This window comes from Castor canadensis, chromosome 2 (genome assembly GCF_047511655.1).
Source record: "Castor canadensis chromosome 2, mCasCan1.hap1v2, whole genome shotgun sequence".
NCBI classification, from domain to species: domain Eukaryota; kingdom Metazoa; phylum Chordata; class Mammalia; order Rodentia; family Castoridae; genus Castor; species Castor canadensis.
This window is the reverse complement of record NC_133387.1, coordinates 40,668,387-40,740,475: the sequence shown is the minus strand read 5'-3', so window position 1 is coordinate 40,740,475 and position 72,089 is coordinate 40,668,387. Positions and strand designations below refer to the sequence as shown.

The following is a 72,089-nucleotide window of genomic DNA, read 5'->3' as shown; positions in this document are numbered from 1 at the left end:
ATAAAGGATTGGGATACAATATGTTATATATTATTAACTAAACAGAAACTAAACTGTTATTTCTTATAATTCTTATTTATTATTTTAATTGCTCCTATTACTTTACATACAGATTTGAGTTTGCATAGGAGATTGAAAAATTCAGAATTCCTCATTGAGTGAAATTGTACATGATGAATGATAGCCAATAAGTGCGATGCATCATTTTCTTTCCCCTCTCTTCTAGATGACTTTAATGATAGTAAAAATTGATTATTAGATCACCAAGGATATGATTTGAAGTAAATACTCCATCCTTTGATGCAGATCAGTTCATCAAATAGGTATTAGACTACATAAAGATTAATTACACTAGCCAAAGTATTAGTTCTGGATGATTTCTTTTAATTGATAACCAATGGTTTACAAACTGGAAGTTATCATCTGTGAAATTGGATAAAGAGCCTTACAGTAAGAGCACTAGACAGAGTAACACTAAAGATAGCTAAGATAGATCATTGTCATCCCACAAATAGCAGTAATGGGGAGAAAAGCCTTCCATAATACATAGATGAAGGAATTAACAAATCTGTCCCTGTCTTTAAGATTGTCATTTTGTCATTGAAAGTCTTTGCAACGTTAAGTCTTTCTCATTGCTCTCATGCAAACCATTCCCCCCTTTGTGTTCACTCTATGAAGTGAGGAAGAAAGCAATGAAGAAATGAAGGAGGAGTAGAGGGAAACAGAGAGAGAAGAGGCAAAGAAAGGATGTAGCAGCATATGAAAAATGGAAAGAAGTTTTTTGTGATAGAATAAAATTGACTTTTTTCTCATATGTAGCATATAGACCCAATATATGTACAAGCAATATTATGAAAAACAGGTTACTCTAAGGGAAGGTCACATACAAGAGAGGGATGGTAAAAGAATGAAGTTAAGAAAGTGAGTATGATTGATATACTTCCTATACAAGAATGAATATAGAATTTTTAAACTTGTTGAAATCACCATAAGAAGGGGATAAAGGTAGAAAGAAGAAAATTAAAGGGGATGAACCAATTCGGGTTATAATACATATATACATGGAAATGTCATACTGAAACATGCTATATAGCTATTTTAAACAAAAAAAATGTCATCTTTTTTCTTCTACAAAATTGGAGGAAAGGAGGACAGAACAGGTCCTGCCTGGTAGGGGGTGGGAGGGGAAAGGAGGTGGGGAAAGGGCGTGGCATGGTGAATATAGTGCAAATACTGTGTACACATGTATGTAACTGGAAAATAATATTTCAGGAATGGGGAAGGGGGAGAGAAAGGAGATGATGGAGGGCGTGAATTCAACTATGATAAATTGTAAGAAATGTTGTAAACATAACAAGGTATCCCCAGTATAACAGTAATAAAAGTAAAGTATAAAAAATAGAATAAAATTGATACATTCTTTAGTCTACAATACAAAACTAATGTATTGGCATAGTTTCTACATTTTCCCTTTAATTCAACAAAAACATAATTTAGCCAAGATCTATAAATGAAATTTAATTAGTAACATGACTATGTTCATTACATCTTCATTTTGTAATTTAATTAATATGTAATAAAAGACTACTATAGATAGACTTTCTTATGTGTTTCAGCCTAACTCCAAAATATACTGTTTTAAAAACTTAAAATTCTTGCTTCCATGGATTTTAAAACATTTTGTATTGCTTTTTCTTATCTATCTGATGCCTGAATATCTGCCACTAAATGCCAAATGGTCTTATATATCTACCAATATCTCCAGCACTTTAAGCAGGAGATTAAGGTATTTCAATTTTTAAAAATATTTCTCTGAAGAAATCAGGAAGACAATTCCATTTGCAATCATTTCTAAACAAAAAACAAACATCAAAAAAAAAAAAAACAGCCTAGGAGTAAACCTAATCAAGGAGGTGAAAGGACTCTACAATGAAAACTATAAGACAAAGAATGTACTAGAAGATTTAATATTGTTAAAATGGCCATATTACCAAGAGTGATCTACCAATTCAGTGTAATCCCCATGAAAATTCCAATGACTTTCTTCAGAGAAATAGAAAAATAAAATCCTAAAATTCACATGGAAGCACAAAAGACCCTGAATAGCCAAAGCAATACTGATCAAAAAGAGCAATGCCAGAGATATCACAATACCTAACTTCAAATTCTGATACAGGGTCATAATAACAGAAACAGCACTGTACTGGCACATAGATACATAAACCAAAGGAATAGAATAGAAGTCCCAAAAAAAACCCCAGGCAGCTACAGTCATCACTCTTGATAAAGGGGTCAAAAAAACATGTTAGAAAAAAGACAACCCTTTTAAGAAGTGGCTCTGGGAAACTTCTTAAGACTGAAACTAGATCCTTATCTCTCACCCTGTAAAAATATCAATTCAAATTGGATCAAAAACCCTGAAACTTTGAAAGTACTAAAGGAAAACATAGTATAAACACTTCATGATATAGGAATAGTCAATGACTTTCTGAATCAGTGACTTACTGAATAGGACTCCAATAACTCAGGAAATAATACTAAGGATTGACAAATGAGATAGTATCAAATTAACATTTTTCTTCACAGCAAAGGAAACAATTAACAAAGTGAGGAGATAGCTACAGAATAGTAGAAAATTATTCTCAGCTACTCTTCCAACACAGAATTGATATTCAGAATATATAAAGAACTCAAGGGACTGGAAGAGTGGCTTAAGCAGTAAGAGTGCTTGCCTAGCAAATATGAAGCTCTGAGTTCAAACCCCAATACTTCCCGCAAAAAAAATTAAACACAAAAACACCATCTAGCCCAATCAATAAATGGGCAAATGAACTGAAGAGTTTTCAAATGTCAATGGTCAATAAATAAATGTTCAACATTTTTAGTAATCAGGGAAATGCAAATTGAAGCCATACTGAGATTCAATCTCATCTCAAGTCAGAATGGCTATCATTAAGAAGACAGAAAACATCAAATGCTATTGAGGATGCAGGGGAACAAAAGGAACCCTTTTCAACAGTTGGTGGGAATGTAAATTCGTGCAGCCACTATAGAAATCAGTGTGGAGCTTCCTCAAGAAACTGAAAATTGAACTACCATATGATCCAGGTGTACCACTTCTTGGTATATATACAAAGAAATCAAAGTCAGTATATAATATAGTGACACCTACAAATGCATGTTTACCATAGCACTATTCACAATTGCAAAGTTATGGAATCAGCCTCAGTGCCCACCAATTAATGAATAGTTAAAGAAAATGTGGTGTATATACACTTTAGAGTATTATTCATCCATAAAGAACAATATCATGTCATTTTCAGAAAAATGGATGGAATTGAAGATTAGCATGTTAAGTGTAGTAAGATAGACTCAGAAAGACAAATGTTTTCCTTTTCTTGGTGGTACTGGGATTTGAACTCAGGGTCTCACGTTTGTTAAGCAGGTGCTCTACTGCTTGAGCTATTCCACCAGCCAAATAAAAATATTGCACATTTTCTGTCACATGTGAAATCTAGAAAAAAATTACATGAAAGTAGAAGAAGGATTATTAGAGAAGAGGTAGAAAATGGGGGCTATAAGAGAGGGTAATGGGCATGAATATAATCAAAGTACATTACATGCAGATATTAAAATGTCACAATGAAACCCATTATTTCGTACAATTAATATATGCTAACAAAAATTGAAAAAATTCAATCTTAATCTGAGTAGAGTACAAGATAGTAAATACGATAGTCTTTAATACTGAATCCCATTTGTTTACCCCATTACTATATGACACTCCATTTAGTTAAAAAACAAACACAAGAAAATAATAAATCATTAAGTACTGAGTTACTCATATTTATATTAACATAGAACATAATTACACTTTATTGTGAAAGTATTATTACTTATTATTTATTACTATACATTATATATTTACTTAGAAGGTTACCTTTTGCAGCCTGACTGTGAAGCAAGAAGACATTATAGGATTATCACTGAGAGTATATGTCTTTGAAGAGTAAATGAATAATACAATATGTCAATTTTTTCTGTTGTGAAAAGAATAAATTGCAATTACTAGGCAAATCTTTGATTTTCTTTCATCAATAGAAACTTTATATTCAGCTTCATCAAGATTCCAAGAGCAATTCATCTGAGGTTAATCATGTGATAGGTATTATTATTTACTGTGAAATAACATTTATCTTATAAGGAAGATGTAATATTTCTACATGAAAATACATAATGTATTTCTTTCTTGATTATTTTGTCTTTCATTTCAAATATTTCAAAACTGTGGCAAAAGTAAATGAAGAATTTTAAAGGTACCCATGGTCTCATCACCTAAAAATAAAAGTTGAAAACATTTACCTTTATGATTCATTAGCAAACACTATCTTTAGTATCTTAAAACAAAAATCTAATAAATTATAAATTTCTCAAAAAACTATTCATGAGAATGAATTAATATGGTACTGTACTTTGAATAATTTCCAAGTAGACAAAATCTGAGATAGTACTCCTAATTTATTATGTAGCATATTTATTCCACAGAAACAAAATGAATTTTTCACCTATAAAATAAGATCTGAGAATTCTTCTTTTCCTTTTCTTTTTATTCATTTATTCACATGTGCATACATTGTTTGGGTCATTTCTCTCCCCTGCCCTCCTCTCCCACTCTCTTCCCCCTTTCTCCCTCAGTTCCAGGCAGGTCCTGTTCTGCCTTTATCAATTAGTTTTGTTGAAGAAAAGAGACAAGCATAATAAGGAAGACAAAATATTTTTGCTAGTTGGGTTAAGGATAGCTATCCAGAAATATTCCTAGCATTGCTTTTGTGTACATGTGTTATGACCCATGTTGATTCATCTCTAACTGATCTTTCCCCAGGTTACTGATCCCCTTCTCAGGTTAACCTCTGTTGCTTTAAGGTTTCTGTATTAGCTCCTCTGGAATGGGGACATCAAATGCTTTCATGTTTTGGGTTTTCTACCTATTTCTATATTACCCATATGTGCTCTCCCCTTGTCATGTGGTCCCAGTCCAACCACATTGCTGCATTTGCCCTAGATCTAAAGTCCACATATGAGGGAGAACATATAATTTTTGGTCTTCTGAGTTGGCTGACCTTGCTCAGAATGATGTTCTATAGTTCCATCCATTTACCTGCAAATGATAAGATTTCATGCCCAACAACTAAGAGAAAGGATGGACAAGTGGGACTTCATAAAATCAAAAAGCTTCTGCACAACAAAAGAAATGGTCTCTAAACTGAAGAGACCACCCACAGAATGGGAGAAAATATTAGCCAGCTATACATCAGACAAGGGACTGATAACTAGAATATACAGGGAACTTAAGGAACTAAACTCTCCTAAAATCAATGAACCAATTAAAAAAATGGGCAACTGAACTTAATAGAATTTTCTCAAAAGATGAAACTCTACTGGCAAAAAAGCACATGAAAAAATGCTCACCATCTCTAGCCATAAAGGAAATGCAAATTAAAACCACACTAAGATTCCACCTCACCCCTGTTAGAATAGCTATCATCAAAAACACCACCAACAACAGGTGTTGGCGAGGATGTGGGGAAAAAGGAACCCTAATCAACTGCTGGTGGGAATGCAAGCTGGTACAACCTCTCTGGAAAAAAATTTGGAGACTTCTTAAAAATATAAACATAGACCTGCCATATGATCCAGCAATCCCACTCCTGGGGATATACCCAAAGAAATACAACACAGATTACTCCAAAGGCACCTGCACACCCATGTTTATTGCAGGGCTATTCACAATAGCCAAGTTATGGAAACAGCCAAGATGCCCCACTATTGATGAATGTATCAAGAAAATGTGGTATTTATACACAATGGAATTTTACGCAGCCATGAAAAATTCTCCTTTTCATCTTGATGTTTTTCACAAACAACTCTCTGTCCTTGGTCAGAAGCTGTTCCCTTTCTTTGAGTGATAGGTTGTTCTCCTCTCAGCCTCACCAACACCACCTCTATGTCACTAGTACATCAACCTTCTCAATAAACCAGCTTCCTCTTCTTCATCACCCAATCATGTAAGGCCATCCAGCAAGGGTAACCTTAGCACCAGATCCTTATCAGCCCCCTTTGGACCCACAACAAATAAACTAGTGAACGAATGCAATCAATTATTGAAATCAATCATTGCTGCTTATTCCAAGTCCAAAATTTTCCACTACTCACTTGCCTAAGAAAAAATTGGAATGATTCAACTAGTGCCTCAAATATACTTCTGGGTCATATAACTGAAGCCATAAAAGGAGGATTACATGGTCTTTATGGACTATAGCAAACTATTATCCACCCCTTCCTGGACTGTGGATAATGAAAAGATTGTCATAGAAGGAGATCTGGCAGAGGAACAATATGACATTACTATCAAACTTTATATGCACAAAATTTCAGTCATCCTCAAAGAGATGGTGTTATGACATCAGTCAGCCCTTCTGCTACATAGATGATCCCTCCTTTGATCTCTTTAGAGGATCAGTATTATTCTGTTTATTAGCATCTATCATTTTGTGGGATCATATGTATTTTACTGATGAAGACTGGATCTTGGACATCCTGTTCTCTCCAAGTGATTTTATCCAGTTTGATGTACTAAGAGACCTCTACAGTTGATGACAGCTGTATTATTTGTCAACTACTACATTAAAAAATTACTACAACTTAGTGGCTTAGCAGTCTCTGTGTATCAAGAATTCTTGGATAACTTAATTGACTCTTCTGCTTAGGACTTTACAATGCTGCAAGTGACATGTCAGATAGGTGTGTACTTAGTTGGGTTCCTGAGCTATTACTTGACTGAGAAAGTGTCTGCTTGTAAAACATCTCGTTATCGGCAGACTTCATTTTCTTTCAGTTCAATGATAGAGGCTCCAGCACCTTACTGTTTGTTGGAAGCTGCTCTCAAGTCCTAGAGGTCATCAGCAACTGCCTGATATGTGGTTGTTATCCATAGGCAGTTCACAACATGACTTTGGTTTGCTTATTCAAAGCTAGCAAGAGAGTGTCTCTCTCTCTCTCTCTCTCTCTCTCTCTCTCTCTCTCTCTCTGACTAATTACAAAATCTTATGAGTATATGACTAAACATAATCATGGGAGTGACATATCATCTCCTTGTCATAGTCTGATTGTCAGAAGCAAGTCACAGGGTCTGCCTGCTCTCCAGGGATTTTCCAAGGGCATGACTCCCTGGAAGACCAATTGAAGCATGTCCCTCACAACAACCCAATGAGCATGGCTAGCTTTGATCTCTCCCTTGGACTCTAGCCTACCCTACCTTTCCACTTTATGTTAAATAGGTATGTCAAAATGAACATATTCAAAAGAAAATAAATCTTTGTCCTCATTTAAAATTCCAGCCAAACCTATTTTCCATTTCAACTGATAATACTAAAATTTGTATTTTTTTCAAGGCAAAAGCTTGGAGTAATCTATTTTTTAATTTCCACTGACTACATTTTATCTACTGGTAAGTCAAATTAGCTCAACCTTCAATATTCTAAATCTAACCATGTGTCATGAGTGCTGGTCAACTCCTGGTCATGAAAAAAACTCTTAAAAATCTTCGTACTCTGGCATCTTGCAATGCATTTTTGACCCAGAAAACATAGCTATCATTAAAATAATAATGAAAGACAACAAAAGAGGAAAGAGAATTGTTAAGAGAAAGAGAGGAAAAGCATGGAAGCAGAAAGAGAGGAAGAGGAGGAAAGCAGAGTGGAGAAGAGTGAGTTAAGGAGAATGAGAAGATTGCAAAGGGAAAAAGTAAAAGAGGAAAAAAGAATAAAAATTGGGAGTAAATTGAGGAGGAAGATATGTAAGAGAGGAGAGATTTGAGAAAGAATGAGGAAGAGAGAAACACAATAGAAACAATCTTGACTTATTTTTTTTACTTTCTGTATGTGACCTGTCAGCAAATTTGATTGATCCCCCTTCATAACACATCTAAAACTTGTCCATTTATCACCACTTCTGTCACTGCTGCTCTAATCCAAACTATCAGCTCTCGCATGAAGTCCTTAAAAGCCCTGGAACTGGACATGTTTGTGCTTTTGCTACATCCACAATCTATTTGTCACATAGCAACCACAGTGATTTTTTTTTCAGTATCAGATGGTAACATTTCCGTAGTTTAAATCTTCCCTTGTTCTTCCATGTATTATAGTGAGCCAATAATAACAAGGCTTGGTGAACACATGCTAGCTTTTGGAACTCAGCTCTGATTATTCTCCCCATTAATGACTCTTCAAACACACTGGCCCCTTCATTTATAAGTCCCAGGCTGGAATATGCCTCACTTTCTTCACCTCAGAGCCACTGTTAGTCCTCTGAGAGATATTTTTTTCTCCAGCTAATTTCGTGTCTGGCTCTTTCCTTTTAATCAGATCGCTACTGAAACACCTAACTCTCAGAAATATCTATGTAAAATACTAGTTTCTTCATCATTTTTTACCTGTTACTCTGATTTGCATTTTCTCATTGCACTTACCAGTATATGACATTTTAATGGAGTGCTCTTTGCTGTTTATTTTTATCAGTCTTGTCTTCATTTCCACATATAAGCTTCATGAAAATAAGGGCTACTTATTTTTGTTTTCCTAGTGTCTAGAATAGTGCTTAGCACAGAGAAGGAATTCATGTAAGTATTTATTTAATCAATGGATGGAAACAATTTTGGCTAATTCTTAAACCCCCACTAATAGGTTAGCATGACAGAACATAAGCTAAATTCCTGTAGCATCTAATATTTTTCAAATTACTCTGCAAGAATATATCTTTTAAATTCCTTTAAGTTATAGTTTCTCATTTGAACAAAATACTATATCCTTTCAATTTCCTGCACTTTCTCCCTTAAAAAGGTACACATGAGCTGGGCACCAGTGGCTCACACCTATAATCCTAGCTACCAAGAAGGCAGAGATCAGGAGGATTGCAGTCCAAAGTCAGCCTAGGAAAATAGTTCACAAAACCATATCTTCAAAAACCCACCACAAAAAAAGGCTGATGGAATAGCTCAAAGTGTAGGCCCTAAGTTCAAGCCCCAGAACTGCAAAAAGAAAAAAGGGTACACATGACACCTGTTGAAACTATCTCTCAAACTGGGAGAAAAGGGAAATGAGGAGAATGGGGGAGAGGTGAATTCAAGTATGATATACTTGATATATTGTAAGAATCTTTGTAAATACTACAATGTACTACTACTCAGCACAATAAAACAAAATAAAAACAATGAAAAAGGTGATTAGGGACTGGGATAGCAGAATGAGGCTTGCCTCTAAGAAATGTATTATGCCTTTTGTCGAGAATAATTTCTGCAAATATTTTCTGTTTAATGTTTGCTTCTTTATGCTATCTATATTTGACTTGTTTCTATAATTGAAAATCTCAAAACTAAAAATATTTTTATTTGTAGGTAAAAATGTGATTTTTGATACCTTAGAATTTCTTGCCAGGAATTAAATGGTGCATATTGTTTGCCATAAAATATTAAATAAAAACCTAATTTAAATTCCTGATTTAAACAAGTGAGTACTTTAATTAAATATGAGCATAGAAATGGATTCTATTGAAACTATTTCTTAACATTTTGTGACTGTCTAAACTTCTTTAGGACAATGAAAGAGAGACAATCTGTATTTTGGAGGAAATCAAATTCTATTCCATACAGAAATAATTATAAGGAAAATATATTAGTTATGTAATACTAATAGTAACAAGCATCACATGAAAATTATTGTTATGCTTAGGCAAATTATATGTGGCTTTTACCACTGCTCTGCAAATGTTAATGTGCATGCAAGTCGTTGAGCAGAATGGATCAAAATGCATACTCTGTTTTAGTAGGTCTAGACTGAGGTCTGGGATTCCATAGTTCTAATAATGATGCACTGGCATCACTAGAATTAATTATGTACCATGAAACACATTTTGATTTTCAAAGAAAGGTTCTAGAAAATTCTAGATACACTGAATATAGATTCTAGAAAATTCCTGATGCACTACCCACTTGAAAGTCTATGCTGATATTCTAAATATTAATCCCAATATTAGTATTTGTACTGAATGCAAGTTGGAATCACTACCCAGCTCACAGTGATTCCTCCACTGGTTTTGTCAATATTAATCTAATTTCCACCCCCTCCATCATAGTCATGGTATATCAATCCAACTAATGACACCTGATCCATGAAGACAGTAAGATTCTTTCTAAGTGATGGTTAGAGCTTACTGCATGTGAATGAGAATCCTTCAAATGAAACTGAGGTCCCTGGATATATCTTTGTGCTTGTTTGGTTAATCAACTCTTCTAATCCATGAGTCAAGTTCCAATAAATTCTCCTCTTAATTTCAATTAGTTAAAGTTGATTTATGCTGCTTGTAACCTAGTTAACACAATTTGTCAGAGAAATGATCAAAATGTAATTATATAAACATCTCCCCTATTGAATAATACTACTCTGCTAACAATAGAGAATCCACTAGATGCATGTGACTACTTAAACTTAAATAGAAATAAATTAAAATTAAATAAAATTAAAAATTCTGTTCTACTGTCTCACTAGCCACATTTTAAATGTCCGATATTCACATGTGGCTAGTTGTTACATATTACATGGTGCAGATAAGAAACAATTCCACTGTTGCCTTATCACATAAATGCCAAGAGCCTAGCATAGGATAATTTAATTGGGGTCTGCAGGATGGCAAAGTCTGAAAGATTACCCAAGCATGGTAAGAAACTCCTCCACTGACCATTGTACTGAGATCACATTTATAAACTAGACCTTAGGATTCTTACTTCTCAGAAAGAAACTGTTAATAAAGTGCCCATTATTTGGTGGCTCAAATAAGGTATACACGTAAGCAAATGCAAAGAAGATAAAATAAAATTTTAAAAATCGAGAAAGATACAACAATGCGTTGATATGTAGGCTTAGAGCTCAGAGTACAGACTTTATATGTGTTTGTGTGTGTGTGTGTGTGTGTGTGTGTGTGTGTGTGTGTGTGTATGTGTGTGGTGCTGGGGTTTGAACTCAGGGCCTATATTTTGAGTCACTCCACCAACCCTATTTTTGTGAAGGGTTTTTTTCAAGATGGTATCTCATGAACTATTTGCCAACTAATCCTCCTGATCTCTGTCTCCTGAGTAGTTAGGATTACAGATGTAAGCCACTGGCGCCCGGCAGGGTAAAGACTTATTTAGAGAGATAAATTCTGACTCAGTTGTGTCTGGTAATAATTGGAAGCCTTAAGGAATTCCAACTTTAACATCTTAGAAAAGAAGGTTGGGTTGGTGAACAAGGCAGAAGAATTGGGGATTATACTTTGAAAACCAAGGACAGTTTCAAAGTTTGCAATCTTCTGAAAGATAAAATGACAATGGAAAAATTCAGTGAATTGGGAACCTGAAAGTTATTGGACATTCATGGACAGATGGTTGAACAACCAACCCTATTGGAGGAAGCTGAGATATGAATCATAGAGAAAAGGAAACTGAATACAATCACTTTTTAAAAATTTTTCCAACTAATTCATAACATACAATTGTGAGTTTATGATATGCCAAGAAATGGCTAGAAACTTAGAATTTATAGCTGAATAAAACATAATCTATCTTCAGTCAACTCACATCCTGGCCAAATGTCTTGAACAAATGATCCTTATTATTTCACTAATTATATTTCAGGCCTCTTACATCTGACTTCTGCCAATGAACTGTTGAAACTGCTCTTTAAGATATCCCAACACTTGGATACATTCCTTCCTTAATGTATATCCTCGTTGTTATCTGGAAATAGAATATTATTGACCATAACATCCTTCTGAAAACTTTCCCTAAGTGATTGCTGTTTTTTATTTCTTTATTTCTGACAATACTTTGCATCATTCTAGCCTCTGTACTTCTCCCTAACTAGTTGCTACAAAATTTAGTCCTTGATCCTTTGCGAGTGTTTCAATAAATACTTTTCATCACGGAATTCACTCATTTTTATGTAATTCAGTTATGCCAGTCGGAAGGTAGGGGAAAATAAAAATGTCATACCAGTGATCAATTTTACTCTTCTAATCATAAATCTGCACCACATCTTTTGGTTCCTCCCTGAAGCCTCAATGTTATCTGGGTGTAAAATGGTGGCTTTTATGTTATTTTTCATATTCCTGATTATGAGTGATGTTGTACATAGTTCTGATATATTTACAGGCTACTCTAGATTCTGTGAATATCTTATTTTTTCCTTTGTAATTTTTATTTTATTGGATCAATAAGAATAATATCCTAAATATGACTCTTGCCTTTGTAATGGACATATATCACTGGCACATGCTGGACTGGACTTCAGAGCTCATCTGGTAAATATTGCTCATCTGTCCTAGAAAATCCTTAGTCATTGTTTCTTCAAATATTACTTGCCCATGATTGATTTGTACTAGATCTTTACATTTCTATTTTCAGCTTCCTTTCATATGTTTACTCATTATCTTTGTGTGCAGTTTTTGACCATATAATCTAACTTTATTGAGTTTATAATTTATACCACATATTCAATATTTTGAAATTTTTGATATTTACACATTTTTTCAGGGAGAAATTTTGATAGGTTCTTTTTATGTCTCTCTTTTAAATACATGTGGACAAATATTAAGCACTTGGATTTTTTTCACTCTTTAAAGAGTGAAAAATACTCTTTTGACTTCAAATACACTTTGTAAGAATTATTTTGAGATTTTTGTATAGTTTACATTTCATCAGAAATGAATGTATATTTGATTAAATGAGGAATTCCTTGAAAAAAATTTTGAAAAAAATATAATTCAACACAAATATTCATATTAAGTAAAATATGCTAAAATATTCATACTAAATAAAATATGCTAACACAAGGTCCTTCTCAAAGACATTAAAACAAATCAGCCTTATAGAGTCATTGCAGACTGATGAAGAAAGACTGATAGGTTACTCACCACCTACAGGTTAGGCATCAATACTTTTCATTAATAGTACATTATCATCTTTGAATTTTATTTATTTAAATCTGAAGTCAAATGCTACAATATATTTTTACATTATTTACACAAGCAAAGTAAAATATTATAATGTTTATGTTAGACTCAAAAAAATTCACCTTAATAATCTCTTAATGGATATGTACTCTTCCAGGTATAGCATCACACTTATAAAGGGGAGCAAGATTATAAGCATACACATATTTATATACATTCAGGCATATATTCATACAGAGACACATATTCATACACACATACACACATTCATACACACAGGCACATATTCATATACACATATACACATTCATACACACAGGCACATATTCATATACACATATACATATTCATACACATATGCATACATACATACATACATACATATGACCGCAGAGCTGGATTCAGACCCACTTGTCTGAATTTTCAAGCCCTGTTTTTTTCCAGTCATCCTGCTTTCTCCCTATATGAGAAGATGCAAGCATGAAAATAACCATTCTTTTTTGTTTTTCTTGTTTTCAAGCATTGCTATTATCTAAAAGGTGATAATGAAGCCTTAAAAATATGCCTTCTAGTAATAGCCAAGTAATAGTCTATTCGCATGTGTTAACATATCATGTAAGAAATCCTGAATATTCTGAAGTCAACTAACAATGACAACACCCATAGGTTGATGTGTTCAATAACAACTTAGAAAGCAACTATTTTTCTGTGCTATATTTTACATACAACATGGCATTTTTTAATCCATGTTTTATGATAAAAATATATTGACCATTTAACATATTTTTAAATAAATGAACCACTTAATATGTGTAATATGTTGAACATGAGAATTTCTGACTTTGAATTTTAATTCTTTTGCAGAAAATATTTTCAGAGTATAGATGATGAATTGGCTAGTTTGTAGGAATATGCTAATGAGACTTTGGCTCCTTTAAGCATCATTAACTTGTCTTTTGAATAATTCCAGAATGTACCCACAGGTCTTAAGGATGTGCAATTCTGTTTGTATGTGTGTGCTTATTGTGTGTGTGTGTGTGTGTGTGTGTGTGTGTGTGTGAGAGAGAGAGAGAGAGAGAGAGAGAGAGAGAGACTGCTGAATTAGGGTAAACCATCACTATGTCAGGAAGAAGAACTATGAATACGGTCCTACTAACACTGGATAAATAGTATTATTTATTTGAAAATGATATTTTACCCTATTGTTTACCATAGTTAAAACATCTAAATCTAGATCCTAATATGCTCTCCATTATGTCATGTATAGGTCTATAATTAATAGAATAAGTTCAATGGGTCTTTCTACCAGTGCCAATTCCAGGAATTAAACCAACATATTTTGATTTCCCTTTGCTCTCTGAATTGTCCTGTGCTTTCCTGACCAACAATATCATTCATAAAGCTGCAATACATCTTATTATCTTGAGATAGTAGAAGATTACACATCCAAGTGATAGAGCAGCTGCAGTAAAAGAAAATGCTCTTTTCCCATTTGGGAACTGTTAGGAAATCATATGTGATAGATGAGCAAATCCCTGGGGAGGCTCAGGTAGGTTAGTAAAATATGGACAGTGCTGCTGTACAGAATTATGATCCTGATTAGGGAAATTTCTCTTTAGAATATTACACAGCTATCATCGATGACTGTTACACTTGTTCATAAGACAATAAATATATTGTGTGACACATGGAAAGTATATCTGTTCCAAAACATGACATCATACTAAAAGGCTGATGCTTGCCATTTCTCTCCTCAAAGACAAAACACATGCCATGAACTTATTATTGCATGATTATATGACTTTGCATTCCCTAATAAACATTATATTAACTATGTCTACTTTTTATTTTCTACTGCTACACATTTTATTTTATATTGATGCTAATGTGATTAATCAATATATTTTGCAATATCACCATTTCTGCTTACAATAAAGTTTGCAAATGTCTAAGGTAAGTCGGTGTAAGAGTCTATTTGCAGGGTATTTCTGCTTCACCAAAATGCTGGTTGGCTTTTGTTAATGTCAATTTGTAGTTTGTTAATGCAAATTAATACATTAATGTTAATTAAAATGTTTTGAGAAAACATTTCTTTCAATCTACATAAACATGTTGATTTATAGTTGGTGAGCAAGAAACTGGTGTGGTAAGAGCACATGGATGAGGAAAGCAGTGGAAACCTAATAAACTGAAATCACATCATATGAATTTATAAGTCAATTTTTTTTGTAAACAGTCCCCTTTCTACTAGGAAGTATAGAAAATGAAGGAGGAAAAGTGTTAACTGGATGTTGAATGTTCAAATCAAGGGGAGGGTAAGGCTTCATTTTTCTGCCTCTAGAGTAGACATGGTACTTATCAATGTAGCACTGCAGTCAAAACATGTGATCCACCCTAATGAGCACTCGCCTAAGTGGCAATTAATTACCCTGTTGTTATTTAAATACACCTTACTTCTATCATTTCTTTAGAACAGGCTTCATGAGTCTTATGGAGAATTACACGTGTTTACAAGAATTCAATTTAGTAACTAGGGGAGAGGGAAGAATTGATATTAGTAGGAAGGAAAGTAGACAATAAATGAGCCTACACAAATAGAGATAATTAGGAATAATGAGGGACTAAATAATGTGCATAGTATAAGTGAAGTGTGGCTCAAATGACAGCAAAATGTTATATCTTTCTTTGAAACTCATTTATTTATTCAACAACTATTTATTGTTCACCTTTCATGCAATGGAATCTGGGATAAACTGACTTTTTAAACTTCTTGATAAACATGAATTTTAGGTTGTTTGTTTTTTGTACTTATATATAAAAGGAATCTTCTCAGTTCAACTGTGAAATAACAGGTAAAGGTGGGTGAACAAGAACATTACATAACTTGAAAACATAAAAAGAAACTTTCAATTCAAATGTTTTGCCTTAGATATCAAGTTACATTTTCACTGTAGAAAAATACTTTGTATGCCCAGCTGGTACATGTAGGAGGAATACAGGTTATTTACAAATCTCATTAGCTAATTTTCAGATCTACAATCACCACAGTGATAAAAATTTCTTTCCTGAGGTATTTTTACAGAACAAAATACATTTTTATTATTATGTGAAAAAATATTTTTGGGGAAGAATTGTTGAAAAATCTATGATTTCTCATCCAGGTTCTATGTAAAGTCTTAATACATCAGTGGAAATTTGGGAGGATTGTTCAAAGAAAAAAAAATCATCTTCACTCTAAAAACTATATAATTAATTATGACAACAATTACTATGACAATTACAAACTATATCATCTATTGGCACCTGAGTCTTTAATAATTTAAAAGAAATACTTCATTATTTTTGACTGCTACTTGACTATATTTAAACCAGTATCTTTTTTCAGCTACTGTGGCCAAAAATGTTGAGGTTCAATAATCTCTATACTAGATTCTGAATTATTTGTAGGTAATCTACATGTCAGCATAAGTTAGTTTATAATTAATATTACAAGGTCTACTTGAGGGGTGTTACACAAAAAAAGTAACATGATAAACATATTTCTTGGGAATCAAAAGGAATGAACCCAGAACTGACCAAAGAGAAGATACACTCTTTACATACAGCAGGATAAACGTACCACTACTTCTCAGTGAGAAAGGAATCTGTAAACCCACTGTTTGCACATAATTATGTTCCCAGTGGATTGCAACAGAAATTTTATAGTTCTCATTACGTAGTGACTTCAGTGGTTCTAAACATAAAGTCTTCATAAAGTCTGACAAAAGGATCTTTCAGACATATTTACAACAATTTTCCATATGTAATTATTCTAGCCAAACTCTGCCAGATATAGGAATAAAAATGTTTCTCCTTATCTGTGATTATTTTTCCCAAGGCTTATTTTTTGTTTGGGTGCTCTACTTCTACATATGCATGCCTGATCTCTTGTGAAACTAACCTCTTATAGGAATGTCAGGGTTAAAAGAGAGACTCTGTGATTTTCCACTAGTCATCAGTAGATTCAAACAGCAGATTGTGTGTTTTCATTGGCTTCCTGCGCTGGTGTCAAAGTCTGTCAAATGCTCTTGGTGTGTTGTTTACTTTTGTATGTATGACTCAAAGTAGTGCTGCCAAGTATTACATGAGCGCTCCAAAATATTTCAAAGGCAGGTTGGTTAACCTCATAGGAATTATTATATTAAGGGAAAAGTTCAAGTAAATCTACAAGTAAGTGGAGAAAAAATCCACGTAGATCACTAATTCATAATGGCAAGGGCAATAAGACTCAGGAACTGATGTTATAATTAATATGTTCTTAACATTAACTGGAAAAAATGATTAAGCAATAAAAACATACAAAACAGTGCTAGGAAGGTTATGACCACCTTCTAAGCAGAAAGTAGAACAGGAATGAATCACATTGGCAAGAACAAAAAACCAGGAAAGGCAGAACAAGCACTGGACTTGGCAGACTGTTTGCAACTGAATTCCCTTGCAGAAGGCATCAGTGCAATGTTAAATACCCATCCTAGAAAACACTCTGGCCCATGTACCCAAAGTCAGACACTGGCACTAAAAGGGCTAAAAGCTGCAACAAATATGATCAGCTGAAGAGGACACACTTTTGTGGAATTAACCCAGAAACTTTGCAGGGCACAAAGTTATTCTCATTTCTGTTTTTCTATTATCTCACAGCATTCTCTACCTCTTTCTTTAGTTTAAGAAATGAATGGCATGCTGCCATTCTGATACCAGTTCTTTAAAAGTTGCTATCAACTTTATCTCTCGGTTCACAGCAGTCAGTCTGTATTTTCTGTTTCAAAATTCTATATATCACATACACCTATTTTTCCTTTTAGTCTTTTAAAAATAAGTCAGAATAAATGAAAATTATGAATGAGGATTGAAGACAAAATTTTCGTGACATTTGCTCTATGTATTAGATTAAGTTTCATCAAGATTATTTGGGATCAGATCAGGTCAGAGAAGTTGCATCTATTCAAATACAGAGTCAAAGTGTCATATCTCATTTATTACTTACCTCTTTATTTTGTTCTTACATAAAAGTAATGTATTTCATTTACAGTATTCAATAACATTCATTTCAAACCCAGCATATTGCTGGGTGTAGTAATGCATGCCTATAATCCTATCACTTGTGAAGCTGTGACAGGATCACAAGTTCCAGGCTAGCCTGGGATACACAGTAAGACCCTGTTCCAAAAAATAAAGTAGTATTTTAAATAAAATAAATAAAACCAAAAAACAACAAAGACAATCCCCCCTGACAACATAACATTCCTCTGTTTCATGAAGCAGCACTATATTCATTGTATAATGAATGATAAAGATTCGAAACACAGAACGGTCTTTAAAATTCTTGTGACAGTTATTCAATGTCACAAGAGGTGATAGACATGAAAACCAGGAAAATAAGTAGGGCAGCCAAGATTAGAAAACAAGGCAAACTAACTGGGCAACACAGGCCAGATAAAATAAACTTTGTATATAATAGAAATTTAGAGGCCAACTCTGAATCTTAAATGTGAATTATAGGATATCAACATCAAATAGGACCCTGAAATAATGAATTGGATTTGCAGTCTTATTGTTTGAGAAAAAAAAGTATAAAGTATTGAACCTCAGAAATGAAAAGTAAGTCAGAATATCTAAGATGGAAGGCCAAAAAAGGAAAAAAATGAGATTGTATACACCCTTTCTTTCTATATTAATGTGATTTTAATTTTTATTGAAGTATAATTTATATATAATAAACTGTAGATCTTAACTATTCAGTTCAAGTACTTTGGGAAATTGCACACAACTCTAAAGCCAGCACCTGAAATGAGATAAAGAACATTTACACAATCCCAGAAAGTTCCCGTATTGCCCTTTCTGGTACCAATTTCTACCTCTAACTGGGGCAGCCATTTTCTGATACATATAACCATGAGTGTTCTGCCTTTTCCTAGAATCCATGCAAATGGAACCACACTATGTGCAATATTTTGTCATTTAGATTCTTTTGTACAACAAAATGTTTTTGAGAGCCATCCCTGTTTCTTGTACCAGTAGTTCTTTTTTATTGTTCACTGGTCTTCTGTTACATGAATATGAAATGTATACTACTTCATTTATTCTGTTCATGGGTATTTGGTGGGATTTTGTCCCTGCTAATAAGGAAGTTTAAGGCTGCTATGAATATTCCATACAAGTCTTTTTTGTACTTATATGGTTTTCTTATTTTTATTTGATTTACTCAAAATAATTGTACATACTTATGGGGTATGATGTAATGTTTCAAGACATTGTATAATTTATATGTAATAAACTGTAGATCTTAAGGATTCAGCTCAATTAGTTTAGGCAACCATTATTTAATGATTAAATCAGGATAACTAATATATCCATCATCTTACACATTTATCACTTGTAGTGCAAATATTCAAGATGCTTTCTTCTAGGCATTTTGAAATATATACTGTATTATTGTTAACTACGCTCACTGCACTTGCAATGGAATATCAGAACTTATTTCTCCAATCAAACTCTAACGTCGTAATCATTAGCCAACCTCTCCTCATCCTCCCCCCACTTTTCCAAACATTTGGTAACTACTGTGCTTCTCTCACCTTTATGAGATGAACTTTTATAGATTCCTCATATGAGTGAGGTCATGTGGCATTTGTCTTTTTATTCTTGGCTCATGTCACTTAATGTCCTCCAGTCTCATCCATGTTGTAGAAAGTGACAGCGTTCTCATTTATCTGTTTTTGCTCTTTATATTCAGCTTGCACAACAAATATTGTCTAGTTTCTGGTTTACAGATTTCTTTCTCTATTGAGTCCAATTTGCTGTAGTCCTATCAAGTGAGATTTTCATGTTTAATAATTTATTTCTAACATTTTCATTTGCTTGTGTGTGTGTGTGTGTGTGTGTGTGTTGCTAGGACATTAAACCCAAGGCTTTGAGTATGCCATTTACATTAAGCCTTCCAATTGCCTTTATTTTTCATTTAGGTTTTTGAGGTCAAATTATTTTATTGAGTCTTGGAAGTGGGGAAAGGCTAAAGATACTCTGAAGAGGACAATGAGATCTGAGAGGGACCTCATGGTCTTGTCACAAGACAAGAAAAAAAAGCACATTTTTTTTAACAGTTCTCATGTATTTGCTAAAATATCCTCTATTTGTGTATGTTTTCCACTTCTTGTATGGATTCTATAAGACATGTATCAAAATGAATTTAAAGGCTATTATATAATTCCAAGTTCAGGCCCTATCTATGATTGCCTTAATTGTCTGTTTTGACACTGGCTCATATTCTTGCTCCTTCACAAGTGTCAAAAAATTTTATCTGCTAAATACTATACACAAAAGCACAATAAACAATATGTTTCTTTAAAATATATGTATTTCTTTAAAAATAGCTTGTCACTTTTCCTTTCGGGCTTCTGGTTTTGAATGCTGAGTTAATCAAATCTTTACATTTGCTGAGTCTTGGTTTTGTTGAAGACAGATTCATTTCACCATTCTCTTCAAATGTGATCGGATTTTTAGCACTAGAAAAACTTTGGAGATAACTTTTTACCTTAGAGTTCCTTCCAATCTTTGATAGTTTCTTAGCTCAAAAGCCCAGTTTCCTTATGTCCATGGTGTAGTCTTCATTTTGTTCGTTACCTATCTTTCTGTGCCTCAACAGAATTCTTTCCATCTGCTGCCCTTCCTCCAGCCTTTAGAGAGCTGCTGCTACAGTTCAGTGAAGGCCTGGGCTCTGCAGTGTGATTGTGCTCAATGTGCCCTACATGCTGCCTTTAACATAAGACACTTGAGCACTTCCTGCAAGCCTTTGGGAAGAGCTGGACGGTGGCTACACTATGACTGTAGCTCCATGATACTATCCTTTGTAATTCTAGCCCCCACACAACCAATAAGCATTGACAGTTTCCCTTTGCTCCTGTTTATGGTGCTTTCCTCCTCCTCCCACTGTTTTGTAAGAGATCAAAGCAGCTATAAAATCTCTTCTCTTCACTCCAGGGAAGTTCTTGTTACTTTTAGATTTAAGTTTGTGTCCTCAATTTTCTGATAAGTTTTTAAAAAAACAAACAAACAAACTGAATTTAAAAAAATATCTCTAGTTTGTGCTGGCTGTAAGTAGAGCAAGTCTCTTGTACTTAGAAATCTTGATTAGACTCTGTGTTTTTCTTGTCTTGTAACAGTGTCAGAATACCTTAAGGATTTCTTGACCCAATTCTCTTTTCTGCAGATAAGATCACTTAGAAAAAAAGAGTGAAAATACTTCTTTTTCCAGTAAACACTTTGCTCATAGTTATCACTTCTATTCATGCAGTGAAAAACTACTTGATCTCCTTGTGGCTGTTATGGCTGCCCTTGTTTCTCTTCCATGTCTCCTCTTTCTCTGTACAGTTGAGATTCTCTGTACTTAGAGAACAATTCTGATCTTGAGTGGGAAATGTACAATTAAAGGGCATTGTTTCATTATTATACTCCATTCTCAGATTGGTTCCTACCTCAGGTGTATTGCTCAGACATTTTGCCTAGATTTTTATCCTTCATTATCGTAGCCTCTTTACTCAGGGTTTCTGATTCTCTTTTAAAGATTGCCTCTTCCTGGCACCATTTGTTCCTTTAATAGTAACAATCTTGTGTAAATCTGGAAACTGAAAGCACTTTCCCAAACTGTGCTGAACTTTTGGATTTGACCAATTGCCCAGATGAAACATAAAACTTGCCTATCATTCTCTAACCTCTCAGACATCTCTAACTGCTCAGATATTCCCAGGTGTCTGACCAACTGGGAAAAACACAAAAACATGTCAGTTCCCTTTCCCTCTCCCTCAAGTTCAACTGAATACAATTTATCACCACTTAACAATGTTTCAGTCAACAAGAAACATAAATATGAGAGTGGTCCCATAAGATTAAAACACAGAAGAGACATTCTTATTGCCTAATATTTTTACTGTATTGTTTCTATGTTTAGATATATTTGCATACACAAATGCCAGTTATTGTGTTATAATTGCTTATTGCATCCAGTACCATGACTTGCTCTACAGGTTTCTGGCCTAGGAGCAATAGGATATTACACAAAACATAGGTGTGCAGTAGGCTATGCCTTCTAGGTTTGTGTAAGTACATGCCAAAATGTTCACACAATGACAAAATCATCTAATGACACGGTTTCCAGGATGTAACCCTGTAACTTAGTAACTCAATTATTGTAACCCCAGTGTTTTTCATCTGAGATTGTTATTCTATCTGATTTAATACATGTTATGGTTTGAATAGGAAATGTCCTCCACAGGTTCATGTGTTGGAGACTTTGTCCCTAGCTGGTGGCATGATTTTGGGAGGTGATGGAAACTTGAGGAGATGGGCTCTACTTGGAGAAAATAGGGCTGGGAGGTGCCCTTGAAAGTTACAACTGGTTCCCAACAGTGTCTTTCTCTCTTTCTCTTTTTCCCCTCTCTCTCTTTCTAGCAACCATAAGGTGAGCAACTGTGCTCTGCCACGTTCTTCCCTCTATGAAGTTTCAGCCTTATCTCGGCCCAAAGCAATGGGACCGAGAGACTGCAGAATGAAACCGTGAGCCAAATAATCTTTCCTTCTTTAAATTGTTTTCCTCAGGTATTTTTTCACAGTAACAAAAGACCAACAGACCACATATTCTTAAAATAGCAATCAAAGAGGTATTAAGATGGTGATCCTAGGAGAATATATGTTACTGTCCTGGAAAGAACACTTCAAAATTATTTAGAATTACTGAATCCTAAATAATCTTCAGTTTGCAAAACATATGGGGATACATTTTAAGTATAGTGTGCTTTCTCTACTTCCTTAATTGTCCACTGGGTATTACTAATCTACTGCTTGTCTTGGTCTATTGGCCATCTATTGATCTCACCCCACTGGACTGTCTAGGAACAAAGTACATAAAACAAATGATGAAACTTCAGAGTATGCACCTCTGCTCTTCAGTTATATCACTGGTGTGGCTCAAGCTTGGAGAAGTTTCTTTCTTAACTTCTTTCACAGTTTCTCAGAAAATGTTCAGTGATAACCTAATCTTGCTGATTCTGTCTCCGTTATTTCTAGTAGAGTGTTTACCTTCTCTGTCCTCAGGTAGCACTTATTTTACCCTAGATCTTTGTCACACTTCTTACCTGGTCTCTCAACCTCCAATTTCCCTCTCATTCCACCTCTTATTAATTTTTAGCCATGATTCCGGAGTATTCCTTTTGTAATGTAGATATAACCATAATAATTAGCCTTAAGTCATACAAGATAGATGAATCTGAAAGTATGCAGACTGAATGAAAGAATCCAGGTTAAGAGTACATAGTGCTTGATTCCATATAAAATTCTAGAAGATATAAGCTAATATAAAACAGCAGAAAGTAAATCAGTGGAGAACTGGCAAAGGGGCAGGATCACCATGGACACAAGGAAATTTTTGTGAGGGTAAGTAAATTCATTATTTTGACCATGGCTATGGTTTCACAAGAATAGTATATGCTCTTGTCAAGCCCTATACTTTAAACATATACAGTTTGTGATATGCCAATTTCACCTCAATAAGCTGTAAATAAATAATAAAATTCCCCTAACCATTCTTCAGCTTTTCAAAGGAATCTTCATGACTTTTTTAGTTACAGTGAGCTAGCATTCTTCTCTACATAATTCCCTCATTCACTTATCTTACATTGATTTATGACTTTACCTCACAATCTCACTAAATTTTAAGCAATATAAAGGAAGAAATAATATAATATTTTAAAAATAATTTTTATATTGACTATGTGCTAGAATTATAATACCATGGACACTTTGCATTATTAATATTAGTTTCACCCTATTTTTACTTTTTCTAACATGGTTATTAGAATAATTAAAATTACTTATATGGCTTGCATTTGTCAGCAAGTTATATATTTTTTGGACAGCACTGGTATATAGAATGACATTTTTGTCTACTACCTGACCTAAAAATTGACATTTCAGTGGAAGATTTTCTTTACTCATAGGTTAGTATTTACATTCTAATTATTCTATTGTGAACAGAGGAAAAATAAAAATTCCCAATTTTTAATAACAGATGTCACTGCATTCTACAGTGTTGGAAGGAGAGTAATGTTTTGGAGAACAAATATCAATGGAGATTTGGTTAAATAAAGAGAAGTTATTGGGCTAGGGTTATAAGAGAGAAGTCGAGACAAAGGCCAAACTGGCCTGCATAAAAAGAATTTTCGGTTTTCATGATCAGCTTCTTGCGAAAGGGGAATCTGGGCTTGACTCACTAAAAAGCAGTGAGGAATAACTCACTGGGGAGCAAGAACTGCCTCAGGATGAGGAGGACAGCTACAATATGACTCCGGGCAGAAAACAAACATTGAACTTTATAAAGAGTACCATCTGATACTCAGTTTCAAGTAGCTTCCTTTGTTGAGCTTAAATTACTTTTTATTATTCACAAGCTTTTGGTAATAATCTATTAGAAATACACATTGGGCAATTATGTATACACAGGGAATATATCTACTCAGATATTGTAAGTTTCTTACTTCCAATTCCAATTTTAGATTTAATATTTAATGCAAAAGAACAAATTTATTTTATTAGAGGCATTAAGTAGATGTTTTAAAACATTGTTGTGAGTTTAGGGGATAGGAGGATAAACATGGTAAGATCTCTCTTTATACTCTATATAGAAGCTCCCTTGAGACTTAAATTTTAATTGGTTTAAATTAACTGATCTAAACTTATTTTATTATATTTAGGAAAGCTCTTATATCATTGGAGTGCTGACATTTAAAAAATAATAATCCAGACAAAGTTTATACCATTTGGAGCTCTTTCCACCATTCCTAACATTGGTGAGTAAAGAGGCAACTTTGATGAAACTATAAGCCAGAATTGAGGATGTCCAACCTCTGTCCTGCTTTATTCTCTCAAATATTAAACTGAAATTTAAATAATTATAATATTATTTAAAGAGAAGAAATGGAAAAACTACAAAAAAGAGGAAGATTTTTAAAGAGAAATATGGGATGACCTGGTAGTCAGTACGGTATGACTCTTCTGTACTCTAATTCATCATTATTTCCTTTAGTGCCACTGTTCAAAATGAGGAGAAATAATGAGTAGCAAAAATTACATTGTTGTAATAATGATTGAGTTCTAGATATAACTTTTTAATCTACTTGGCTCTTTGATTCAGATCCTTGACACATTAATCCTTGGCTTTTTATAGCTATGGTTTTTATTTTTTTACTTTTTTCTCCTTTTATTTTATCATTTTTACATTTACTTACATGTATATACATGGCTTGTGCCATCTCCCCCAGCTATGGCTTTTAACGTGGTCTCCATGACAACTTCAGGGGAATAACCCTTTAGAAATGCATACAAATTTTGAGAGCCCAGAACTCTTTTTCCTTCTAAAATGTGGTTTACTGTAAAAGAGATCTGGGACTTAAAAAATAATTTAACATACACTGTTTGGAATATATTTTGAATATATTCTAATTTGAAAAATCCTATTATCTCTTAAAAAAAACTGTAGTTTTATCATTTGTGGAATATTGGGGTAAGATTTAAAAGTATAAAGAATAGTAAGAACTTTGAAATTGTGAAAAAGTATCTGGAAAAAAAAGAACCACCTGTGAGCACATTTGCTTATCCTTGCCACCTTCACTGTTCTCTTCCTTGAAGTTCTCTAACAACTGTATTTCTCTCACATGATGTAACAGAAAGTTTAACATTTAACTTCATACTGTTACACACCTCTTAGTGGTCATATAGTTTAATCCCTTTGCAGAAAAAAAAATCTATCATCACCAATTAAAAACAGATATTCATGGTACAGCGACTACTGCTATCAGAATAGCTGAGTTCTGGTTCTACCATTTGCTAGTGTGGCCACAGGCAAACTATATTATCTTGAATTCTCTATTAAAAAAAAAACTTATGAGATAATAATAAAATCTAATCCGTAGCATTTTATGAAAAGTAAATGAGATGATATAAAACACTTCAACCATGTATGGTATAATAAATTCACAGTAAACATCAAACCCTTAAAGTTAGTCTCATCAGAAACTGATTGTGATGAAGGGTCTATAAAAGATGAAAATGAATTTAAAGCCACTAATTAGTTTTAAATTCATCTTTAGGAAAGGAAATTTTAAGACAAGGAGAGAGATTAGCCACATGTAGGCACGAAGCAACTTGGATGAGACTGGAAAGGTACAGATCCTGCCTCAAAGAGGAGTTCACAGACATAGCAAGATGTTCACAGAGATGAGTTATTTGCAGAATTTAAGCTGAGCCAGAGCATTTAAAAGAGTGGAAATGACAAAGTTTTGTCAATAAAACTAGGAGTTTACCACCAGTGAATTTAGGCCAAAAGGCTACAGGAATTGATGGTTTTGCTATGTCACGAGGAGCTATTCTTGAAATCCAGATAGACAAACTTCAGTCATTTAAATCCCAGTTTTCTGACATGGGCTAACCAACCTGAAAGTGAAAGGAGGTGGATTGTGAAGGACTTACATTTAGTATCTGACAAACTGTATACTAAAAATAATTAAGAAAACATAATAATCAGAATAATTAAGAGAGCATACAAATTGTCTGCTTATAATTTTTAACAGCAAATTTCCAAGAAAGTCATTTTGTAATACAGCTGACTGCTATTAGGGTTTGAGTGATTTACTATCAAAAGAGATCACAGAAAGAACTGGAAAGAGGCAAGTTTTCAAGATTTAATTTATCATGGAACAATCACTTAACTTCAGCATCAGTGCTTTTCTAACCAGAAATTATTGAGGAAGAATGGTCTTCTATTCAAAGTTACCTTGAACCGCTAAAATCACTGCCCTTAATACAATAGCACATAGACTGGTATTGATCTCAGAACTCAGGAAATCATTGCTGGTCAAATCACTGGACACATTTCACAAAATTTTCCTTTCAAGATGTGGTTTACTGATGAAAAATGAGAGTAAAGGAGCAAATGCACCAAGCTTTCACATACCTATCTATCTTTAATATCTTGTCTATGGACAAAATTTTGTCATAATAATATCTAATGTTTATTGAGTACCCTGTAGGTGTCAGCTCTTAGAAACAACCCTTAGAGATAGGTTTTATTGCTTTCTCATCTTTAGATGATTAAAAAACAGATATAATAAAGAACAAGTATTTTGCCCACCATTCAACAGACTTTGTATATCTCTTTCAGAATTGGCTCATCCTCCAGCAAACTGGCTCCCAACAATGCCACTAAACTGTCACAGGAATTTTCTTATGGAAGGATTCACTACTATGTGAATTCCAATAACTTGGATAAGGACTGTGTTGTATGGAAAACATGGTCAAAGTGAAATCATAAGATTAATCAAGAGAATACTGGCCAAGTACTGTTAGGAACTTTTAAAGTTACTTTTCACTGAAAAATATACATGGTAAATTACAGAAACATTTGTTAATTTGACAACATATACAATAAAGAAAAAAATGTGACTTTACATTTTTTTCATCTGAAGGCAATATATAAATTTCTGTCTATATGTTATAAATGTGAATATGCATTACATTGTATCATACCAGTACATATTCTGTCTGGTACATAGTGATTTTTTGAATATTATATTATTATCACTCTCCTTCTTTATAATGCTGGTTTACTTGTTTCATAAGAACTCATTGCATGGATATTTCCTAACTTAAGTAACCTAGTAGTTGTAAGGAAAGGTCTTAGGTAGAATGACAGAATAAATATGGAAACTGTCCCTTCTCCCCCACCATTCTGTTTTATTATAATCAACCTATTGACTTTTTAGTGGAGGGCACCACTGCCCCCTCATTTTGGAAAATATGAGTTGAAAAGTACCATGTTTATTCAATGTCATCATTGTTGGATAGTTTCCTTTGAGTGAACACACACTGTACACTAATTTTTTGACTTCTCATTAGATTTAGAATAAATTCCAAAGAGTGGAATGGTATTGCTGTGCCAAGAATGCAAACATTTTTAATAGTCTTGATACATATTGCCTGCCTGATGAAAACTTGCAAGTTTATATTTTCACCAACATTATATAAGAATATTTCATATGTGAATATAACCATTTTAAATATTAAAGTGTATACTGTTTTGAGTTTAATTTCTTACTCTTACCTGTCTTTGTATTAAGTTAACCAAGCACACAGGTCCTGTCAGAACACAGAAATTACTACCACTTTTTTCCTAGGTTAGGGTATATTTGTGACTAAGATGGTAACAATGGCTACCATTTATTAACAGACAGAGTCCAGCTGGCCTTCACAGGAAAGTATCTCACACGACCTTCAAAACAATTCCATTGTTATTCTCATTTTCTAAATGAGATCACCTAGGCTTGGAGACATTGGAGAGCACAACCCCAACTCAAAAGTACAGGGACTCTCCTCTTGCATTCCTGTAACTGACCATTGAGTTAACTAAACAAAACAAAACCAGGGTCCCCGCTTGCAGTTTCCTCGGAGCGGGCAAGCGTTTCTGGATTAAAATACGACTTTTTGACTACCAGAGAAGAGGCGACCTACTCCCAGGGACCAGAGGAGGGTCTGTGACCTCTTAAAGGTGAGAGAGGAAGGAGGCTGCTCTGCTGAAAGCTCATTCAGGTAGCGCACATCTTTCCCCTTTTGCAGATGAAATGGCCTAATCTGGGAAAGACAGGAGGGACCATTCTTAAGCCATGCAGAAGTAGGGCAGCCAAACTCTGAAGCCCGGAGACGTCCACGACGGTGGGATGACCCGGGGAGCTCCCGTCGAGCCGCAGGTGCTCTTCTGGGTGCGCGTGGGGGAGGGGAGGCAGGCTCCCGCCCGGCCGCTGTGCGCAGGCGCGGGCGCAGGTTGCAGCAGCGTCCCGGGCTCAGCTGATGCTCGCCCCTCCTCCTCCCAACTCCGCGGCTGCCCTGCGCTCCAGGCCGGCGCTCCAACCCCGGCACCCGGGACTGCGGACTCCGCGACCCCGTCCTCGGGCCTGTCCGCGCCGAAGCAGCCCGGGACTGCGCAGCGCCCCGCATGCCGGTGAGCGACCCCGGACGCGCAGCCCGGGTCCCCTTGCAGAGGGGGCCGAGCGGCCCGGGGACCTGGGCCGGAGCCGGGCCTGCCGAGAAAGTGGAGGAGGGGAGGCCGCCGGGGAGCTGGGCCCTCGCATGGCGGGCTCGCGGGGGAGGTGTCGGTCACCTCCTCTTACTGCACCTGCCCAGGAGCTCGGGGTCGTTCCAGGTCCCCACACTCGGCGGCTAGGTGGCCCTGGGTCTTACTGTTGTTGAATTTTTTTTTTTTTTTTTTGGTATGGCGACTTCGATCGTCATGTTAACCTTTATGGAGCAGACTGCACTGCGCTGGGTTTTATTTAGAGATCGTTTTTGAAAGGCGTTGCTACTTTCCTTCATTCCAGGCCCTTTCAGAACTATCACCAGTGCCTGTACAGAAGGATCCTGACCCATTTTAATGGGATGACTGCAGTTTCCTTGTTCCCCCCTCTCCAGACAATTTGAGAACCATGTTGATTTTTTCAGTAAATTACGAGACGGCGATATAAAACATTGAGCACAAGGAGGAGGAAAGGGGTCTAGAACTATTTCCTACCATAAGTCTCCTAAAATAGCAGTGAATAAACTTGTCAGTGTTCTTAGGAATACCTCGTAGGAAAGGCAGAGATTGCCATTATCTGTCAAAGTCTGGGGTTTGTCTAAGTTATCAGTCAAGGTTGCTGTAGGTCAGAAGAGAAAGCAGGTTTGGACAGGGGTACTTGGCTTTGTCTTGTGAGTCTTCCCCTGAGGCCTTCCAGTGGGAAGCTTCTTCCACTCCTGCTGTGTTGTCCAAGAACCCTAAAAGGGAATCCCTGAGGATTCCCTTGCTTCTGAGGCCACTAATTCCATTTATCGTTTATCTAGTGTTCTTCTGCAAAGACTACAAAGTCACAGAGTGTGGGGACAGTGATGATCAACATTCACCCCTGAACCACCTGTGGCTGGCAAGTTGGTTTGGCTCACATTTAATGCCACTGAGCCAAATTAAGATATGGCGGTAGAGAGTGTATACAAACATTTTTTTAAATAGTGAAAATTCTTTTCCTCCTTATACAATTTTAAGTTGCACACCAAGGGTGTAGGTTTTTAATCCTGCTGCTTACATTATGTTTCAGTGACTGCCCATTTTAAAAAGCAAATTTTTCTCATAGTATGAAATGACTCAAATTGTTAAGTGTCAGTTTTCCTTATTCAAATAAATGAGAATTTTAAAAAATATCTGTATGAATGTCTATAATTATTTATATTTAGAAATTGATCAATATGAAATATGCTCAAGTTTAAGATGGGTGGAATTACCTTAATTTTATATTATGATTTACTAGTTTTTTTTTCCTCAGAATATCAGCAGGTTGTATTTTATGACTTTTTAAGTTCTTTTCAGCCTTGAAATTGTATGACCTTAATTGCAATGTTACTGTACTACCTATCTGTAGAGATTGTTTTTGTATAGATACAAAAATACATTCTTACTTGGCTTTTAAAATTACATTTAATTTATGCCCTGATGTTATTTTGATAGTTATTCTAAAAATTTGACTGCTTTGTAGTGGTAAATTATATTTAATATTTTAGAATATTAACTTCATAGTGTTAACTGCCAACTAGTGAAAGAAAAGTCTACATCATTTGGAGTTCTTGTGGATTTTTTTTCTTGCAAATGTTTAAATGTTTGAAGTAAGAACTTTAAGGATAGAAGTAAAGATTTATCACAAAGGTGTGAGTTTTAAATGAGTGAAAAATAGTACTTTGAAATTACCTGGTGAAACACATAATACCTAGTTGTACTCTTTCCAAAGCAGCTTTTCTATTTAGTGTCAAGCACCTTAAAGGTAGAATGTATCTTTGCTTTTTATTTATTCTAAGAAAAATGAAGTAACTGTTTCTTTTTAGAGAATCCTCTCAGAAGGTATAGACTTTTGACAAATATTTAGCATTTCAGAACCCATTCTCATTACAAGTCTGATGGGATATCATTTCTTAATATTTTGTTAGAAGAACACCTCTGGAACCTACTGAAATCTCCCTTGTTTCAGATGTTATTTTGGTTACATATAATTCTAATTCCAGAAGTATTTTGAACACTTGCGTTTCTTCTAAATTGATTAGATTAATATAAATCAACCACAGAATTTGAGTTATACTTTTTTCCATGAAGTTTATAAGAATTTTTTTTTTCATTAGACATGGGAAAGTCTCTTTCTCATTTGCCTTTGCATCCAAATAAAGAAGATGCTTACGATGGAGTCACATCGACTGACAATATGAGGAATGGATTGGTGAACAGTGAAGTCCACAATGAAGATGGAAGAAATGGGGATGTCTCTCAGTTTCCGTATGTGGAATTTACAGGAAGAGACAGTGTCACCTGCCCCACCTGTCAAGGCACAGGAAGAATCCCTAGGGGTATGTGTTACTGCATTGTTTCTCCTTTAATAAATGATTCCATGCATTTGCCCAAGTAATATAAAGCCTATGGGTTTAAGAAGCTCTCTATTTTAAGACTCTTGAAGTTAAAACTTCACATCAGTTACTTCAGTCAAGAGGAGATACAAAAACAAACATGTTTCCTAAAGTAGTGATGAAAATGACTTCACTGCATACAGCATTTTTTTCTTTCCTGTCTGCTGTTATAGCTGATATGCACCAAAGTTTGGTTGGAAATTTTTAGTTCTTTTTGACATCTTTAGAGGCCATATCACAGTCACTTTGCCATACTGGCTATTAGAAACAATTTAAGTAATTTGGTGATCTAACATTTGTAACTCATTTTGTAAATTATAATAAGTTGTTCAGGACCTAATTAGTTATTTCTAAAAGGAATTCCATAGTATGTAAAGATGTGCTGAGTAGGAAAAAAAATTCAATTTTTGGTATGCCACAGGGGCAGTCAGAAGGAAATAATCCCTATGTGCTGTTTCTAGGCTACTTTAGTCACAGTGGTAGTAAGTAGAAACAATAATGGCACCTTGTGCTGTTCTCATTCTCTGCTTGGTAAAAGTTGATATGTGACCCTGGAGTGACCCTAAAGGAAGGATGAAGAAACAGTAGAAGGTATTTCTCTGAGAAATGCCTTGGGTTAGAGGTGGGGAAGTTTACATTGCATTGACTGTTAAATGTGATGGTTTTATCTTTGCAGGGATAATAGCTATTTGAGGATAAAAGAATTACGGTAGTTGAAGAAATTATTGCATCAGTCTTGGGGGGTGGGGAACAACTACAGATGTGGCAGGCTAGTTGTGATTTTGAGGTATGCCAGTAGGCTTTTTTTGTCAGCCTGGATGTGGATTGTGGAAAATAGAAAGCCAAAGATGGCTCCAGTGTTTGTTTTAAGTCTGTTCATTTGTTTTATTTGTTTTCCGTCTGAGGAACTGAAAGAATGAAGTAGCAGTTTACTAAAATGAAGAAAATGGTTTTTCTCTTTAGTTGTTGTTTGGGGTTTTGTTTTGGGGGGGTTAGGTTTTTTTGTTGGCAATACTGGTGTTTGAACTCGGGGTCTAATATTTGCTAGGCAGGCAGTCTACCACTTGAGCAATGCCCCCAACCCAGAAAAGATGTGAGTTGTGTCAGGAGAAAGATTAGGAGCTCATTTATAGACATGTATGCTTGAAGATGCCTGTTTAATATCAAAGTGGATATTTTCAGTAGACAGTTATAATAAGCACCTGGAATTCTAATGCAAGGCCTAGCTTGTAGTTGTCAATATATAGATGATACTTAAAGTGTAGTTGGATGAGAACACTAAGCATGTCAGTTTGGATAGAAAAAAGAAGAGTCCCTAGCAGTGAACTCTGGAAAGCTGTATCATTTTAAGGTCAGTAGCATGAGAAAGAATTTGTACAGGACCCCAAAAAAGAGCAGTTTGAGTGGGAAGAGGAAATCCCTGTGTCCTGAAAGATAAGTGAAGAAAGTACACAAGGGAAGAAGGAAAAATCAACTGTTAGTCCTACTGATAAGTCAAGGAATGTGAGGGCTGAGAACTGACTGTTGTATTTAGTAATAAAAAAGCTAGAGAGCTTTTTAAGAGCAGTTAGGGTATTTGCAAATGCATGTGTAGAAAATGTAAAAATAAACCCATGAATTTATACAAATAATACATGCTAACAAAAAAGAAGAAAAGAGCACATGTAGACTGGGATCATGAACACTTAGGACAGGTTGTACAGAGAAGAACATGTCTTTGAGGAGTTTTGCTCTAGAGAAGAGGAAAGTGGAGAGGTGGTAGTTGGGAAGAGTTGTGAGGTCAGGAGAGGGATTTTTTTGTTAAGGTGGAATGACTAATCGATGTTTGTATGCTGATGAAAGTCATTCATAGAGAAAATTGTAATGCAGAGATGAGACAAGTATTGGAGCAATGTCTTTGAGTAGGCTACAGAGAATGATAAGATCTAATGCACATGTGCAGAGGGCTGCTTGTCCAGAGGAGTGTAACAAGAATATTCTAATAAGAGAGAAGATAGAGTAGACATAGAAGCAGTAGTAGGTAGATATTTATAAACCAAACTTTTGAGACTAAAAAGTCTCTGAAATGAAAGGTTTATTGAAGTGTTTACTGATATTAACCAAAGATAAAAAGACCAGTTCCAGGACAAATTCCTTAAGCTACCTGCAGCTTGGCTAGATAGGTCTAGGAAAAATGTCTGCTGAACCTAAGAGTCCAAAGTGTTTTATAATGAAATTTTGGGAAAAGAAGCATAAAATTATTTACATTGAACCTCCACTGGCTATAAATGAGGGCAAGAGGGTAGAGCAACACAGGTGGGACAGAGTCCTAGGATAGGAGGACAATCCATAGAGAGAAGTTCTTCCCCTGTTTCTTATTTGGTTGCTTCCAAGAGCAGAATGAAATGGGGCCTTGATAGTTAATCTTCATCAGAGCATAGAGGAAAGGTATGTGGAGAAGGTTTTTTTACTTAGTTTGGTGCTGTGGTTAAAAAGAACTTCTGTCATCTCTTTACTTCCTCCATTCCTTGTTCCATAACTCAACTTAGGACATCTCAGAATTCTTCTCTCATCAGTATGGTGGTGGGTATTTGTAGATGTTCTCTTCAGTTTACTACATTGTGAACCAAGAATGAACATGAGGAAGAAGATCCTGAGGTTCTGAAGAGAGTTGGTTTTGAACTCGTGATCTTGGCGAGTTGGATTGAGAATAAGAACTAGGGAAATACAGTGTGATCGTTGGTATCATTATGGACCACATGAGATTAATGAGTGATCTCATATGAAACCAATGACCACTTAAAGCTTGAGATTTAGAAGAGTAGTTTTTGGTCTTCAAGGGGGGTAGTATAAGAACCTCTGTGGTGATAGAGGTTTCAGGAAAGGGAGGTAGCAATATGTTTCTTGTGCTAGCAACCAAATAAAAGTCTTAGTGGAAGACAATGGAGTTAAAGGAAGGCATGGTAGATTCAGACCTGAAAGCTAGGACATTTTAGATGTTTTTCAGTGGATAAAAGGGTAATAGAGCCATAATTCTTCATATTATTATTTTTAGTTATTTTTTGGTGGGACTGGAGTTGAACTCAGGACTACGCTCTTACAAAAAAGATGACCTACCACTTTGAGCCACACCTCCAGTCCATTTGCTCTGGTAATTTTTGGAGATTGAGTCTTTCCAACTATTTGCTGAGGCTGGCCGCGAACTGTGGTCCTCCTGATCTTAACCTCCGTAGTAGGTAGAATCATAGGCATGAGACACTGGTGCCCAGCCTTTACACTATTGGATATCTAGGTATGAAAAACACGGTATCTTTTTGAGAACTTAAATTCTGCTGGATAATCTTTAAAGATTTGAATAATAGTATATTAAAAGAATGAGATAGAAACCAGATGGTATTGTGATCTTTCCAAACCTAATTATGATGGAGCACTACTCTATTTTTAATCATGCTGATACATTTCTAAATCTACTTCTTTTACTTTTAGGACAAGAAAACCAGTTGGTGGCATTGATTCCATATAGTGATCAGAGATTAAGGCCAAGAAGAACGTAAGTGATTATAAGAAAATAGCAATATTTTCTGTTTCTTTTCTTTTTGACGTATTTATAAGTAATCATTCTCATAAGACTACTAAAAAGTAATGTATATGATATTATTAAGTTATGCCATCTTATGCTTTTCATCATTAAACAAAAAATGATTATTGGTTGGAGTGAGATCTTGAAAGCAGCATGGTATATGTGTGTTCTCAAATCTATTTATTAAAACATTTAAAATAGCAAAGGAAACACACACATACACCATTTTCATCAAAAATAGGTGATAAAGTATTCCTACCAACTCCAGAATAAAAATGGGTATAAAATCATAATGATAGCAGGGCCCCAAACATTCTTAGCAGATGCATGGAAGTTGTGAAAGAAAGCAAAGGAGAGTTTTTGAAGGGTCCTGACAGCCCTGATGCACAAAGGAAATACTGTGCTGCTGAAGAAGATGACCCCATTCAAAGTAACCCCAGCAAATACTTTTGAGAATAACTTGTTAAAACAAGAAGATTCCAAATGTTCTAGCTTGGAGAGAAGCAAAAAGACCATAGAGGCCTTGAGAAGATGAGAAGGAACACAACCATCCTAAATCCTAAGTCTCCAACAAAAACTCTTACAAAAAGAACAGACATATATCCTGAGGAAAATAGCTGTGTAGTTAAGATCCCATCAGTGAAGTGCCAAATAAAGGACAGATAACATTCAGAAACTGGGGAGTTATTCGCAGAAGTATGGAGGAGAGTACTCATAAGGGCCCTCTCTTTAAATGGAAGATGGAGCGCTTAAGCAGTGAAGCTCAGAAAGCAACCCTGGCCCATTGCCAAAATGGAACTTTTTTTCTGAAAGTACAAAAACTATTCTTATTTAATGTGAATTATAGGAATGAATTGTAGTCCAGTATCATAAAAAAGATATGTTTAAGAAAATTGAAGACAACTCAGGAAAAATACTGGCAGATGATAAAAGTATATAGAGCAGATGAAAACTTCAACTTAATATAAAATGTACTAAAATTATAGAAGCTATGACAGAACACCATCAGTCAAAAGTTAAGCTCAGAAATAAAATAACTAACAATGGGAAAATGTGAAAAGATAGTTTACAGATTCCTTAAAAGAATTCAAAAAATATTTTTATTCTTCAAAACTGGAAGAGTGCAAGTACAAATAGATACCCTGGAAAGTATCTAGAAGTATCTGGGAATAGAGAATAAACAGAGGAATGAAAACACGGACAACTAATGAAAAAGACTTGAGTTAAAAAAAATGACATAGAAGATAAAGAATATTGAACATGTATATAATGGAGTCCCTGAAAAAGAAAATCAAACTACAACTAAGCAAATACTAAACATTTGATTCAACAACATGTCCCTGAAGCAAAAGAAGATGTTATCCTACGTATTATGAAGATGCAGCACCATCCTGAAAATCATTCTAGTGAAATTCTTGGATCATGAAGACTAAAAAAAAAGTTCTTTCTGGGGACTTAGTTCAAGTGGTAGAGCTTTTGCCTAGCATGCAAGATGCCCTAGGTTCCATCCCCAGTCCTGAAAAAAAGACAAAAGGGAAGGAGAAGGGTGAAGGGAAGGGAAGAGAACGGGAAAAAATTAGTTCTTTGAGCATTCAGGCAAAAGGGTCAATTAATTATTAGTAAAAAATCAGATTGTCATGCTGCTTCTTGACCATAGTGCTTCAAATAAATAAACCATAGAGTAACATTTAGTAATTACAGAAATGAAATGAACACAGGATTATGTAAACTGCCAATCTGACACTTAATTTAAAAATGTATCAGAGGTACAAAGGCAAAAAAATTAGGTCTAAAATCTTTATAACCTGAAAGTGGGAATACTTTTTAATTATGGTTTAGGATCCAGGAGTGATGAAAGAAAGCAAATAAATTTGATGTAATTTAGATAAAAACTTGGGGTTGAAAATAAAACCTTAATGATGTCAAAATATAAATGGTAAACTGAGAAATAATATTTACAAATCATATCACAGACAGGGCCAATATTGATTCTTTCTCTATGATGGTTCACAATTTGAAGGAAATTAAAAAGAAAAAAGAGCCAACTACCAAAAGAAAGCTATTAACAGCTACTTTTCAAAAAAAAATGACCTTTGAACATACGAAAATATACTCAATCTTGCTCATAAAAGAAATGCAAGTTAAGACTACATTGAGATACCTCTATCAGATTGGCAAAAGTCCCAAATATTGTCAGCATATTTTGTTGGCAAGACTGAGTGAAAACAAGCATACTTGCCTTGCTAGTGAACAGGAATCTGGCACTATCTTAACAAAATTACATATGTACTCACTGGCTCAGGCATTCTACTTTGAAAACTTATTCTAAAGATAGTTTTCAAATATAGTAAGTGGCATTTGTACAACTTATTCATTGTGCCAATGTTTGTAGCAGTAGTTACAAAAAGCATAAATAACCCTAATGGAGGAATGATGGAATAAATTATGCTACTGTATACATGGCAAAATGGAATGAGGAAGAACTGTATTTTATTACAGTGTGATAGTCATTGCACATTTTTGTGTGAAACACATATACACACACAGAAACAATGGAATGATAAACAAAAAATTATAAAACTGGTTACCCTCAGAGTTTGGGAGAAAGTTTGAGAATTACCCTCAACATTTGAGAGAAAACTTAGAAAAGAGGGAACAAGTAAGTAAGTAACATCTGTGTGTGTTCTTTGGGCTTTAGTACCATGTACACTTTTTGTTTTGTACATAAAAGGTTAAATCAGAAGTAACAAAAAAGAAAGAAAAGGAAACAAATTTCCTAACTGTATATCAAATTGGTCAATAAACACAGCTGAAAAAATTATTTTAAGTGACTTGAAATCATTGCTTTGTCTGTGTCTAGTAAGATCTAAATGGCAAAGAAAACTGTAGCATATTTTAAACTGCACTCAATAGTTGCATGTTAGGAGTACTACCAGTATATAATTTTGAAATGTATATACATGAACAAAATATATAATTATGTAAAGGACATTAGGGATCAAGATTATCAGCGTAAAAGCAAAGAAATACAAGATGAAATAAACTGATTTTCTAGTTCTGAAGAAGCTAGAATAATTGAATATAAAGACAAAACTCAGGAGCTGGTGGAATGGCTCTAGTGGTATAGTGCCTGCCTAGCAAGTGTGAGATCCTGAGTTCAAAACCTAGTACCACCAACAGAAAAAAAGAAGAAGAAAAAGAAATAACTATGGAACCAGCAAAAAATAAATAAAAAAATCAATGCATGTCAGGTGTTAGAAGGATAGGAGAATGAACAGGCAGACCCAGAGGGTTTTTAGGAAAGTGAAACGACTCTGTGTGAGAGATCCACGACATTACACACTTGGCAAAACCCATTGACTATACAACATCAACAATGAACCCACACATAAACTGAACTTTGGGTGATACTTAAATATCATTGTACATTCATGATTGTGACAAATGCACTATTCTGGTGTGGAATATTTTTTTCCTTTTTTTTATTGTTTATACATTTATTCATCTGTGTATACATTGTTTGGGCTACTTCTCCAATTTTGTTGAAGAGAAAACATAAGAGATAATATGAAAGATATATCATTTTAGCTAGTTTGAGATAAGGATAGCTATACAGAGAGATTCCTAGCATTGCTTTCATGCACATGTGTATTACAACCCGCATTGGTTCATCTCTACCAGATCTCTTCACTACTTCCTAGTCCCCTTCCCATAGTGACCTCTGTCAGTTTAAGATTACTATATTCACTCTTCTACAGTAGGTACATCAATGACTTTCAAGTTTTAGGTTTTCTTCCCTTTCTGTATTCTTCCTGTATGTGTTCTCCCCTTAGTGTGTGACCCATGTCCAATAATATTAATGCATTTGTTTTAGGTCTGTAATCCACATATGAGGGAGAACATGGGAATTTTGGCCTGGCTAACTTCACTTAAGATGATGTTCTCCAGTTCCATCTATTTACTTGCAAATGACAAAATTTCATTTTTCTTTGTGGCTTAGTAAAATTCCATTGTATATAAATGCCACATTTTCTTAATTCATTTGTCAGTAGTGGGGCATCTTGGCTGTTTGAATCACTTGGCTATTATGAATAGTGCTGCAATAAACATGGGGATGCAGGTGCCTTTGGAATAATCTGAATTGCATGGCAGATCTATGTTTAGTTGTTTTTTTTTTTTTTTAAGAAACCTCCATATTGTTTTCCAAAGAGGGTGTTCTAGCTTACATTCCTGGTGGGGAATATTGATAGCAGGCAAAGCTAGGTGTGTAGCGTGCAAGGGTTATATTTTTTGGGAAGTTCCTGTACTCTGCACTCAGTTTCCCAGTGAATCTAAGACTGTTCTAAAATAAACAAATAAATAAAGACTATTAAATGTAAAAGATAAAAAAAAATAGAATAACAAGACTAAATTACCCTCCCTCCCGAAATAACTGAGGACAAATACATGAAACAACAGTATTTTTATTCAGTGAATGTTAAGCAGCAGAGGACAGTCATCCCTGAAAAAGAGAAAATGAATGAAATAAGCCCTATTATTTTACCACCTTCCTATCTGGAGATAGGATCCATACTGCAGCACAGGGAAAGGAATCTGTAGAACTTAGTGGTCTCCCCAAAGTGAGGAAATAGAGCTGGAGTCCAGGAAGCCGAGATGGTTAGAGTTAGCAGGGCAGAGTAGCAGAGGGTAGAGAGTGGCACTGGGAACTTTTAACCTGCCACTGGGTCCTGATCAACATTGTGTGAAAAAGTGCCCCCAGCTGGGGGAAAAACCACTCAGTAGAAGCAAAGGGAATAACCTGCAGAGCTCATATAATGCCCAGAAGAGTTTATGTTTCTCAATCTGAAGTAAGATTTTATTATTTCAGGAACAACTCTGGGTCTTTGTTTACAGGTTGGAGGAGTTGTGGTGTGGTATTTAAAATTTTTTATTGATTGATTAAACTCAGTGCCTTGCACTTGTAAGACAGTTGCTCTACCACTGAGCCATTCCACCAGTCCAGAAAATTATATGTATTAATTGCTTTGTTTTCATACTTTATGTCATTTAACCCTTAGTACCTATAGATTTTAAAGTGATAGAAAGAATTAATTACCTTAAATAGTGCAGGTGGGGAATGGCAGTAGAATTCTAAGGACTCCACATTTATCACACAACCTTTTTAATTTCATCAGAACTACAGAGCTCCCAGAATTTGGTTGCTGTTCCTAGGATTGTAAGAGACAGTTACTGATAATTTTTTAATTACAGAACAATATAGTTTATTTTATCAATAAATAGCCAGTTTTTCATTTTAGAGTGAAATACCACATGGAATGTTATTTTCCCATCAGGTTAAATAATATTTCAATGGCTGTAAACTTGGTATGCAAACTAATTTAGAGCACTGACTCATATATTCATAATTAGAGATGATTTACAGGCCCAAAGCATAAACTCAGTATGGTGGGCTCACCTGTCCATAAGTAATTTAAAGTAAAAAAAGTATAGAAAATCTAACAAAGTTCAGATTTTTATCACATTCATTTTTAGTACTTTTCATACTTTTTTTTTTGGAGGGGGGATATTGTAGGCACTATAAACATGTTGAAACCCAGGAGTGATTACTACCCTACTCTGGTTGAGAAAATCCAAAGGGAGTGTGAGTGAGTGGTAATTGGTTTGCACAAGACAATAGCATAGTGGTAGCAATTTAGAAAGTTTTTATTCTTTTTTTTTTTTAAATAAACTGTCTTGCTCTCTTTCTTTTTAGGCAGCTTAAAATGCTCATCTTTAGGAAGTTCTTTGCTATCTATTAAGACATACAATGATTAATTTCATCAAAGCATAGAAAGTTGTGGGGGAAAAAAGAATGTAATCAGGAATAAAATGAAAAATTTTTATATGACTAAAATATAAGGAAGGTGAAGTAAGTGATAATCAAGGCTTAGAAAGAATTGAAAGAAGGACTTTCACCAGAGGGCTATATATTAGAGAAATCAGGAAAGTTGAAATTCTAGTTTTGAGGATAACCTTGAAAGAAAAGGAAATTTTCCATTGTAGAGACTGGAAAGAAAGTAGCAAGGATTGGAAGAGATACATTTCAGGTGAATTAGAAGGATAGAAAATGTGTGTAAGTCATTTATTTATTTTTTCTTATCTTATGCATGCATATTATTTCTTTCCTTGATTAAAAAAAAGTTTTATATTAACATCTTCAAAACCAAGTTGATCAGTGTAAGCAGTGTTTTTATTTTCTTGCAGTGCTAGGGATCAAACCAGAGTCTCTGCCACTCTGTCACTAAACTACTTCTCCAGCCCTACAACAATATTTTTTAAACTGATATACAAATACTTTGGGATGTGGATGTGGAAATTCACAGAGGTCTGATCATAGTGAGATTGATAGGGCAAGTGGTTATTTCATTATTAGTTGAAGAGCTTCTCTAGTGGTTCTGATGAGCAGTCACCTTAGGAATCATACAGTCGTGAAACTCTCATTGCAAAAACTGCTTCAGGAAATTCAGAATGAACCCTTGAATTCTGTATTCATATAAAACTCCTACAAGTCTGGTTTGGAAACCACTTCAGTAAATGTTCTATTATAAGCCTGAAATCCCCTTCTCCCAAAAGGTGACATTTTAAAACTTAAACTCAAACCCAACCTTTTAGAATATGAAAATTTGGTGAAATTAGACATGCTTTCTTGCTAGTATAATATATGAGAGGAAAATTCAAATTGAAATTACCTTCTCTAAATGTTGCACTATGATTATGTAATTTTTTTTTCAGTATTGAGGCTTGAACTCTGGGCCTACACCTTAAGCCTCTCCACCAGCCCTTTTTTTCGAGGGTTTTTTCTGAGATAGTGTCTCTCAGAGTATTTGCCTGGGCTGGCTTTGAACTGTGATCTTCCTGAGCTCTGCCTCCTGAGTAGCTAGGATTACAGGTATGAGCCACCAGTGTCCAGCACATTATATAATTTTTAATGCACATATATTTAAATATTTTCTTTCCTTTTTCAGAAAACTGTATGTGATGGCATCTGTGTTTGTCTGTCTGCTCCTTTCTGGATTGGCTGTGTTTTTCCTTTTCCCTCGCTCTATTGATGTGAAATACATTGGAGTAAAATCAGCATATGTCAGTTATGATGATCAAAAGCGAACAATATACTTAAATATCACAGTAAGTACAACTTTATTTTGAAAATGTTTTACCTTAGTCTTTGTCCTGTTAAGCAGCTGGTTCATCAATGTTTGTTAAGTGTGACACTGCCAGTATGCCTTTGCTATTTGCTATACTGACCCTTCTACAATTTCTGGTTCAGCTGACAGTGGTGAATATGCATATTGGCATTTTAATGTATACAGAATTATTTAACATTTGAATATATCTTCAGGAGGGCAAAATAAACTAAACAGTTTCTGGCAAACAAAAAAAGGTATTACCAACAACTTAGTTTTCAACATTTGACTCAGAATAGCTTCTAGCAAGGTGTTGACATAGTTGATTCAGTAGATGTTATAAATATAACATTTTTTGCTTCTTTACATTTTGTGAACTACAGTTTTTGCCATCTTTAACAGATCTTTTCTTCATTGTGTTTAAAGGTAAGTACAAATGACATTTTCTCTCTCATAAATTAGTATGTATGAAAATATCCTCTATGTTTTCAGGACAGCATTTTTTAGAAGGATTGTGCAGCTTCCCAACTCAGAAAAGGTCTTCTATCTTTCTTTTGCCTGTTAGCATTTGTTTAAAAAGAACATGTTTGCTAACTACTGCATTGGAAAAAGGGACTAAATAGATATTCATTGGTGATGCTATTCACATTCATTTATGACTACAGGCCCAAGCGTGTGTGTGTGTGTGTGTGTGTGTGTGTGTGTGTGTGTGTGTGCTCTCCATCTGGAAGAGTGATGGTGGATTTAGTTGGTTGTCCTCACAAAGGTGAACTGCTAAGATTGAGATAGATATGCCTGTGGTAGGGAAAGGAGAAGGGAGTTTTAGAGGCACAGAGAGTAAAAAGATGTTAAAGTGGGATCACTACTTAATTATAAGAAAGAAAGAACTCCCAGGGAGCCATTTATTTTTGTTGCTTATTGTCAAAGCAGATAACCTGGGGCTGGACATGGTGGCACAAGTCTGTAAGGCCAAGGCAGAAAGATCTTGAATTCAAGGCCACCCTGGGCTACCTAGTGAGATCCTATACCAAAACAAACCAAAATAAACAAATAAACAAAAAGTTAATAATCTAAGGGTTTTGTAAAAATACACATTTATTTGTATGTAAATATATATACATATATATGTGAGTAAGACATGCATAACGCAGTGATAATTATAAATAATTTCATATGACTGAGGAATAATTATTGAGTATTTTCCCACTTTAACAGCCCTATGGAACAAGGGAGATATTTTCCTTTTTCTTCAGTATATGAAACAGTAGTCAGATGGTTGTGGCTAACCTTGAAAGCCTTCTTCAGTATCATGGATTGTAAACAGGTAATAGTAAAAAGCCATGTGAAATTTCTTTTCAAATACTAGATAGAGTGTATGTTTAAATGTCAATATGATGCTTTATTTAAACAGGAATTCTCACATTTTGGGAAACTACCTCATAATTAAGTTCAGAAAATACAAACATTAAGTAAGAAATAAGATTACTGTTTCTGTGAACGTTAAGCTTGGACTAAAAGAGTGATAGGCCGGTAAGGTCACAGATAAAAAGCTGATAGGCTCTCTGAAAGTATTTTAAAAACAGAATTCATTACTTATTATAGAATTATATATATATATATATATATATTATTATTATATATTATATTATAATATAATTGTTTTTCAGCATTGGGGTTTGAACTCAGGACTTTGTACTTGCCAAGGCAGGCACTCTACCATGGAGCCACACACCCAGCCTGGAATTATAGTTCTTAAAATGAGTATATTTTAGTACTATTTTTTTTTTTTAGTTCCTAAGGATCTACAAAACAAAAACAGTTTCTCCTCCTGTTGGAAGAAGTCACCACAAATGACTTCTGTCATCCCAAGGTGTGTGAAAGTTTCTCCCCAGAAGCAGGCAGACCAGCAGTTCTGCAGAGGACACCAGCTGCATGTCCTCTCATTACATTTAGATGTGACACTGTCCACATAGATGTAGCATCCTGTCTTACAGGTTGAAGATTCAGCACCCCCAGACTGCCCCTCACTTCACATCCAGGCCCAAGCTCCAGTCTGTGGAACGTCTGACAGACTGACCACCAATAGGGGATCCCATGAGCCTTCCATGGGTTCCATTAATTTTCTAGAGCAGCTCACAAAACTCAAAAAACAATATACCTACATTGGTTGGCTTATTATGAGTAATATTTTAAAGGATACATATAAACAGCCAGATGAAGAGATACATAGGGTGAGGTTTAGAAGAATCTAGAATTCAGGACTTCTGTCCACAGGAGTTGGGGTGCTCCACCCTCAAAGCACATGGATGAGTTCTTGTTCACCTTCCTGTAAACTTCCACATTGTTCCATCTAGTAGTGCCCTGGACCCTGTCCTCTTAGACCTTTATGGAGAATTCTTTATTTAAACATGACTGTGGTTGGACAAAAAGCATATGATCTAATTCAAATAAACTCTCCGGTCACCATTCCTTCATCTCAGGTCTGAGCCAGATCCCTTCTGGAATGGGGGTCTTATGATCCACTATCAGAGAGTCAGAGAATTTCTTTATGGCCAGCTCTAAGACATAAATGCAGGAAAAGATTTAGGAGTATATTTTTAGTTCTATGGCCTGCCTTGAGAAAAAGGAGCAGGTGAAAGGAGGTGGGGAGGTCAGAGAAAGAGATGTTACTTTCTGAGGCCTAAAGTGCCCCAAAATTATAACAAAAGACTTTTTTCTTTATCACTCTAAAGCATTTCTCTAGCTTCTTCAGGAATGACAATTATAGGCCATATGTCAACCTTATTGTGCTAACATTTTAGGAAATAACAAGGGCTATAGGAGCTATCAGCGACGAATCCTAGATGAAAACCAAAAAATACATTTCATAATATCACAATAATACTATCTTTATACTTATGAAAATATTTAATTATTAGATATTTGGAAACTCCTATAATATATAAAGATTTTTACTCCTGTGTACACTTAACTGTTGGCATTATTTACATGTATTTGCTAAAAATGCATATATAATATTCATATACATGTATATATTTACATATATAATCAAGCATTCTTACATATATTAATGATAAAAGATACACACATACACTTATGCACATATACACATATGTACATTTCAACAGAGATCACACTACATTTTCCCATATTAAATGGTCTTGTGATCTTTTATATGACTGTTTTACAGTTTACTCATCCATTTTCTTAATAGATAGTTTTATTTTATTATTGCAAATATTTACTTAGAAAACAGCTTTGTGCTTAAACTTTGTTTCTATTTCAGGTTATTTCTTTAGGATAAATTCCTGAAAGTAAATTTACCAATTCAAGATAATAGACAGTTTAGGACTTTTAATAATAAATCATCATTATTCTAAAGCTGATGACCATGGTCCCTTTTTGACCTATGAATGAAATGTATTCTCACTGATCTGCAACAAATCTGTCCAACTATTGATGTATCATTTTCTTATTCTCATAAGTATTTTTATGAAGCTGTTTTACATACTTCTCCCTTTTAATATTCTAACAATTATGGACATGTCAAAAATGATACGTTCCAACATTATTTTGTTCCAAGAGTCTCCTAAATCCCATTCCTTGGGCCACTCCATCAGCTCATTAGATCCACTGACCTTAGATTGTGTCTAGAAATGAATATCAACAACCTAATAAATAAAATGTTTATACATTTTGGTAACTGCTATTTATGCTCTTATAGCATTTTTAAATTCTGTGTTTATAACTATAATAACTTAGGCAAATGTATAAGTATAATCAGATAGTTAATAATCTCTAGTACATTCATTTTACCTTTTATCACTGACTGTATTCTTTTCTTTTCACTTATACCATTTTCATCTTTTCATATCTTTTCTCATATTTGTGTTAACTTCAATATAAATACCCTCACATGCCCAGTTTTTAAAATAATTGTTCTCAAAAAATAGTATTGTGTGCATATTTTTATGCATTTTGGTTTCCTTTTTAATGCTTTGCTGAAATTGTTTTTAATTATCCGGCTTCGAGATAATGTTGATGGCTTGAAAATACTCCATGGGAAGACAATATATTTTTGGCTGGATGTGTGGCTCACTTAATAGAGCACCTGCCTTGTAAGTGCAAGGCCCTGAGTTACACCCCAGTACCACCCAAAAAAACTCCAATAAAAATATAATTTATTCAGTCATTCTTTTTTATGGACAAGCATGCATTTTATTTTCGGAGATTTTTTTGAGTTTTTGTGTGTTTTTCTTTTTTTTTTTACCAGTCTGAGGAACACTGTCTTTAATGTCCGTAGTGTTTGTACTTCGGTGAAATAAATGCTCGGAAGTAGGAGTGCTAGATCAAAGAAAACATATTTCTTATGTTGCTGGATGTTGCTAGAATACTTAGTATAAAGAATGTAGTATATTTGCCAGCAATGTAAAAACCTTTTGCTCATACTCCTGCTAGGAATAGAATTCACTTTCTGCAAAATCTTAATTAGCTTGAGGGATATAACACAACATTCTATTTTACTTAAATCAGCTTTTCTCTGACTGTAAATGAGTTTAAGGAATTTTAAAATGTTTCTTGTACTTTTTGACTTGCTTGTGCTTATCCTTTGTAGTTTTTTATTTGTTCATATTTTTCAATTTGAGCTTATATTTTTTTCAATTTTAGGGACTTGTATATAATAATGATAGCCATTGCCATTTGCCATACAAATATTTCAAGACCATAGGTGTGATGGAGGTGGGCTTGGTGATGCACATCTGTAATCCAGCACTTAGGAGGCTGAGGCAGAAGGATGGAAAGCTCAAGGCCAGCCTGCTTTATATAGTGAGACCTTGTCCCCCCACAAAAAAGAAAAAAAAAAAAAACAAACAAAATGCAGAAATTAACCCAACTGTCACTTAAGTATTGGAATGATGCAGCTATATTCCTATCCAACCAGACTCTAACCTAAGCCATTTGTTCTCCATAGTGACCTGGCATAAATCTCTACAATCATGTAAACTAAAACAGTAATTTCCTATAAGCATTTTAAATACTGGTCATTTTTTAATTTAATAGAATAGGAAATACCTAATGTAATTGGTAGAAGCATGTGTATAATGAGAATAAAAATTTAAATGAAATTTAAAAATTATTTTTATTGGACTTTTGCTAACTAAAGCCACAAATACATTTTCTAACATTATTTTTTCTTAGTCCTATAATACATATTTTGGGTCTGTTTTTCAGATTTTTGAATCTTGCATTTATTATAGGCATAGTTCTCATGTATAAGACCAAACAATTAATTCATTTAATGTTGCTTTTCATTTTTGTTAATAGAATTCTTCTTTTTAATAAATGAAGCACGACCACAGTTAAAATCATCTGCTTTATTAATTTTGAGTACATATTTTTATGCTTATTTTCAGATAATGTATATATTTTCTGCCTCTTTTTCTTTTGCAGAATACACTAAATATAACGAACAATAACTATTATTCTGTTGAAGTTGAAAATATCACTGCTCAAGTTCAGTTTTCTAAAACAGTTATTGGAAAGGCACGCTTAAACAACATAACCAATATTGGTCCACTCGATATGAAGCAAGTAAGCCTCAGTCGTGAAATACCAGATGAGTAAAACTGGCCTCAGCTTGGTCTGTCTTATAATTTGAGCTGGGTGGGATGTTTCTTCAAATACTTGATTCTGAAATGCATGCCATACATGTGTAAGATTAAATTTTAGAATCAAGCTCCTAAAAGGAGAGAGTTCTAATTCTTTAAAGTTTTGACATCCATTTGCAGTATTTGATGTTTTTATCTTATTCTACATTGATTTTTTTAATTATTTAATTTTTTTGCCTTTCAGATTGATTATACAGTACCTACTATTATAGCAGAGGAAATGAGTTATATGTAGTAAGTTCTGACTTTCAATAACTTTATTATCTGTATAAAATAATTTTTCTTTTTCTATAACCTTGTCAGTTAAAATGACTACAATTTAGAATATTCCTCCTGGCTTGTGATCCTCTCCTTTTCTCTTCTTCCCACATCCTTGGCATACATAACTTTCATATACTACTATATCTGTGGGAGTATAGCTCCAAGATCACGGTGCAGAAGCACATTAATGCACAGAGCTCACCCCTCTGCTGCCCGCACTTGCTTCATTTCCCTACAGTGCTGCCCAGCTTCCGCTGAAAACATGCTGCCTTTCAACAAATCTAAAATTTTCACTTTATCATTTAAATTAAACACATTAACTTTTTTAAACATTTTTTGGGAACAATTTGCTTTTAGGAAGGCAAATTTTCATAAAAATTAAGCTCAGGGAAACAGAGACCACAGAACAATTTAAACACAATTGACAGTAATGTGGAACAGACTGAGAGCTTCTGCATTTACCTGAATTCCATAATGCACACACAGGAATTTAAAGTTTTTGGTTTTAAAGTTGATTTTTATTTTTTTATTATTTTTTGGACTGTGCTTGGTCAAAATTATGTGTAGTATATCCATGAATAAGATGGGCTTGTACACGTACCTATATCCATAAAAGTTTTTTCATTTTTCAGAATTCAGATTGCATATACCATGTCCCTTTTTGTTTTTAGATACTATTATGAGAAACTTATTCTCATATATTCTTGTCATTTCAATATAGGAAGATGAAAAATGCTAACGTACAATATTTTGTTATTGATTTGAAATTCTAAAATGTTTTAAGTGGGTCCTAATGATTATTAACTCTTCTTAAATAAAATTAATTAATCATAAATTTTCATCACCTTTTGGCACAAGCCTGAATAGGAACTTCTGGTTACTAAAATCTTAAAAAGTGAGCAAAATAAATTCTTAGAACACATCAAAGTTACTTTACAACTGCCGTGGCATGAATGAATTAATCATTAGAAGTCATGAATATTCCAGTCAGTATTTGATGCGTAGAAAATGCTTTTTATTATATAGTCTTAATAGTGTCTTGCCAGGCACAATGGCACATGTCTATAGTCCCAGCTACCTGGGAGACTGAGGCAGGAAGATCACTTCTGCCCAGGAGTTCAAGAGCAGCCTGGGCAACATATGGAGACTCCCATCTCAAAAAAAAAAAAAGTGTACAAATAATGCCTGTATTAACTTTAATTTACTTTTTTGTATTTATTCACATTTTAATTTCTTTAACAGTGATTTCTGTACACTGCCATCCATCAAAGTGCATAACATAGTGCTCATGATGCAGTAAGTATGACTTTTTTTTAAAAAAGATATTTCTTATTCATATTTTAGATCAGTAACATTGTCTTACAGTATACCCAACATCTTTACAAATGCCATCTCAACTGGGTCTGAAGCCTTGCAAGACTGCTGTGGGGTTGAGCAAATATCACATTTAACTAATTAAGAAATGGTTGCTCAGAGAAGCAGTGAAGGATCATATGCTGGGCATTATAGACACTCAGGAGAATGGCAGATTTGGACAGAGAGGACTGAGCCCAACATTCGTTTCCTCACTGCCCTGGTAAATAATCTAAGAGCAAGAATGCCAAGGGCTATAAAGCTGATAAAACATTGTCAGTTGTAGGTTTGGTATTTTGACCATTAGTTGATATTTAACTAACACTTTCCCTACGATGAAGGCGCTGTATGATTTTTTTTTTTAAATCATGTAATGACATTCTATTTTTAACTAAAGATAACTTTTAAAAAATTACATTTGTTGTTTATTTAATTATATGAATTGGGTTTGCCCAGCTATGTTTTTGTGTCTGTTAGAGAAATATTCCCTAAGAGGCTTATGTCCACCATATATATCATCATTAATACTAAATAATCATAGCTAGTAATTGTAACAAGTAATTAATAAATAGTAAGTTATTCACAATTTGTGCAGTATTAATTAATATTAAGTTGATATAATGTCACATAATCTCTCCCTGGAGAAAAGTATTATGTTATAAAGTATTAGCACAGAAAGTCTTCTATTGAACATTTTTCTCCATTTATTTTATTGTTAGAGTTACTGTGACAACAACGTACTTTGGCCACTCTGAGCAGATATCCCAGGAGAGGTACCAGTATGTGGACTGTGGAAGAAACACGACTTACCAGATGGGGCAGTCTGAATATCTAAATGTACTTCAGCCAGAACAATAAAAACCGAGATGCAGGTAGAGAAGATGGTACTTTCTGAACTCTTAAACATGAGGTACTTCCAAATAGGAGATCTTAAATTGAACAGCCTAAAGTTTACACTTCTGTTTTAAGAGTTCAGTTAAAAGAATGTAGGCTTGCAGTTGTTGCAGCTCTCCATTCTGTGTTAAGTATACATTGGTACCAAGATATCTTACTTGAAATAAATTTAGTGGTTGGTTTTCTTACATCCCACATCCCCAAAGAGAAAAACTGAGACTTCCTCTCTAGTATAATAAATAATTATTTAAAAGTCATGCAGCCAATCCATGCTCTAGTGACAAAATAATTTTGGCAATGAACATAATTTGAGAAACTTAATTTCTGACTGTTTTTTATAAAAAATTACTAAGAGCCTGTTATTCACAAAGGACTTTTTAAAAATTAACTTTTCTTCCTGTTTTATAAATGCCCATTGTAACATGGTAGTATATAAACTACATATTTTACCTTTTAGCTAAACATTTTTAGCTTTTAATTTGTTGAAATTCTACTCATTTGCATGTTTTTGTCATTTCAAGCTAGTGATTGCATATCATTTATCAACCAAAATAATCTCTAAAAATTTCTGTACCTAAATTTTTTAAGCCTCTAAATAATGTATTTGACATTTCTTTTCATAATAGTTCTATGTGAAATTTTTGTGTGATATTCAAACATAGTCCTTTAATGTATGGTACTGTAAATACACTGCAACTGCATGGCCTTTATACAGCTTTGATAAATGTCAAGGAAAGTGGTACAAACTCAACCTTAAAGCAGATTGCTCATAATAAAAATAAAACAGGAAAATGAAATTCATAAACCTAGAGAGTCTGAATAGGTTCCAGTTATGTGTTGGATCTGACATAAAATACACTTGAAATAAAAGATGTTGATGCTTCACTTTTTTATGTTGCTTTTAATACTAAAAAATGGTATAGACACTTTTCACAATGATTAGGACTCAGTCATCAATTTCATGAATGTTTTAGAGGAGAATATTATTTTTTGATAGAAATTACTCAAGAAATTCTATCATTAAATAATGGTGGCTATATCAAAATAAAACATTGTGCTTTTAAACGTGGTCACTTTGTACGTCATATTGATGTGATGCCTCTAGCAGTTACATTTTTAGTCTTTTGATTTAAGTGTTATCAAATATAAATTTTTTACTTGTTCACTTGTTGTTTTATGTTTTCAGTACCATTTTCCATTAGATCTTTTTTCCTTCTTTATTACCAAGTGCTAAGGACCTTTTGAATACATACCATTGAGCTTAGTTGCTGACCGTGATACCCAAAAGAAGTAAGTGGGTTGAGGTATTCAATTCTTTCTGTTCCCTAGTGGCAAAAGTCAGGTTTCTCTTCCCCCAACCCTAAGTGCCTAATTTAGGTCTAGAAGATAGCCTGTTTACCAGCCCAGTTCTCTCAACTTTAAAATATAAAATCATGTCTTTCCTTCTTGTCAAATTCTCCATGGACTTCTGTATGAACATTTTAAATTGGTAAATGTACTGTTTTTCTTCTTCTTCTATTTAGCCTTTCCTTAATCCACTGCCAGGTTAGCCATCCTTATTAGAAAGCTCAAATCACTAGGACTTTCTAACCCTTTATTTCAATTTTTGTTCTGTCATGTTTTCTGGCTACTCTTATTCTTCTTCAAACTGTACACTGTCCTGCTATATAGATTTTCCTTTTTTTTTTTTTTCACAGTTCTGGGGATTGAACACACGGCTGTACACGTTAGGCAAGTGGTCTACCACTTGAGCCATGCCCCATCCCTTTGTGTTTTGTTTTTGAGGTAAGGGGTCTCCCTAACTTTGTCTCCAACCTCCCAAGTATCTGGGATTACAGGCATTCACCATCATGCCCAGATGTTTCTGTCTTTCACATCAATTTCATTTCATTTTCCCTAAATTTCTCATTTTGACATGATTTACATCGTGAATGAACTAGGTTCCTCTTTTGCCTCAAAATTTCTAATTCTGTTACTTCGAAAATAACTGGTATCTACAGTAGGGCTTCCAGATCTGTTTCTCCATGCCTGAGCAGGCACCCATGTAGTTTCACATCTACCTAGGAAACTAGGGTATTTCAGTGACCCTCTATGTAGAAAGCCATAAAGTGTTAAGACACATGCTGTCTTCATGCCTCACCTACATGTACATCGTCCTTTAGATATGCTTCATAAAATACTGTTTTCCTGTTTTGTGCACATTAACCTCGGCAGGTTACATAGTATAAATTAAACAGATTTGTCTGATGATCTGTGGCTCTTATGTCCTTTCAGAGTGCAGGCATAGTATCTCCATTTGCTTCTAACTGACTTAATTCAGAATCTCCTTTCTTCACTCTTAAATTGAAAATTCTTTATTACATATAGTTTCAGTGGAGTTTGAGTCAGAAAAAAAAACAAACAAACTAGAATTATGACAAATAAAAGACCAAGAACAGAAGAAAAATAAAGATTGCCCGGGACTAGTTTCAGAAAAAGTTAAATAACTACCAGAATAAACAAAATAGGCTATGTTAATAAAACCATAGAAACATAATTTGAAGAATCAAAATTAGAGCCATAAAAAAGTTCTGGAGGGCTGGGGTCATGGTACAAGGGGTAAAGCACCTGTCTAGCAAGCAAAAGGCCCTTAGTTCAAACCCCAGAACTGCCAATAAACAAACAAGTAAAGTCTGAAAAGAATGTATGAGGCTTTTAGTTTTTCTGGGTCAGCATCCACTATGGTTTATTACGTGGAAATAGAATAGGTATTAATATATTTTTATAACTGCTCTTAGAACTTACACAGAAACATGATAAAGATATTACATTTTTTCTGATAGTTTCAGGAATAACTTTCTCTTAAGTTACACTTTAATAGCCTGGTCTTTCTAACCAGATCCCACACTGTAATAAGCCTCTATGTATCGATATTATGTATTATGTATCTAAAAACAATAGCTGTTTTTAGAGCTCTCCTGTGTGTCTGTCTTACGACTTTCCAAAGGAGGGTGACAGGATCATCATCTTCTAGAAGGGAAAAGAGAAGCATGGTGAACATGCTTTAAGATCACATATTTAGTAAATGGTTTAATTGGGGCCAGAAAGGGCTTCCTTGTCTCCCATATCTGTGCTCTATCATTTAAAATTCTCATTGGAAAGCCCTGTTAACTCAGGTTAGTGTGATAAAAAATTAAAGGAAAATTTCACATAGTTAATAGTGATGATCAAAACGGTAGATGGCATAAGATTTTACTAGCTTTGCTATCTGAAGTATTTTAAATGGGGAATGAATGAACAATTGAGGAATAATTTGGACCATAACCTACTGCCTAATTTTGTGTTAAGATTTATTACTTATTTATCATTCCAATAAAGAAAAAACCAATACATTATCAGGGTTATTTATAAATAACAGAAATTATTACATTTGAGATTTGAAATACAGTATGAAAATGTTAGCTACCAGATAAATTTCTTGAAATCACTAAATGACCATCTTTACTGTGTTAATATTTAATTGGCTCTAGTTTATTTTTGTGCAGTTTTTCTGTGCCTTTTTGTTTGCTTAGGCTAATGAGGTCGTTATTTTCTCTAAAAAGTTTACAGGAAGAAGATGTAACTTCAGATCTTATGATTTGTAGTTTGGAAATAGCACAGTGCAGTATAAACATGGGTAACTGTCAAAACACAATAAAAGTAACATACTAAGAGACTTGACACTTTAATGAATCCTTTGTGGTTCTTAGCCTTATTATCCGAGTATAATTCTGGATATTTCATTTGAGAGCTTGTCAAAAACTCTATTCCATTTTCTTTTTTTAAAAAACTACTTAGAATAAACAGTTCTTTATATTGCAATTACTCCTAATTTAAGATGATTCATTCAGTTAGGTACTTTTTAAAAGATAGAAGTTTTAAATTTTTTAAATACATAACAATCTTCTTTGATAAGCACTGTGAGTTGAATTTCAGGTTATTTGTTTATAAGTAAAAAGTTGCTTCCCATGTCATCAGGTAGAGATTTTAGCTCACAGTATCTGGAAACAGCAAGTACTTTCCTCAAGTACATCTAAGAGTAATTAGATTTTTTTTTCTCTCATTTTTGTGTAAAATTAGATTTTAAGTGAAATGTTTGTCCTATATGATTTTAAGAAAATACATGTGTTTGAGATGTAGGGTAAAAAGACTGTTAAACATTCTTTAAATTTTTTATTTTTACATCAAAACAATGTATTTGTGATGCATTTGGATCAAAAACTTAAATTCTGAATCCCAGACTTATTTATAATAAACTAAAAATTTTCACTTGCCAACTGAAATTTCTGATTAGAACTAACATTTGTATATTTTTGTGCTTCCTTAGAAAACAAATTTCCACAGTTAGAGTTTTGAAATTTGTCCTTAATTTGGATAAAATCAAAAATGATTGCTATAGGGATAAAAATGGAACTTCCATTTTAAAATTGCTAATTTGATTGTGCTTGTAATTCTTTTTACTTGTGTTTAGCACAGACTTTGAAGTCATGAACATAATGTTGTCTGAATTTGACCCCCAAAATATTCCATAAATTAACAGATATGTAGCAAGTTTTTATAGGTAAATCTAACTACTCTAGAAGGAAGTTGTTGCCTTCTGTTCAATTACATTAACTGTAATGTGTTTAAGAGAAACATTTCAGAATATTTTGTATACTAAGAAGCAAAAAGGATTAGTATTGTGCCAATGGCCAAAAGGTAGTATTACTACCATGTAGACTATTACAGGTCACATTGTCCCACTCCCCAGCATTTCAGAGCCTAGGAGCCTGGGAGGTACTCACCCACTGCTGTGCTGTCACTGAGGTGGTTCTGAGGGCTAAACGCATATCTTTCAGTTAAGTCGTATGAGGTGGAACAAACACCATGATGCAAGAGATACAAATTCCTTCATGGAATGGCTGGCTTTAGGCATGGAGTAGCAGGAACCCATGGCTGCATGTTTTGTATTTTCCTTTAGAACTAAACAAAAAAGGTTTTAGAAAATGATTTGGACCCACTTGGTCAGACATTCGAATGATGGTATTACTAGACACTAACCCTGAACTCTTAATTATGGAATATAGAGTATGAAAATACATTTGACACTTATATTTTGTTTATATTATATAGTGGCTTCTATCATGGCACTGTTGTTAAATTTACTAATTGAGTACTTCTGTAATTATAGCAATTACTGCTATTCATATAACAACCATGCTTATGACAGTAGTAAATTAATAGTAATACCCCCAAATGTTATTTTTTTAATTCAGTTATAACTGTTACTCTTGTAATTGTGTATGACAAAATACAATTTGTAAAAATTTTAGCATGAAAAATAAAATTTGTGTCAGTCACATATTTTGGTTGTTCTTTTAAAATTCCATTTACATAAACCCATCAGTGTAAATCCTGATACTCTTTTAGCTCTAAGCTCTTAATCCATATAGACCTTATCTGAACTTCATTGCTTTGATTTCTCTTTCATCCACCATGGCTTCCTATCATTGCACTTATGTAATATCTCTGGAATGTCATACCTAAAATGTCTACAAGCTACTACTTTCTTATTTTATACTGAACAAAGGCTAAGTCCTTATTCTGTTGTCCAAAACCTTGTATTCTCTGCCTAAATTCACAATCTCATCATTTCTTATTGCCTGTCACTTGTGTCCATCCAAACTGAGGTATTTGCCATGCCTTGGAAACATAATGTATTGCCTATTCTGTGACCTTTTTTTTATATATATATATAAAATCATTTGGCCATTTCTTCTATACTCCCACTCCATCTTTTTTCAATGTCAGCTGGAATTCCACTGCTCATTCCCTCTCCCAAGAAATTTACTCAAACATTTGGTGAACTTTTATGAAATATGTACTTTTAAAGGAATTACCTAGTCTCAAAGAAAATTTGTTTTTGTTTTTGAATACAACTTTTTCTTTTAAGCTGATCTTAAAACTTTTTTAAACTCTTGTTTTAATCAACATTTATTCAAATGCCTTTTGTGAATTTAGAATTTGTGCCAAGGAGCATGGCCTGAAATTAAAGGAAATGTGCCAAAAATATAAAATAATAGAGAAAGAAAGAAAAGAAAAGAATGAGAAGAAGAAAGAAGGAGGGAGGGGGGAGAAAAGAAGAGGGAAGGAAGGGAGAGAGGGAGGGAAGGAAGTAAACAGGAAGGGGAAGGTAAGAAAAGGTTATTACCTGAGGCTGCTTCTTTTCTGTTACATTTCTGTTCCTTTGATTAGTGGTTTTCTGAATTTGTTTTTTCAGTTGTGAAATTTACTTGTTTTTTGTTTTATTTTGGTGGCACTGAGGTTTGAACTCAGGGCCTCGTGCTTGCTAGGCAGATACTGTACCACTTAAACCATGCTCCACCCCCCCACACACACTCTTTCTGTTTTTAATTATTTTTTGCATAGGTCTCACATTTTCGCTCAAGGCCAGTCTCAAACCTCAATTCTTCCCCTCCTAGTGTAACTGGGATTATAGTTCACACCACCCAGCCTGGCTTGTTGATTTAGATAGGATCTTGCTAAAGTTTTACCCAGGCTAACCTCAAGCCATGATCATCTCAATCTCTACCTCTGAATAGCTGGGATTACAGGTGTAAACCACTGTGTCTGGTTCTGAAATTTAGTTTTTGAAAAGCATATTACATAGGACCCCAATATGTGACAGAACATGGCTGCAGTGATTTAGTTCCTTCTAGACAGTTCATCTCACTCCAGTGATCCCTGGGCACCCACCTGCAGAGCAGTGCATTTCAGTCTTGGGATAACTATCATCTAGTAAAACTTTTGATTTATAATTGAAGCATATTTCACAAATGGCAAATGCAAGTTCAAATTTATATTTTATAAGTTGCTTTCAAAATGATAAGAGAAAAATGTAATTCCTGATTCTCTAAGTAGTGACTTCCCCTTTCACCCTATTTTTCAAGTGTTTAGTCTTGAGAAGGAAATTTTTAAAGTGTTTGGGACTTCATACATTACATTACCATCATAAACCGATTTCATAATGAAGAAGCCAACATTTATTTCTGTTTCATAAACTCAAGAATCAGGAAGAGCATATACTATTCATAACATTTTTTGAAAATTGCCCTGAGCAGATCAAGTACAAAGAATTCTAACCCCAGATCTGCTTCAGGTATTTGATTATTAAATATAAATGAATGCCCCTCCCAAACACACAAAATCAACTTTTCTGCCTTATTGATAATTTGTCAGTAATTCTTTTTTTCTAGTGTTTAGAACAATTGTAAAAGGCAATATTGCTAGAATAACCAATGTGAAAATAAAAAGAAGGTTCAAATTGTATTGTTTTTACAGAGAATGCTTATTTAAATACAAAAATAAGAAATTGTCTATTTTTGACCTTCCTGGATTTTTGGTATTTTTAAGTTGAGATAAGGAATTTCCTAAGATTACATAATTTGAACATATATGTTATGTCAGAATTCACTTAAAAACATAACCTTTGCTGCCTTTTTTTCCTCCCTAAAAATACTAGCTGAGTCTGTATCTAGTTTATAAATAAATAAATCTGGGGGTGGGGATACACACCTAATAATTCTAGCATTCAAGGAGGCAGAGGCAGTAAGAGTATTCAAACACAGGAGTTCAAGACCAGCCTGGGCAATATAACAAGACCCTGTCTCAAAAGAATAAGTAAATAAATAACCTGTACTTTAGCACCCCTGTACCATAAATTCCCTGCACATATCTAAGGTGCTGCACATGAATACTGATTTGTCTCTTGTCTGTATGCTTACTAGAACAGGGATTCTTACTGTTTTATAATTGCTGCAGCATTCATTTACTTATAATCCAAATACGGGTTTTTTTTTCAGCAAAAGAACGTCATTAGATTTTTACAGAATCTAAAAACCATGTAATGTTTTCACAGTCTTTCATTTACAATGGTCAATATGAAAAACCTGTTTAGATAAACAGTAGGTGCTTGCTCAGTGTTACTTTACCAACACTGATTTCAAGAATGTGTCTGAGCCAGGTGCTGGTGACTCATGCCTGTAATCCTAGCTACTCAGGAGGCAGAGATCATGAGTATCACAGTTGGAAGCCAGCCAGGACAAATAATTCTCCAGATCCTATCCCGAAAAATCCATCACACACACAAACACAAAAAAAAGGGGGTGGGGGAGAGGTTCAAGGTGTAGGCCCTGAGTTCAAACCCCAGTATGCAAAAAGAAAATGAAAGAAAAAGATTCTGGGTTTCAACTTAGATCTTCTCTTACCATTTTAAGATTTATTAAAGGCAAAGGCATTTTGTAGCTAATACTACTACTACGGTCTCCCTTTATGAAGACTTTTTAAATAATGTTTTTATACATCTATCTAAGGACCTAATTATGGTACTTTGAATTGCAAGAACTCAAAATGGTGTAATGAGTACACAAAGTTTCGATCCAGTAAACTTTAAGATATGACTAAATTCAAGGCACTGTGTTTGGCTACAGAGATGCAGAAGGGAAAGTATACAGTCTGTCAGTAAAATTAAAGTGAAGATGGGACCTAAAAAAATCTCTTAGCAAACAAAATGAACTATATTTTAAAAGTTGGCTAAGGCAGGGGATGTAGGTCAGTGGTAGACTGCTTGCCTAGTGTGTGGGCAGCCCTGAACTCTAGCCACAGCACCACAATAAATACATAAATAAGTGAAACCATAACTTGGCTGCAATTGCAAACACAAAATCTGCTGTAGGTCTCAGGTGCAAATATAAGTAAAATTTAACTTGAGCCTTGCAAACTTTTTTGCCTGTGCTGGCCTGGAAACGTTGTCTTCCCGATCTCAACATCCTGTAAAGCTTGAGATGACAGGGCCCTGCCACGGTGCCCAGCTAGTGGTGAGATGGGGTCTCATGGACTTCGTTCCCAGGCTGGCCTTAAATCACACTCCTCCTCTTCTCAGCCTCCCAGTTTACTGGCTTGAGCTTGATTGCTGTGGATGAGAAATGTTGGGAAACTCAGGTGGTGAACAAAAGAGTTTTTCCTTGTTAGTACTACTCCTACTAACTGATATAAAGTGCATTTTCCAGCTTTTCTATTCTCTTCTTTAGTTTTTTGGCTGGTATTGCGTTTTAAACTCAGGCCTTTGTGCTTCCATCACTTGAGCCACAGCCCTTTTTACTTTTAATTTACTTTTCAGGTAGAGTCTTGAACTTTTGCTTGGGATCGCCTCCCATCTTTGCCTCCCATGGAGCTGGGCTTACAGAGATACAGCACCACACCTGGCTATCAGGTTTTATTAGAATAGACTACACACTTACTTATATTCTTAAGTTTTCTCCTTAAATCACCTTTGGATTTTAGCTTAAATGCTTTTATCATTTTATGACTTACTAAAGGCAAATAGTTTTCAAATGTAAGTATGAATGTCTACATGTAGATCTACATATTGTAATACATAGTAGCATAAAGCTGACTTCTTAGTATGCAGTAATAACTGGTTTACAAGGAAATCAACATGACTTTAAACAGGGTAACTTGAAACAGTCTTTGTAAAGCAACATGATTTTAAGTGCTAGCATTCATTGTTCAAATTCTCTCTTTACCTTCCAAATGTAGAAATACAGTACTCAAGGACACTTGCTCTCAGCAGTGAACATTTTTATTTAGTTTGTCTAGAACTGCAGACAAAATACCTGTCAGCAAGGTGCCACTTTGAATCATTTTACAAACTACCTGGTCACATTGTGTATGGTTCACTCTAACAGGATTCCAGTTGAGCTGCAGAGATGTTTAGCCAAGCCAGTTGGCTGGATCCAGAATCAACTGGAACCCAGGCTAGTGCAAATAACAGGTGTATTCAAGATTAAGTTACTTGTGGCTGAAAAGTTGGAACATGAAGGCAGCCTAGTAACCTTGTCTGTTTACTATTATTTTGAACAATATTTTTAACTTCATGTCATAGGTAATGTAATTATCTGATTTTGGAGCATTGTTTTTTAGCTTACTCTTAAGTTTGTGAATTTATGATTGTCGCAAGCAGGTGACTGTGCAAAGTTGACCGTCAGGCGGTAAATGAGTTAATTTAGGCAGAAACAAAGTTGCTCATACACACACTTTATTGCTGGGAGTTACAATCTAACACCTGACAGCGCCTCAGCCTTCCCCAAGCTGTGTTCACCTTGTGACATGAATCTTAGTCCACCGGCGACTGGCTCCGAACCGGTGCTGGCTAGTTCTCAGTCTCAGTAGGCCTCCAGGATGCCCAGGAGATCGGACGGACCGTGTGGACCGTCAGGTCCACCTGGTCCGGGACTGCTCGTGATCAGCATGATGCGTGTTGCTGGTCGGAAGGAAGTGGCGATGGTCTCTTGGAGAGTGGAGTTTAAGTATCCTTAGCAGGCCTTAGCTGATCTGCATATCGGCACCAGCTGAGGTTTGGCTGATTAGTATATCGGCACCATATGGTATTTGTTTACATCATAAGGCTTACAAGTGGGAACAATACTGTTTTCCTGTAGGTTTTACAATGTAGTATATTGTTATATACTTTTCAATATGTTTAATGCACAGCAAACATAATACTCATAATAATGATTAAATTAAAAAAGATGAGACTAACACAAACCCATTCCCTATAATTCAAATCCATTTATCCAATCTACAATGTGCTATACTTCTATCCTCTTTTATTTATTTTAGTTTGAGACAAGGTCTTGCTAAGTAGCCCAGACTGTTCTCAAACTCCTGATCCTTCTGTCTCAGGACACTGAGTAACTGTTGTGTGCCACCATGCCTGGCTAAGATATCAATGTCAGTGAAAGTATCTGAGTGATAATTTATATTTAAACTCACAAAGAATACAAATATTTTTCTCAGACTGAAAAATATTTAAAAGATGCATATTAAACAAAGGTGACAAAAATGTGGAAATGTTTTTAATTGTGCTGTCTTTTGTAGGAAACTGTATCCTCACTGGAGAGCAATTTCAGTTTCTAATAGACATTTGCCTAGACCCAGCAACTCTGTCTTTAGGAATTTTTCTTTCTGTAATATCTGTATGAATAAATAAATGAACTAAGGGTTTCTGCATTACTGGTGACCATACCCAGCTAGGATTTTGATTTTTTAATATATTAGGTTGAGCATATATTGTAGAATATGTTCTTTCTAACCCAAATTAATATAAAACAAAAGGGAATAACTCTACTGAAAAACAAAAATAAGAATTTATAATCAGCTGACAACTAAAGAAATCTCTGTGAAATAAAAGGAAAGAAAAATACAGCGTTTTGTTTCTGGGAGAATGTGGTATCAGCACAGAATGGTACTGCTCCAAAGGATGGAAAGGAGAAGCTGTGTGCTTGAAGGGGGAATGGCAGGAGCAGGAGCAGTCTCAAGGGAAAAACAGTGGGGGCTATGCTTAACAAATCAATTCCAAAATGCAGACAGCACAAAGTGATATTACATATGGAGAAACTCACAAGGAAACAACATAATGGAAGCCAAGCAAGGTGGAACATGCCTGTAATCACAGCTCCTGGGAAGCTGAAGCAGGAGAACTGTGAAATTGAGGCCAGCCTGGGCTATAACCTGTCTCAAACAAACAAAAAACCCAGCCAACCAAACAATAATGTTAATGGGAGATTAACTTCTTCCTTTAAAATGAAAGGCTAACAATATTGAATATTTGAGTAAAACAGTAATGATCTTTGACCTAATAATTAATGAATGAAGATATCTAACCCAAACCAGAGACTATGCATTCTTTTTAAAAACACAAAGTGTTATCAAACATTATATACTATTATAATACTATATTACTAATATGTCCTGTCCAAATTATATTACTATGTGCTACTACCTAGATAACGTCCATTTAACTGAATGCAATTCAACTAGGAATCACCTAAATAAATAATTTTTCATAAAGCTTGAAGTTAATTTACTTATTTTTCTTTTTAAAATTATTTTATTAGCATGCATTAGTTGTATGAAATGAAGAGTTTCGTTTTAGTATTTCTGCACATACATATAATGTACTTTGATTACATTTGCCCCTCTATTACTCTTTCCTATACCCTACCCCCTCAAAGCTGGAAATTTAAGCAATGCATAACACAAGGCAAAGAGGAAATTGAAATGGAGATCATTTAGTCTTGAGTGAATTACATTTCAAAACCACTACATTTCAAAACTCTCAGATGTAGACAAAGTAACAGAGAGGAAACATTAGAGCCTAAAATGCATTTAAGTAGGAAAAAAAAGATAGGTTTAAAAGTACTTTGTATTTCCAACTCATAAAACTAGAAATAGAAAAAGATAATCCTTTTCTAGTCATTAAGAATAACCATAAAAAGCTGGGCATGGTGGCTCACACTAGCAATCCCAGCATTCAGGAGGTCAAGGCAGGAGGATTGAAAGTTGAGGCCAGCCTACCTTACTTAGTGAGTTCAAGGTCAGCCTAAGCTACAAAGGGAGACCCTGATTCGAAAAAATAAGGACTGGGATGTAGCTCAGTGGTGGAGAACTTCTCTAACATGTGCTAGACACTGAACTTGATCCAGGCCCTGCAAAGTTAACCACTGTATCAAATAATCTCAGTATCCCAGTGGTTTATCACAACAAAGGTTTAGTCCTCACTGATATCTTGGGTCTAAACTGATTGCTATTTTATTGCATGTAGTTTCTTAGTGGTGCAGGAACTTTCCATCCATTAGCACCATGAAGGCCTATTCTCTGCTTCTGGAGATCTAAAAAAGAAGAAAAGCACATGAACCTCTTTGAGAGGATTTAAGGCTCCATTCCAAGATTATCATGTAGTATTTCGGTCCATACTTCACAAATTAATTCACACATATCCAGAACACTACCAGAAGCTGACAAAAGTCATCACAGTATAGACCAAAGAACTCTACTTCCTATGCTGCTAATCTCAAAACAAATGGCTGGGCTTATCAGATACTGACACAGCTCAACCAAGTGCATCGCTGAAGAAGCAACAGGTCCTCAGGTCCAGGACAGAAAGAAGAGTAAGATGGGCAGGTTGTGTAATTAGGACACACAAAAAAGAGATCCCAAGTGCATTTTGCCAGAGAGAACAGGTAAGAGAAAAATACTGAAATTACAATAGACCTAGTTTTCCCTAGGCAAGAGAAAGTTCTTTAATTGAAAGGGTCCAGAGTAACAAAAAGTATTGAAAACAACAATAAAATCCACTCCTTTGAAGTTCTTCTTAGAAGGAGGTTTATGAAGATATGTCCATTAATGTTAATAAAACCTCCACCAGCGTTTTATGCACTGTGTCTATACTTCTTTCTCTAGCTTTCCTTCTCTTCTCATGATACATACAACAGTTTTTGTTTCAAAACTCGGAAAGCAGGGATGAGATCCAGGATGGTGAACCAGCAAAATGGTTCAAATGGCTGCTGAATTAATTGAATGTGTGTGTGTGTGTGTGTGTGTGTGTACATTTCTTTTTTTTGGTGGAGGCAGTACTAGTGTTTGAACTCAGGACCTCATGCTTGCTAGGCAGGCATTCTATCACTTGAACTATGTCCCTAGCCCTTGTATGTCTATATTTCAAGGACTTTTTTTTTTGGTTGTGATGATTAATCAAGATTGTCAACTTGATTGGATTGAGAAGCATTTAGGAGATTAGTAAAACACTTCCAGGTGTGTCTGTGAGGGCCTTTCGAGTGAGGATTAACTAAGCAGGGGACACCAGCCCTGAGTGTGTGTGGCACCATCCCATAGGCTGGGAGGCTGGGGTGATTAGGGAGAAAAGGAGAAAAGCAATTACTACAGATATTCTCTCTCTCTCTGCTTCCTGGCTGCCATGATATAAGCTGCTCTCCTCACCATACACTCCCTGCCATGATGGATTAAACCTCTGAAACTATGAACCAAAATAAAGTTTTTCTCCCTTAAGTTTTGCTCAAGTATTTTGTCACAGTGCCAAAAATAGTTAACACATGGGTCCATAGGAGATATAATCAGGGAAGAAAGATGATTGAAGATCTGAAGTCCATGATTGGAGCTGCTGTTCATAGATAGATTTCATTCTCATGGGAAAATCTTAGCCAAGCTTTTAAGACTCTCTAACAAATTCAGTCAGATCCATCCAGTATTATGTTTCTTATTAAATATAATGGATTTAGGGCTTTGTTCCATCTTTTAAATGTCTTAAAGTAGCACCTAAATTTGATTGAACAACTAATCAAGTTGATCCAGCAATAAATCTATCCCAGACCACCCCTGTACACATATCCTTAACACTTAGTCTGTTTGTGCAGATAATGATAAAACTACACTTCCACCTAATGTGATAGACAGCTGTCCCCACCGCAACTAAAAACACACTAAGCCTTTCTCCATAAGAGCATACAAAGTCCTTGGGTGATAGTCACTTCTCTTTTACTACCCTACAAATTAAACACAGATAAAATAGCAACATTAATTGAGGGAAAATATTGGCTTAACAAATATGACAAGTTTAGATCCTTAAAAACTCTGAAAAATCACTGGAAGTAATAAAAGCATTTTCATTTTTTAAAAGTCTTTTTTTTTTTCAGGAATAAAACTCTTAGAATTCAGAAGTTCTTAAAACTTCAATCTCATTTTGACTTCAAATCTGCTCCCCAATCTGGGCCCCGTCCTCACCTCTTAGGTCAGAAACGAGCAGAAGGGAAGGGAGAGCACCTGTCCATTCATATTCTTGCTGCCTCTTCCCTTTCCATTGTCTAGATTTGGGAGAGTAATTAGAGGAAAAGGGTCTTTTTATTTAGCTGGTAGTGTTTTCAATTCCCTTTGAGCTGATACAGTCTAAACATCATGTCTTCCACGTTGGTTCTTTTGTGGGGCACATGTTTAGGGTCTTTGGGAGTCTCTGCCAGAGGAATCTACACTGCACTGTTCCCAGGACCTTTTTCTTAGAGTCCCTTTATCCCAGTAGGCAATCTCTCATCTAAGGTCATATTGCAGCAGTGATCCTAACCATAAAACCTGGAGGAAATTAGTGAAAAAAACAAGGGGTCACTCTGAGCTACGTGGTCATACCAACATTTAGAAAAATACATACCCACTTGGAAATTATGGATATTTCAAATATGGGGATTATTCATGTTTTTTATTTTATTTTTATTTGTTGTTTCTATTTTTCTTATAATTAATTAGTACATATAATTCAAAAAGTAGTATATTCAAACAATATGACACAATTGTTCCAGAGAAAGATTTTTGAGGATTTTTATGAAAATAAAATTGAAGGCTAGGGGTATAATTCAGTGGTAGAGTACTTTCCTAGCATGCATGAAGCCCTGAGTTCAGTCCTTAGTATCATAGAAAATACATAAAATATTTATTCATCCATATGTACCATTCACTTCCAATGTGAGCAACACACTTACAAAAATGTATCTTTATAGTAGCTCATAGGTACAATCACAACTGATCCAAATTTTCTACGTTATTTTAGAAAAATTTATCTTGCATGGAGATACTTAATAAATCATTCTACAATCATTTTCTTTTTTCAAAACATGATAGTACATAAAACATTTCTATTATAAAATCTATTTTGTATAACGACAGTTTAATGTATTGTCCTCTATGCTAGTAAGTGTTTTTTATGGAGTAACAATGTTCATATGTGTATGGGGGGGGTGTATTTGTACGAATGTACATACGTGTGCATTATATGTATGTGTATATGCTAGACAACTGAAGATGATGGAAAAGCAATTTTACATTGCTTTGACAATCTTTACATGGAGCATACTTATTGGAATGAATATGTAATTTGTGAATTCTGTACAAATAATGCAGTGTAGGTGAATTGTGCTGACACTGTGAAGGTGATAATAGTGTTGGGATTTATGAGTGCTCAAAGAATAAAACAACTAAAGGACTAGTAAATCAGGTGCCCTTTGCATGAATGGCTTTCTGTATTAGTCATCTATCTCTTGGAACTGTCTTATGATTCTAATGCCATGATTCCTCACAATGATAATGTCACACCTTCTTACTATAGTGAAGACTTGTACCCTTAGTCTGAAAGTGTAGAGAGGGAGAGATCTGGCAGCTTGAAAAGAGAGTTCTCTAAGGCTGTGCCTTTCAAACATTAATATGCATAAGAATCTCCTAGGGTCTGAATGAAACTCAGATTTTCAGGAGGTCTGAGATAGAATTTGAAACTCTTCATTTTTAACAATGCCTAGATACTACCAATACTGATGTCCATGAATCACACTTAGAATATCAAAGTTCTAGGGGAAAAGAGAAAGTCAATGAAGCAAGAAAGAACTGTTGAATGTCTGCCAGCATTAAGCATTTCCTTGAGTTCATTGTCATCAACTAAAAGCAAAATTAACCAACATATTTGTGATTTTTTTATTTAATCCTTTACCCTATATATTCAAGACCAGAGTAATTGGAGAATGGATTTAATCATAAATTTGGTTTTGTGAAGTGAAAATGGTGAAGGAAAAAAGAAGATTCAAGGGCAAGGATAGATTACAACCATTATATTTAAACTGGGTTAGAAGAAGGAGGTGCTATGAACTGAATGCTTGAAACTCATTTATGTGTTGAAGCCCTAACTCCTGCTGTGATGGCATTTAGAGATGAGACCTTTGGGAGGTAATTAAGGATATGTGAGGTCATGAGGGTGGGGCTCTCATGATGGGATTAGTGGTTTGACATAATAAGAAGAAGAGAGATATGGTTCTGTTATCAACCAAGGGAAAAGAGGTCATGCCAGGACATAACTAGAAGTAGCAGTCTGTAAGACAAGGAAAGCTCTTACCCCAAACCACCAGTCAACACCTTGATGGTGGACCTCCAAGTCACTAGAACTTTGTGAAAATAAATTTCTGTTGTTTCAGCCACCAAGATATGATATTTCATCATGGAAGCCTTAGCAAATTTATACAGAAGGAAACAAGACAAGAAGGCAAGGATGGTGAACCTTTGTGATGGGGAGGCTAAATATTGAGATTATGTTTGGGGGTTTCCAGATGTTGATAGTGTTGAGCTCTAATATGTGACCATGGGGATGAGTGGTGGAATTAAGTTTGTGAACAAGGTTTTGGAAAGAGACAAGCTCAAGAAACTGAGAACTCCATTGTTTTATAAGGTTTATTCATGATTTCATCTAAGACCAGAATAGAGTTAGAGAGAGTTGACAGTGAGTCAAAGGCTAAAAAATTATAGTGGTTAATATAACTGATGATACGTTCCAAAATCAAGTTTTAGAACAAACAAGTAATAACAATCACAGTAAAAACAACAGTAGTAAATACCTTTCATTGAGTACTAGTACAAGTAAAATTAACTTCTAGTACTAGTTAAATACTCTACATACACTGTATTTGTTTGTTAATCTTCTGCATTGAGAGGCAGGAGTTGTGATCAACATTGACAAATTAAGAATACAACCCTGAATATTAATTCATCCCCATACTTCTCAGGAAGCTCAGGTGGGAAGATCCTTGAACTCAGGTGTTCAGGGTCAGCCTGGACAGCGTAGAAAGACCCCATTTCAAAAATGAAGAAAAAGAAGAAGGAGAAGGAAAAGGAGGAGGAGGAGAAGTCAGAGGAAGAGAAGTTGAAGGAGGAGGAGGAGGAAAGAAGAGAAGGGGAAAAGGTAAAGAAGAAAAGAAAAAACATAGAACAGGCTCCTGAGCTTATTGATTGTCTGCCCCCACCTTAGGAGATTTTACATATCTTGAAGCAGAAACAACAAACCACTTTTAGAGATTTTACATATCCTGAAGCAGAAACAACAAACCACTTTTCAACAGTTTGTCTCCTCAAAAATAACAGGAAGTATGTCTCACAGCCTCTTCATCTTTTCTATCTAACCACACATCTCTTCTGAGGACCACTTATACTTTAGACAGTCTGTGAATGTATACACAATAGGCTTCCCAAACTTTACTCATTAATGTTTCACTTTCATGCCTGTCATGCTACTTATCCCCTAATCACCGATTCCACCTGCATTAGCCTTCTTGAAGCAGTAATTTCTATATCACAGCTTGACTGAAAAATTATATTATTTTTAATGTACAGTAAAATACACAATTACCAAAGTAAAAAAATTTACATACTGAAAAATATTAAGTCTGATGGTACTGTTAGCAATTATATTACATTTTGAAAAATTCAGAGATTGGAGTTAAAGCACTGAGCTAGAAGTCAAAAGACTAAAGATCTGAGACCAGCTCTGCCACTAAGGGAGCTGTGGTTTTGCATTCTGTAATTATTCAGTCTGAGTTACCTTGCCTCTGGAACCGGTTTAGCAAAAAAATTCATCCACAGAGGATGTATTGTTTATGTAATACACACAATATGTATGCAATGTATTTTTTCACAGTGCTAAGGATCAAACTGAGGACCCATTCAAGTTTTCTACCACTGAGCTATATCCCCAACTCTGTGGTATATATTTTCAATAAATGATAGCAGATGCACCAATAATTTTCATTTCACCCACTGATTACTTTCCATCCCTCAAGCATTTTCCCTCTTCTCTGTCACTCTGGAAGGAAATGAAATGGCCTTTCAATTAGAGGTTACCTAAGAACAGGGCAAGCACTATTTCTGTTATGCCTCTTGAAGTGGATGAAGCCTAGTGACTCACAAGAGACAATCTTAGGAAAAATGAGTTAATTTCATAAACCTAAATTGTAATTCATAGATGTAGAATATTGAAAAGCCAACACTTTCTGCAAGAGCCATTTGGGACTCCAGGGGGGAACTTGATCTGTTTGAATAATAATAATAAACTATAATGATGATAGCCAAGTGCACTTCACAGGGGTACTAAGCTTTAATGACTCAATATTCATGGAACCCTTTGAGTACCTTTGAAGTTATATAAGCATAAATGAATAAGTAGGAACATCACATACCATTGTTATTTCTTCATTAAATATCTCCTGATGATTTCTCATAATATTTTATAAGGTAGGACTGTATGAGACTGATATATAAACAAAATTATGGAAGAAATGAAATGTGAAATAATATATAGTAGCACTTTCAAATGAAATAATTATAATCTCATAGTAATGAAAGAGAATGAGGTCATTAATTTATTCTCTAAAAAGTCATTCCTAGGTTGTAAAGTAGGAAAATGAGAATCTGGACTAGACTTAAGATACATGTCTATAAGGAGTTTGTAAAATCTCTTGCTTTTTTATCTTATGGAAGAGACAACTAAGTTTTTGGTTGTTCTTCACACTGAAGAGATTTTAATATTTTTACTGTTTATCACTTGATATAAATTTATGCATTGTTTTTATGTGTACTTTGCTCTGCCCTTTCCATCCATCGTCCATCACCAGGGTTGTCTGTGTGATATGGTAGTACTCCAAATGTCCTAGGCTGAAGAAACCTATAGCCCTATCTATATTTTATGACATTGTCCAAAATGCACCACCTGGATTGTGGTATGTGTTTAATTTCAACTGAGATAGATAAAAATAGAATACAGTGTCCCAAATAATCTCTTCAGAAAGTTTTATTATAATAACTGGGTTTTCACCAAGGAGAGATTCTTTTCTACAGTAAACCTTGTCCTTGAAAATGAAAAATCCCCTGAGAAGCTTCTATTGAGGAGACTGCTGTACTGGCCCTTACCTTTTCCTTTTACCTAGCTGACATCATCTTCCTTGAGACAAAAGGAGTATCTAAAGGTGAAAAGGAATGGGAAAATAATCAAGTCACGTCATTGTGAAGAGCATATTCTGCATGGGACATGTCATTCCAAGTTTTGAGAAGAGTCGATTTCAACAGAGCACATCATAAAAATCTATATGCATCATGTTCTTTCTAGGAGCAGGTGCCATTGCCAATACTGAGCAAAGTCCTAGGCCTCTAGAGCCAAGATTCTATTTTCTATTCACTGAATGTTCTTCCCAAAATTCTGATTTTATTCACAGCATTGAACTTTTAGGCACACTCAATCATATTTTATGTGTTGACCATCCTAAGTTTCATCAGTCCCCAACAGTATTATATTCAATACAACTCTTAGACTTGGACAAGAGAGGCTATACCCCAGAAGGTGCTAGAGCTGCCCTTCCTGATGCTCTCCTCACAGGCCAAGAGCATGTGGCCCCTAGGCCTGTGCTCCATCTTCTAGACCATAGCAGGGTTTCCTGGGACTATTCCACAAGCTCCAACCCCAACTTTGCTGACCCATGGGACTCTCTTGGACTCTCTCTGCTGGCCTGCTTGCAAGGGGTGTCTACATCCCCAAATTCACGAAGGTGTTAGCAGAGGTGGCCATGGATCTTGACTATGAGGGTGTCGTATAGGCACTGGAGGCTGCTTAAGTGCAGAAGGACAATGCTGCAGTGAGAAGGAAAAGAGGAGGGATGAATGATGACCTAGAGGCACGGATCCAGCTTCTACCATTACCACATTTAGTAGTAGAACAAATAGTCTGAAAATCTGTAATTAGAACTTGATCTTCCAGTTGCAAGCTCCTTCCAGGATCTTTAAAGAACAGGCAAGGAGATGGGGCCTTACATCACCAAGTGGGCAGCATATTCCTGGCATGGACTGACCTGGGTACAGAAAACCTCAAAGTCACCAAGAAATGTTTTCCTTACCCTGTGCATGCTGCGTTGCCCTGCAAAGTTTGTGGCAGATGGTGAAATTAACTTTGAATTATTGTATTCATGTTACTGTTCCTTTACAGATATTTTGAATTTTTATTCTTATAAAGTTGAGTTTGTTCTTATAAACCTAAACCTATTTTGTTTAACAGCTTATTGACTTATTTTTTACATTCTTTTATATTCTGATGGACTAAAACTGATTATGTATCAGGCACTTACAGCTTTCCTAAGTATAAGGTTTGGTAGAAGGGCAAGAGGAAATTAGTTATTGAGGTAAATATTTTATAATATTTTCACCCAGCCATGCAAAAAAGGAGGATGGAGGAATAGGTACACGTACTATCACCTTTTCTTACACTCATACATTAAGAAGCATATATCAAAGTAGTGCTTTTCCATTGTGAGAAAAGCACTAATCTATACGCAAAATGGAAAAATCAGTAAATTCCAAATAAGAAGTCTGCATAGATAAGTGCCGACTATGTAGATATTCATAATATAGTACATAAAAATTATTGTGGAACTTTATCTTAGACAATAGGAGAACTTTAGAAATAACCTTGCTAAAGGTTATTTATATAAATTTAAATAAATATATTTATACTTATATAAATATAAAGGAAGAGAGAGACCAGAGCTTCATCTAAGTCCTCATAATTAAATAGCATATGGCATCAGATTCCTATTTAAGGAGCTTTGAGGTATATTCTCTCAGAAGTATCTGATTTGTCAGTAAAATAAAATGACCAAAAAGCTACCTAGTATTACCTATGGTTCCCCAACAAAAAAGACTGTATTTCTCTTAAACTAATGTAAACATTTTCCCACCCCACATTTCTAGAGTCCTAGTTTGCTATCTAATAATTTCTATTTATTATTATCAGATTATTGCTTACTGATTTCCCCTATAATTCAATACTTGCTACTAAGCAAATATTCTGCAAACCTAGAGAAAATGACGTATAGTTAACTGTATAGTTATGGTTCCTAG

At 34.8% G+C, this 72,089-nt stretch overlaps 1 protein-coding gene across 1 annotated transcript; it reads left to right on the top strand.

Moving 5' to 3' along the window:
* Window positions 1-28,960: 28,960 nt before the first annotated feature.
* On the top strand, window positions 28,961-55,851 carry Tmem106b (transmembrane protein 106B). The gene is made up of 8 exons (XM_020180891.2): window positions 28,961-29,119; window positions 31,315-31,536; window positions 35,059-35,122; window positions 42,157-42,316; window positions 47,767-47,907; window positions 48,169-48,218; window positions 49,488-49,541; window positions 50,318-55,851. Exons 1-8 carry the CDS (start codon window positions 28,969-28,971, stop codon window positions 50,454-50,456), a joined length of 981 nt encoding a protein of 326 aa, XP_020036480.2. The 5' UTR covers window positions 28,961-28,968; the 3' UTR covers window positions 50,457-55,851.
* Window positions 55,852-72,089: the final 16,238 nt, after the last annotated feature.

Bases quoted from the DNA above. Each gene is read 5' to 3' on its own strand.
- Tmem106b (XM_020180891.2), top strand. From the start codon at position 28,969: ATGCTCGCCCCTCCTCCTCCCAACTCCGCGGCTGCCCTGCGCTCCAGG. The intron at 47,908-48,168 runs GTAAGCCTCAGT...TTTGCCTTTCAG, and splicing joins GTCCACTCGATATGAAGCAA to ATTGATTATACAGTACCTAC. The intron at 48,219-49,487 runs GTAAGTTCTGAC...TTTCTTTAACAG, and splicing joins GAGGAAATGAGTTATATGTA to TGATTTCTGTACACTGCCAT.